Raw genomic sequence first — 70605 nt, 5'->3', positions numbered from 1 at the left:
ATATCCAACAACATATGCCCTCTAAATTATGGCATTTCATAACCTCGAAAATTGGTTGTTCCTATTCCATAATTATTGAACAGCTCTACTTTTTTTTTTTTCACTCTCCCTCTTACCACACAAGCATTTTTTTTTCATATTGAACTGCTGTAATTATCAATCAATAATTGTTTTGCCTAATTTGTTTTGTGATCCCATTTTACAAAGACTTTCCTTTTTCCATTAATGTGTAGAAATAGTTTTTTTTTATTTTTCTCAAATTCATATATTCTTCAAAAACCACTTCTTAAAGTAAACAATTTTATCATAAAGTTGTTAGTCCAAGTGATCTTAATTCAATTTTTTTAAGTAAGATTTTGAATTTGAATCTTATGGATGAAAAAGACGTCATTGATAAAAAATCCCACTAAAATTGACCAGTCAAGTTCCGTGACAAAGAAACATGATTGGTAGAGGAGACCTCACTAAAGGTGGTCAAATAGTAAAACTAATGGATATTGTATACTACTGTCGTGGTGATAAAAAAAAAAAGTAAACAACTCTATCTTCTGAACTAGCTAGCACTTTATTTTGCTTCATGTTATTAAAATTGAATAATGTATTGGTTTAAATATATTTTCGTCCTTATAATTTAGTGTTTTTTTCGTTTTCCTCCCTACATTTTTTTATTTATTTTAACTCTTATAAAATGTATTTTTTTTTTATTTTTCATCCTTTAAATAGCTTTTTTTCACTGCTCAAAGTACATTTTTTACTGTTCAAAGCGTTGTTTAAAAAGCTTTAAGAACAAAAAACAAAACAAATACATTTTACAATGACTAAAACGAAAAAAATTACAGAGATAAAAACAAAAAAAATACTAAATTACAGAAACAAAAAATATATTTAAGCCTAATATATTTTATACAAAAATAATTTAAATTGGATTGAATCTAGCAGAAGTGGAAAGATCAATCTTTTATAATACCGTGAATCAATATTCGAATTTTAATAGCGAGTAGGGGTAGGAATAGGCCAAGTCAGACTTTAAAAGGTTTAAGCCTAGCCTACGATGAATTTTTGAGGCCTGAGTCTGGCCTATAGCCTATCAAAGACTTTTATTTTGGTTCGGTCTGGTCTGATAACCTTTTTAAAAGTCTTCTTCACATTAAATCTTTAATATTCCTTCATGGAAAAGGAGGAGAAGTGCTAGTATGATTTCACCACGAAGAAAGAATATATGCATAGAAAAGAGAAGGTAAAAAGAAGATGAAATAAAAAAAATGTTAAAGGAATAAGAAGATGCAAGAAAAAATGGTAAGGTTTTGAAGTTTTACCTCTATCAAAGCTTGAAGTGGAAAGGAGATGATTTTTGTTTGGTCTGGAATAGGAACTAATAGGAAAGTTAAAAGGAAAAGAAAACGTGAATAGGAAGCCAATAAAAATAATGAGGAATATAAAAGGGACACATGACTCACACCTAAATTATAATTAAAGTCTTACTTGATTATAGAAATGAAAGTTATGGAGTAATAAGGTGTAATCAAAGTCTGCTAGTTTAAAAAAAAAATATTAATTGTACCCAAAAAATAATATAAGTATATACACACACACACACACACACACATATATATATATATATATATATATATATATATATATATATATATATATATATATAGATCGACTTATCAGGCTTATAAGATTTTTTAATAAGCCTGATTTATTTAATTTAATAGGCTTTTAAAAAAGTCTGAACTTAACCTTTTAATTAAATAGGTTAGTCCAGGTCAAGTTTTATGTAGGTCAGGTCGTAGGCCCCTGTTGACCGGCCTAGTCTATTCCCATCCCTAATTGCGAGAAACAGTCACATTATATATTTATCGTGTCTCAAATAAAATTGCATTAAGATAATTTATTATTTTTTTCTTAAGAATTATATTTTCCTTTTTATTTTATTTTTATCATGTACCTTGAGTTTTTTTTATTAATTGTGTACGATATAAAATTCATGCAAGTTAAAATTAGTTTATCATTTTAATAACATATAAATATTAAAACAAAATAGTAAATATCATTGTTGATATTAATATTTTTTTATGTTTTTATAAATTTAAGTTAAATATATTTAATTTCATTCATTATTTTTTTTACATAGTACTACTATTAAGAGAATTTGAACAGAAATAATCATGTTCAATTAGTGCATTAATCAACTGTCATCCTTTTTTTACATCCTAATGCTCTTGAGTTTAACTTTTAAGTACATAGTTGCATTATCACGTATCCGAGTCTTTTTTTATTAATTAGGTACATAGTTGAGTTTTATGTAAGTAATTGCACTAGATTTTTTTTAAAATAATTATTATTCAAAATAGTCTCAAGTAACTCAAATAGAATGGTGCCTCTAGAGGACATATGTGGTATCCAAAGCATAGTAGAGACTATGCTCTCCTAGCAATTTTTTTTTTATACAAAAATCCAATCCAATAAATACATACACACAATATATAAATCATTTGAATATAATCCTTTTAAGAATTTGTGTACAAATATTAAATTTAAAAAGTAACGGGTTGCAACCCAAGAGAGAAAAGTTAAGCAAAAAAAAGCCCAAAGGAAAGGGCTAGTGGCCCTAGCTGAGGTTGAGGACAATATTACCAAATTATCACGCATAGCTGTGGTGGGCTCATATACATGAGAGCAATCGGTAAAATCCAAGAAAAGGTGGGACCAAAAGCAAAGCATGTGTAGAAGGTTTGTTTGTGGAGTTGAAGCAAGGGAAACCCGTGGGTAAAGGAAAGGACTGGATGGGCCCATTTGCGAGCCGAGACCAGTGGTTGGGCTGGGCCCAGTGGCATGGTCAACGGTCACATCACCACACGCCTGGCACGTAGTAGTAGGGTTTAAAAAGAAAAAAAGGTTTTGCACGTGTTGCTTTCTAATTGGAGGGTGACATTTTACCGTCACGGAAAGAGCAAGAAATTGACCGTGCTGTTAAAAACGAAAACGTTGTCACTGTCAGTCAGAGACACTCAGACACCGCGCACGCACACTGACATAGGAAGCAGCTTGGGGTTGCTGACCTACACTCTGTCCTTTTGTTTTCTACACTTATCATTCTAATAAAAATATTAATACTACTACGTTATAAAATATATAATAATAAGTAATCTCCGAAAATACAAATATACAGCAATCAAAAGAAACATTCATGCCGATAAAGAATCAATTCATATTTTATAAGGTTGTGAATTCAATTTTTACTGTTCATATGATAATATATAAGTATTATTTGAGTCTATCATAATTGTTTTGAGTTTTTAATCTTCATAAATTTTTAAGATTTAATTTATCTAAATTTTACCCAATAAAAAAACCAATATACTTATAAAAATATTTATATATTATAATATTAACGTTAATCTTCATTCGAGTTTTATAGATAATAAAAATTTAGAAACATAATTTAAAAATGAGACTTTACTTTTATATTTTTTGACAAAAAGTAGTCATGGAGAATTTTTTTAAATTAGTAAACTCACACTAGTAACATAGTAAAAAAAGCATAAATATATTTATCTTTAACATCATTCAAAATTAGCTACATCTAAAAAATGTTAAAAGGCTTTTCTTTCAAAATCTAATCTCACAATTTGTTTATGGATAACTTTGTTAGAGTTTTTTTCTTAAATAAATGGTAACTAATGTTGTTAAGATATTAGTTAAAGAATTAAAAGAAACATATTTTTTATTAGAATACATAAAATTATATTATTCGTAATTTATTTTACATTCTCATGTGATTTTTATAATAAATATATATTTTTAAAATTTTTAAACCAATTCTCACACCGATTAACAAGACCCTTTTTCTAATTATAAAGCTTTAAGTAAATCAAAATAAATAAGATTTAATGACCGTTGCCGACCTCCAATGTTCTCCGCAACGTTTTCTCGTCTGCGTCAGCAAAAACTTTGCTTCACAATTAATTTCAATATCTTCACATGTTTTATTAAACTCCATAGTCGCATCATCCAAATCGCTCAACAACCAACAACGTTGTGTGACTTGCATCAAATTTTCTTTGTTTTTCTTTTGTTTTGTCAAATTCTTTCAACCCTCTATTATCTTTCAATTTTGTGAATATTTTAGTAGGCAAAAATTTTATACTCGACTTTAGTTTATTTTTATAAGTTATTAATATTTTCATTTTAAAAATGAAAATTGCAACCTAGTCACTGTATAAGTCATATTAAGAGTAAATGTTAAATAAACTAATGATCTTAGAATGAAAAATGCTACATCTTAAAATTTACTTTGATTAAGCTTATATAAATATATATAGGTTGGACCCGCCTTCAATAAATCAATTTTTATACCGTTGAAACTAAATACAGCGGTCCATAAGCTCGCTCAATTTGATAAATTAAATTGTTCTAGTGCTTTGTGGATTCAAGAACGTAACTCAAATTATGTACTTTTTGTTGCAATTGATCACAAATGCAAGAAGCATTTTCGCATGAAAACTAAATGCAATATCGAGTTTTGCACTTATTGATGATAGAATATACTATCGATGTCATAGTTTGTGACATTTTCTTGGCGCTAATTTACTAACTATCCATTAATTGATTTGATTTTTTTTTTTTTTTTGAAGCCATGATCAATTGACTGATACAATATAACTTATACACGAACTTGTAGTATGTTCAAAATTAATTAAACCCCAAAAATACGCGTCTACAAGTTTCCTTCACAGGTTATGTCTGAATGAATAAGAGGTGTGTTGAGTTTAAATAAACCAAGTAACTGAGTAAGAGTTAGAGAAGACGAGCTTGCTATGGTTATAAGGTAATAAGATAAAGTTTCCATGATGCCCATTAGTGGCTGAGGCAGTAGAAGGTTGAACTTTGTTATATATGTGTGTATATATATAAAGGTTGAACTCTGTTTAACTTTGGCAACAATTAATAGTTGCACTTACAAAAATCACTACTCACGTTTTTGCCAAATGGAGAAACATAAGTGATAAGGTAAATAGAATGCACAGAATGTTTAGACAGACCATATTGATAAGTCTGATAATGAAAGGAAATGAACTGTTGAGAACAATATTAGTGTCCATGTGACCACTGACCAACAAGCCAAGCCCTAAAATATGCACAAGATTTCCTAGTTCCTCGTATCATGTCTCATAATATGTGGGATGCAGAAATGTAAAACACACTCTGAACATATTTTTTAAACATGCATTGTATATTTTCTATTGTTGACCAGAATTAACATAAATTTTATTAAAAATAAATTAGATTTATTAAATATGAGTGATAGCAATATTATTTAATAAATTTAATATAATTCATTCAAGAATAAAAGATACTACTTTTTTTTAATAAACGTGCCTTATATTATTTCCAAATGGATTAACTCGGCAATATAATTTGGTAATTCACCAAAGTCTCTATTCGTTTGTCGCCTTACAAAACAAACGATGAAATTTGTTAAAGAACTTGAGCTACGATGATACCTTGAGATAATGACTCCGAACTCGGACTGATCTTCCCTACGGTTAGCAATTGCTATTGCAATATATAAACTCACTCATAGTCTCTATTATAACACCTTCAACTAGGAGTGGATATTCGTGATCATCTCCTCGGCCCGATCCATTAAGCCCATAGATCTAGTGAGTTTTTTCTACAGACTCTTAAATTATCTATTTAATCTATTTAAGTCTAATGTATAAATATTATTAATTTGTTATATTGAGATTTTGATTTTTAAATTAGTTATTATTGTTATGTTTGAAATGTTTGTATATTTTAGTATGATAGATTTTAACTTAAAAAATAAAGTTAATTTATTTCTTCTAATTTTATAAATTTTTCACTTTTTAATTTTTTTTTCAAATTAATATTTGGGTCTGCAAATTGATCCATTTATTCGTGGGCTTTTTTAACCCTGATACAGACTATAAAAAATTCATTTATTTTACGAACTAGACTTATTTGGCCCGTCTAAATCTCGGGTTTCATCAGTCGGGCCTTCAATGGGTAGGATTGGTCCATAGATTTACCTTTACCTTTCACTCTTGTGTTCCGAAGCAATTAACAACATGCCACAATACCAAAAAAGATACTACTTTTCAAAGTGCTAAAAAAATATTATTAACATTCCTCTTATTGATGAGAACATGTTAGTGTTTGCTTTAGTAAGCTAGAATTAGGGGTGTTCAAAATTGAACCAAACCAAGCGTAAAATTGAAAATCGGCCAAGAATAAAAAATAGCAGAAAATTGAAGGTCATTGGCTTGGTTTGGATTTTTTACCAATTCATGTAGTTCAATTCGATTTGTGGTTTGGCAGCGAAAATATACGACATCCAACTTGTAAGTGAAACGACAACAGTTACACTGAGTAAATCTAAAACGCTTAACATTAGAGTCTCTCACTCTCTCTTCTCTCGTGGAAGTGGAACACTTAACCTAAAATCCTTAATTGAAAACTCTCTCATGGAAGTGGAACGCTTAAAGTCTCTCATCCCTGTGGTGGTGCGACTCTAGTCTTTGCCTTTAGTCTCCAACGAGTGTATGCATCTGCATCGTTTCCACTCTGAGTCTCCGTTTGTGCTATCTTTTATCTTTGTGTCTGTTTACATTTCTCCATCTCTGTTTACAGTTCCAGCCTCTCCTCTCTCGTGGAAGTTGAACTTTGTCTTTGCATTGTGAGTCCATTCTCCTTACGATGGTGCAGCCTATGCCATCTCTATATGTCATAAAATTCTCTCAACTGCTGCACTAGTTTAGTTTTGTTTTCTCCACAAAACATTATACACAAATATTGAAAATGCACTTATTCATTTATCATTTAAGTTAATTGCTATTTGTATCTTACCTTGGAATTGTCCTTGTAATCATTAGGAAAATTGTTTCATTACTTAGGAAGCTGATTGCAATGAGAAAGTTGTGTCAAATGTTTGATATTGCTTGAAGCTTATTACTTTCATTTTGAACTTTCCTTTGGAACCCACCTTAGAATGGATGGCTTTTACATGCATACATAGTGTTTTTTTGTCATTTTTTTAATACTTAGTAATTGTCATTTTTTTAATATTTAGTAGCAGAATTTTTAAACTGTAGAAGTTAAGTTGAACCAAATGATAAAAAAAATTGATTTGATTTGATTCAAATTTTATAAATAATTTAAATCGAATTAAATCAACCACATAATTTTTTTTTTGGTTGAGACTAGTTTTACATAAAAAATCATACCATATCACACTGCAAACACCCCTAACTAAAATACTTAAATAAAGCAACAAATCTCACATCTTGAACTGCCTTCGAGCAAGAGTTTCAAACTTTAGAGTAAACACAGCTTGATATTGTGTTTCTTAAATGATAAACTCGACATGAATTTTCAATGTCTAGAGACATCATCTTTTTGGTGATCATAGTTTCCCTTCCAGATCCGAATTCACTTGAATTTTTATACACCTCTCCTCATCCATCATATTCTTCACCTTCTTTAATCCCTTTCCTTAACTAATCAAAACCAAATTTATTGTCTCATACTAGACCGTCTAGCTTCCTTAAAAACTCACTTGTGTGTACTATATATTCGGTCTGTTCTCTTTTTATTATTAATTTTAATATTGAAAAATGTAGACAAAATATTAAAATACTGATTCACACTATTGTGATCAGGATTTTATGTTCTACTTAATCGAAATTTTAATAATTAGTTTGAATCGAAGTTTGGATAACTGTGTAAATTTTCTTTAGTTTTTTTTCTTAAAAAAAATCTAAAATTACTAAATTTTACGTTGTTTAGCATTAATTTTAAGGTAGATAACTGATGTTTGTTTTAAATTTTTGAAAAATTTCATAAATGTCACATGTTTAGGGTCATAAACGAGTTGAGTATCCAAAGTTCTTGCTTGGCTTGTGAAAAATATAAGTTCTTTAAACATGACTTATTTATTTAAACAAACTTAACTGGAATATAGCTTGTTAAAAAAAGTTTGGAATCGACTTGTTTAACTTATTTATTTTCTAAATATAGTTATGTTATTGATATTGATGTTATTAATATTTTCTATTCATCCATATTTTTTCTGCTTCTTTATATTTTCTTGTAAAAAGGACTTACTTCCTTTTAATATTATTTTATATTTTTAAATTCCAACTCAAACAATCTATATATAAAAAATTAAAATACTTTTTTTATAAAGACTTGTCATTAGAAATATTATACAGAAGTATTGTTATCTAATATCTATGTAAGTTTAATTTTTTATGAAATATATATTTGTGTGTGTAGCAAATAAAAATGTTTTTTTTTGTATAAAAAACACCCATACAATACTTAAAGTATTTTAATACAAATAGATATTTATGCAATTTAATTTTTTTATGATATGCGTGTGTGCATAAGTGTGTAAGGTGAGCATTAATAAGTTATTATCAAGGCTGTAGTCTTTAAATTTGACTCATTTAAATAATTTTATTTAATCTCAAGTTTTAATTTATTTGTTTGATTAAATAAATAAGTTTGATAAAACATTTAACGAATTAAGTATAAATATTCGTGAATAACTCAACGCACTGATATCTCCATAATGTTGACATAATATCATAAACGCTTGAAGATGTCATTTAAGATGATTATTTATTTGATCTTTATTAAATACATAAATAGCTAACGAGTATTTCATGATAGTATGAAAAAAGATGATAATTTCATATCTTTTATCTATAAAAACTAAAATGAAAAATAAAATAAAATAAATCAAAATTCATTAATTTTACACTGATTAAAAATATACTATTTAGTTCAAAAAATTTATAATTAACTTTTTCTCCGTCGTTGAAATTGAAATTTCTAAAACCTAAATCAAACGGACAGTAGAGAGTAGAGTGTAGGCTATATTCCTTGCGATGATTTTTTGGTGTTCATTTTATTACAACTGTACGCAATAGTAATTACTTTCCCACGCTCCTCGCTGCAACATGTAAAGCACGCGCAAGCAAATTTGACAAACACCCTAAATCACGCGCTAGATGTGCGCGTGCGAGAGTCTTGTTCTGCGGCGTTTATTCTCAAAACCTCTGACGCAGATGAGTTTTTTCAATCGCATGGCCAAACCAAATTCGGCGCTTTCATCAATTACAGCCTTCTCTCGCTTCGTTCCACCCTTCACCTGAAAAGCAAAAAGGGTTAGTCTCAATTATCAATACCATTCTGTTGTTGCTTATGATTCATTTTTTGTGTAATTTTCATTTTTCTCAACTGTAATATCCTACTGATATTTGAAAAATTCAATCTTTTTAAGTGTATGAGAATGATGGGTCTTGTGAAAAGTAAGCAAAAGTTTGCAGATTTGAAGGTTCTGGAAAACTCGAGAACTTTAAAGTTATTATTTTGTGGAGAATTGGGCTCTTGCTTTTCGTTGTATTCCAAAGGATGTGATGGAATCTGAATTGCATGATGTGATGTTGGTTTGTCAAATGTACTTTATAAGCAGTGTGGTAAATGTTGCTGATTGTATTTTATTTGTGACTGATGTGTAGGGATTGTTGTGCTTTCTGGTTTCAATTTTCGTTTTCTATTATTATTATTTGCATGTACTTCTGTATTTTGATGATATATTAAACCCTTTTGGACTCTTTTTCTTACCAAGGTGAAGGAAAATTTTAGGTCCTTTTTCCAGCATTTTTCCCCCCAATTTTCCTAACCTAAGCTATAGTAATTAGTAAGTTTAACATCTATATCACAATGGCAATGACATTCAGATAACTGGAGATAGTAATTGAATACTGTCCTTGAGCTTTGGATCTAGAATTGTTCATCTGAGCTCCACTATTTAATTTTCACAATCTTACGATGTTGCCAAATATTCCATGGTCAAAATTTTTATGTATGTTGTTTTGCATAGTTATGAAATTGATTGACTTTGCTTACAATAACATTTAGACATACAGAAGATTTTGTAATTGCAATGACTGATACATTATAAAAAATTATGTGATAGTACCAAACACAGTGGTGACTGTTAATCCACAACAATGTCAGTTCTTAGATATAACAATGACTGTTACGTGATCAAATACTTTAGTGACTATGACCATTAAATTTAAATTTTTTGTTCATGCTTTTCTCTGCTGTTCACCATGTTTAGATTAAGATTCTATTTATTCCCAGGATTTTGATGACTTGATATAAATTTATAATACAACCTTGTGAAGGGTTAGGCAATACTCCAATTATCCATGTTTATGTTTGTTAACTTCTCTATCTTATTAACAGAGTGCAAACCATGGGCGATGCAATTGATTTGACTGGTGACGGAGGAGTCATTAAAACCATTGTAAGAAAAAGCAAAGCTGATGCTGTCGGTCCAACAGAAAATTTCCCTCTTGTTGATGGTATGCTTGTGCCAGTATGGTGAATATTTTGGAACTAGTCTAATAATGGACTAACTTTGGCTACATCTGTTGTAATTTCATCTAGTAAAGTGATTGTTGTCTTTTAAGGTTCTTTAGAAGTCATTCCAATTGTTAATTATCTTAACTTATCAGAATAAAAATGGATTTTCCGTCTCTTGTCTGTTAACTATCATATAAGATTCTTGTTGAAAGCTTACATTTACTGGCTTATATGGCTGTTAATCTAAAATGTGCATGCCTACATTTACTGGCTTATATGGCTGTTAATCTAATTTCCCCTTATTTGTGAAATGTAGTTAAATTTTTTAGTCTATTTTAGAGTATTATAGAAAGATCATGTTGGGCTGTTATACAGTGGGTTGGAATTGCAAAATATCTGGATATTTACAAGGAAGGGTTTAGATCTATATTAAGGCCCAGTCTGGATTAGTTTCTTGCCTAGGGCAGCTTTTCAACTGAGATAAGTGTTTATGGAGATTGGAGATTGCAGATGTGTGTTTTTGAAAAAGCTGAGGTGCACAAGTCTAATTTTAACTTACCCAAGAAATTTGACTCATTTTTTCTCTTTGTTTTATTTTATTTTTTTGTCTTATAAATACTTGTTGAGAAGTTTATCCAAACTGACTCTAAGTTCTGATTCTGATCTAAATTAGATGAGTTTAAGGTTTATTTACATAAAATGCTTGATTTTACTGATTCTTGTTTCAATATTGCTATGTTGATCAGTTCATTATGAAGGCACACTTGCTGATACTGGTGAAGTTTTTGACACTACACATGAAGATAACACCATCTTCTCTTTCGAGATTGGAAAGGGCAGTGTTATCAAGGCTTGGGAAATTGCAGTGAAAACCATGAAGGTCTAGCAATAGTAACAAAGCAAACTTTTGATGAAACTATATTTGAATAAGGGTTTTTAATTTTATCTCATGCTTATCTGCTAATTTTCCCAGGTTGGAGAAGTTGCAAAAATAACTTGCAAGCCAGAATATGCATATGGTAGTGCAGGATCTCCTCCAGATATTCCTCCAGAGTACTGTTCTCATGCCATTGATTTTGTTTGGAAACATAATTATGAAACAAAAAAGTTCAAATATCAACCTGGGATACAAATTCTACTGGTGTTCTAATTATTTTCAATGATACTTTCATGTCATGAAATCAGCCTTTGGCAAATGCAAGGCTAGTCCCACGTGTAGTGAGAGGCTTTATAGCACCATTCTGGTCTTTATATAATAATTAGATGAAGTCATGCTGTAATACCTTAATGCTATGCTTTTTTCCTATTCTACTTTCTTTTCATCTCACAAGCTTGCATATACTAATGACTGCAAATTTATAATTTTTCAATTCCCTTGCAGTGCAACACTTGTTTTTGAAGTTGAGCTAGTTGCCTGTCGGCCAAGGAAGGGCTCCAGTTTGGGAAGTGTTTCAGAGGAGAGGGCTAGGCTTGAGTAAGTAACAGATTTAATATTTTACCAAATTTATGTGCTTCTGCACCTGTCCTAAACTAAAGTTGGAAGTGGAATATCAGAATTTCGTGTTGCTTTGGATGTCTCTTTTTTTATTGGAAAGCAATAATAATATATATATATATATATAATGTCCTGTCATGAAAAATAGTGAACTGAAGAAGCAGAGAGAGCTAGCTGCTGCTGCCAAAGAGGAGGAGAAAAAGAAGAGAGAAGAAGCAAAAGCAGCGGCTGCCGCACGTGTGCAAGCCAAGTTAGAAGCCAAAAAAGGTCAAGGAAAGGGTAAAGGTAAAGCAAAGTAGGAAGTTATCAAACATCTACATGAGTTTGGTATATGATGACAATCAAATAGTTATGTATTATACACAATTCAGTATCTCACTTCCCCGTTGTCCCGTACGAAACATTATATAAATGAAATGCTACTTTGGTTTATCCATCTACATGATGTTTGGTAAGATGCTACGCAATCAGCAGGAAGCAACATTTTCCCGGGTTTTTGCCTAATTATCAGGACATCCTAATTCGTCCATTCTGAATAGAGCTACCTTTTCAATGAATGAAGGTAGAGATGTAGTTAGGTGCTTAGTGAGGTGAACTTCTAAAATATATAAGATATTTAACAACAATATAAATTCTTTATCAGATATATACAAGCAATTCTGTAATAATTTCATCGTTTAGATACTTAAAATCTAAACTTAAAATTCTATGATGGTCCCTTTTATAGTAACTATGAAGCATTTTTTTAATTAGTTGTCCTTATTAAATATTCAATAAAATCAACTGAATTAATTACTTTTATTGGTCCTGTATGATTTATGTCCAAAGTGTAGTGTAATAAGGACAATAGAGTAGGTTGAATTTGAATGTTACTAATAAATTTTTGGTAGTCTGTTAAAAAATAAAAAATTATGCTAATTTTATCGAGGTAACGAAAACTTGATGTCCAAGGTATCATTTGAGTGGACAAAAAGAATTTTATGCACATCCTAACATTAGTTCGTTTTTTTATAACTAATTTAGTATTCTTTTTTACAATAAACAATATCGATGTAAGGAAAACTTTAGATAAAAAAGGGTTATAATATTTAATGTTTTACTTGAAATAGTAAAGAAATGAAAATTAAGATTGATAAAATATATGGTTAATTAAAGACAAATATATTTTCATAAAAAAGTAAAGCCATATTTATAAAACTAGTATCAAAGATAACATTAATCATTGCGTCGTAAAAAAGTGTTATTATATTCCTATTGCCGTAAGTTAAACCAATGAACAATTGAACTCAATATATCCTTACTGAGCCAACTTAAACAACATTAATAAACATGCGGTAACTATCCAATCCCGTCAGATATACAAGCATTTTGACAGAGACAGAGAGAACTCATAGCAGAAAAGAAAAATTTTGTAGATGCTGTCGGATTAAGCACAGCGACCCAAGAAATGTAAGTTTAATGGTCAACAAATTGTATAATTTGTATGGTTGTTACACGGCACTAGGCCGTTCTTCTGTTCCCTACATACACGTCGGGGTAATTACACGAATGCTAGTCATGAGATACTAATCTTGATACATGAAGAGAGTAAGTTACAGTTGTACAAGGTTATAATCACACGTCCATAAATAAAATTAGACGAGGTATTCAGACCATGTCCGCGATGATATCATTATGTCCATTGTCACTCCAACCAGATCCAGCTCGAAATTTACATACAGGGCATGTCCCTTGTTGGCGCAGCCAGGGATCGATGCAATTTGCGTGAAACTTCAAAAAATAAAAACATAAACAAGGTGTCAATACCATTCACATGAGATAAATAAATGCAGAATATCAACAATGATTTTATTGAACTTTAGACATCATGTTAATTAGTCAACATTCATAAACAATGCCCGTACTGATATTTACTTTCCTAAAAACCCAAATGTTTTGGTATACTGTGACTAAGTAACTTTGAAGAACTTAAAAAAATGTTTAAAACATATTGCACTTCTTTAAAAAGTGTTTAGATTTAAAATTGGAGAGGCATGACATCTTATAACTATATAAAAACATCTGTTTTTAATAGAATCACAGGTGCTGCTTCTACGGATACACAACATAAATGGCTGACGCTCATAATGGAAATCCACAGAAACGAAAGTTTTCACCAAGGCCATATTAGCAATAACCTACAAATCCAATTCAGCTCTCGCTGAAATTTGACTGGATATCAACCACACTTGTACTTAGATGGTAATCAAAACTTGACATGAAAAAGCCTCTCTTTCTTCTCGTAAGTTCAAAGTGACTTTAATATTTTTTACTTCTATGAATTAGTTACTCAGACTCGGATGACAATAGCAGAGATGAGCTGAAGCAATGTATCATCAAACAAATAGGAAAAGAAGCTATTTGATAAAAAGTTACTGATTACTAAGCTATGAAACAAACCTGATGCAAGCAAGGTAAGCTTCGCAGTACGTCACCAACATTAACTTGCTCCAAGCATACACTGCAAGTGAGGTCATCATCAGAGGCTTTCATGCTCCCAACAGCATTTGAATTATCTTGCTTCTTCTGCCACAAATGTAAAGGAATAGAGTATGTAAATATAACACCACACTAACAGCTCATAAAACAAAATTTACAATTTGACAGTAAGGAAAAGGTAATCATGTAGAACAACAATGACCAAGTCTTTTCCCTTTAAGTGAGATTGGCTACATGGACCAAAGAATGCTATAATGTTTTCTTGTGAATCATGTCTATAGACATACCATTTACTTACAATGTAGTCATTGCATATTTGTATGATCCTTTGTCATTTAACTCCCCCAAGAGACTTACAATGAATATATGCATAATGGTGGATATAAGTGATACAATAGTATCCAAGAAAATAATATATCTACATTGACTATTTTCAGAGTCCTCAACCAAGATAAATGTGCTATATATATCTATATCTGTGAAGTTTGAGTGTCAGCACCCATACTGTCAAGAATAGCATAGGAAAATCACAAGAAAAACATGCAGAAAAAGCACACGAGGAATCAGTGAAGTTCTCATGAGATGCAGTGTAATTTGTTTAGGCCACATGGGTAGAAGCAAAAATAAGGCCAAGAATGTTGAAAATACCTCAGCAGGAGTGGAAGATGATGCTTGTTGCATTGAGGAACCACCACTGTAAGCAAAAACAGCTTCTTGTCAAATAATCAGCACTATAATTTATTTAGAGTACATACATAGACTCTAAAATTTCCAAATGAAGGAGTAAATTTCCCATTTCAACTAGCATTTTAAGTCAATAATAGTAACTGGCAGGTGAAAGTGTACTGGACAGCTAATATAGAGAAAGTATAGTTTAAGAAGGTCATCATATATCATATAAAATGGCCATACACAGTAATAATAATCATCCCAAATCTACCAAACATGGCAGTAAAAGTCAGTGTTTCCATATCATCATTCAATTTATATTATCCGCAATCAAAACTACCATAATTTCCTTGCATGATAATTACTCTTTTATCTTCATCCTTCAAACATATCCTTAATATTTGATTGATGACACAAAAATAGAGAGCTGTATTTTTTCCCACATCAATTTTTACAAGATTTTTACTCAGTTTTGGTATATCAAGCCCTTTTACAGATAGAGGGTTTTGTTTTTTTTATTTTTTCAGGGGGCAAAAGAATACTTTAAGAGTTGTTAGTTTAAAATATTAACATCCATTTAAAAGGAGGGCATGACAACTGATCTGATTGATTACTTACCATTGAGGACCAGAAACCTTGTATTTGTGGACAGGAAGAGCATTAATCTCTTCCTCCGTCATAGAGGGTGCAGTAGAAACATTATCAGAATCCAGAGCTCTTAAAGTTTCATAATCTGAAATTGGAAAGAAAAATCTGTATATGAATATATTATGACACATCTGAAGAGACTAAAGCTAAATTAACTATCAGAATTCATTTTCTTCATGGGTAGCAAAGTATGAATTTACATCAAAAACTGAAAAGAACTACAAACCTAGATCATCAAACTCCCGATCAAGAAGTGCAAGTTGAAGTCTGAGACCCTGCAGACGCCCTCGGCTTGCAAGAGCTATTGATGGTGGCATATGCAACCTCAATTCTGTGTGGCCAAGAATGCCACTGGCTGCAGCTGCATGAGCTTGGGCCTGTGCTTGAAGCTGTTGACATGTTGCATACATCCTCAACATTGTTGCCATCAAGAAAACACCAAGCACCAGCCAGAGCTACAAATAGAGATAAAACCTTATAAACCACTAGAATAAATTAAATGTCATTATTTTCATAAAAAAACTTGCATGTCTGCTTTACATACTACAAGACCTTACCAGAAAGTTTGGGGACATCTGGTGAGAGTTCAGTATCATGAATAACAGAAGAACTGAAACATATAAGCAGTAAGGCGTAAATGGGACCTTGATGCAATATAAAGGAAGGAAAAAACACATTCACAAAATGTGGTTAAAACAAGCATAATATGAGAACATTAATACCTGTCACGAGAAAAGTGAGTGAATTGGAATTACTAGGACGTGTTGCATGAACGCGCTGAATAAAATATTGGAATCGGTATAAAGTTTCAGTTGATGTTATTAAATATACTAAACATAGGATGATGCTTTTATTCATGGAACAAGAAAACACAAACAATAAAGAATTGCATACGTCAGCTCTGCCAGTGCCAAAACAATTATGCAAATGCAGGTGTACAAAAAGTACATACCAATGCTCGCCTCTCAGGTATAAATCCTGGAAACCCATTTTCAATATCTGCTCTTGTTCCTCGAAAAACAAAACTCATTGCTCTATATATTTTTAAACTTGAATAAAAAATTCACAGGTTGACTAGAGACTTGACCAAAATCAACAACTAAAGCCTTTCAATATTCTGAAATATCAAATAAAATCATAGTCAGTAGACAAGAAATCAATAACGGATAAATGCTTGAGTATGAAGCTCAATTGGATACAAAGAGGGAAAATTGGATAAATTTCCAAGAATACAATATAATTATATAAAGAGACTGAATCCAACAAACCAAAATAGATAGAAAGACAGTATCCAACATACCACATTCAAAGCCTACCGGGATCATCTTTAAAATCATCCAATACTGTAAAATATTATCACTCATAAAAAATCTTCATAAAAATAACATTACCACAAAGGAGTAATAAAGGATTAAATCTGTGTCTACCTTAACGACAAATAATTAGCTAAAGCACAACAACTAATACAATCAAAGTAATCCATGAACATTTCAAGTTGTTTCACTCTCACATAGAACATGATCATAAAATATATTTCCGTTATTCTGTTCATTCAGTGCATGGAGCATTCGCAAAAATATATGGATCCCAAATGTTTGACACAACAGCTAGAAAAATAAATTGGTCCCTGTTTTAGACTTAAGTAAAAGAACAACAGAATTCATCAATTATAATTTCTAAGTGGCTTTTTTTTCCTTGACAAAATGAAGCCATCCATCCAGCTCCAATAACAGATAACATAAATTGACAACAGAATCAAAAACTTAGCTGTCACTAACCAAAATCCATTTTCCTTAGGAACACACCAAACACCAGAACCTTGATGCAAATCACTTGAAGCATTACAGAAGATTACACAATTTGCAAGATTCTAATCCAATGGAGATACACAAATCAAGGTGTCAGCCAAACGCATATCCTCCAACAAAGTCAAACAAAAAACCCTAGCTCAATCCCGAAATCACGTTAAATCGAAAAGAAACAACAAAGAAACGCTTAATCATCATAACTATTATAAAAATAGAGATAACAAATTCACAACATACATTGGCGGAACATTTCAGGTGATGAAAATGGAATTGCGTGGAGAATTACAGAGAGAGGTGGTTACCGAAATTGAGGAGGAGGAACAACAGCTGAATCCGATTAAGGCAGTGATCGGAAACAACTTTTTTATGGTTTTCGATCACAAAAACAGAGGCGGAGTTGGGTCTTTTACCTCTCGATTCGAGGCCGAAGATCACGAGAATCGCTGATATAGTTTTTCTTTTTTTCTTTGTTTCTTCGTTTCTTTTAGATTTTTGTTAAACAAAAAAGAGGTCAAGTCTGTGTGTGGTGTGCGGTAATCCTCAAGCATATACGTCCATTCCTCTGCTACTACAAATTACAGCGATAAAATAACGAGAAAAATACTATAAGATAAAATAAGTAATCTAATAGGTAAAAACAATGCGTTATATTTTACACAATAACTACAAATCTCTAAACAAAATACATAGAGAAGGATAAAAATTCACTCTCAAGATAATCATATAACAATAAATAACTTTTAACCATACCTATTTTATCTATAATTTTAAAACTATGATTTTTTTTTTTTACTTTTATCCTCGTATAAAAAATAATTTTCTTACTAACTGCATTTTTATTATAGGATTAAGACTAGAAATAGGTCAAAATACTTATTGAAAATTTAAGAAACTGATTCATTTATTAAATAAGTCAAATTAAAGATTTTAAATAACTGTTTAATTGAAAAGTTCAAACTTTAATTAATTCAAAAGTTTCATAAACTTAATAGATTAAAATTAAAATATTAAATGAATAAAACTAACATAATAACAAGTAATATAGTATACAGCTCCAAAACAATAATAATATTGCATTGAATATAAAAATAGATAGTATATAATATTATCTCAATTTTTTATTGTATTAAATATAAAAATAGATATTATATATTATTATCGCAAACTTTTAATACGATATTATTAATGCACAGACTGACAGACCTTCAAAGAGATTATGAGTGGAGACATTGGTGTAAACGAATACAAAAGTGAAAAATATAAAATTGAGAATGACTATGAAGATTATAAAATGACATGTAAACGACATGAAATTTGAAATACAATGAGTAATTAATTATAAAATGTCGTGTTAAATTAATTTGTCAAACAAGTAAACAACTTTTTGTTAAATAATTTATTACCTCATTTGATATTACAGTTCTTAGTTTATTAATTTTCCTTTAATATAACCATTTATTTTAATTCTTACACATTTTTAATACTGTAATTTTTTTTCATTAGTATTACACAGTTATTTAATTTATTCGATAAAGTATCTAATTAATTAATCATTATAAATATTTTTATATCTTTCAATACTTTACTATAATAAAAAAATTAAGTAAATTACTTTTTTAAAGGCAAATTTAAGTAAATTACTTTAAAAACCACTTTTTATTTACTCATTTAGTCTTTAGTCTTTGTATAATTTTTATGTTTTAGTTCTTACACCTAAAAATTATTTATTTTAATTCTTACACATACATTTCTTAACTTATTTTTATACCTACACATAAAATTTTAAATATATTTTAGTAACTATAATTTTCAATGACAGTGACCACAACAGATTATAGAGTGTACACGTAAGAATTAAAACGAATAATTTTTAAATAAAGAAACTAAAACATAAAGATTATTCAAGTATACAAATAAATGAAAAAAATTAAACCTTAATTCAGTAAACTTATTTTTATATAATGGTTACAGTAATAATAAAACCGGCAACAAGCCAAAATCAGTCAACCATTCAAGGCGCGCAAAACGCAATCAAACCAAAATAGAACAAAAGGAATTAGACGCCTCAAACACAAAACTAAACATTGATATTTTTTTTTTGTAAAATTATTTTTTATGTTTAATCTTTTTGTTTTGATTTTCATTTTTATAATATTTTAATTTTTTTTCACAATATAAAATATCATCTAAAATATTTAAAAAAAAAGAAAAAAATTGTAATAATTAAAAATAAAAAAGTAATTTAAAAAAAACAAAAAATATTAAATTATAAGAACTAATAATGTATTTTAACCTACTTTAAATTAAGATAAACTCTTAACCTAGGAAAATCCGTAAGCTAAGAATCCCTTTTCACAACCAAAGCACTTCTGCATTAAAATAATGAATTCTCAAAATTGTACCACTATATTTCAATTTGGAAAGCATGATTCCTTCGACTTTAAGGTAAAATTGTAATTTTGATTTCCCATTTTGTTTCTAATTTCGGATGTTATCTCCCCATAAATTAATTTACAAATTTTGTCCTCGTATTTATTAAAATCACTCAATGTTGATCTCCTAGACCACAATTAGACGACCATTAATAAATAATGTTGGCTAACACGTGTGAACATTTGAAAGACACGTCAACTACAAATGATAAGATAAATAATAGTTTTTAAAATTAAATATCATCATTAAATATTAATATATTGTTATTTTAATAAGATAGCACATGGACAATATTAAAAAAAAACAGCAAAGAAGCTAGATTCTGCCTTCACATACATGTACAGATTGACCAAAATGAGAACTTCCCAAATAAACATCATTATCACATGACATCTCACCAAATTGCATGTGTCACTAACAAGTAAGAACAAAGCTAGTACCAGCATAAGGTGAAAAATAACTTTTGAAACAAAAATATTTTTATAAAATAATCAAAATCCTTATTTTTATTTTCATTTATTGAATCTGCAAGCAATAAAATGTCCATCGAAACAATTTCAATTGTAACCAAACATTTAAACCAAAGGCGTGTACTTGAACGTGGCGTCGCCGAAGAGTAACACGCCGGAAGCGTCTTTGCCGGAGATGCTGTACGAGAATTTCGGAAACCCCATTTGGGTCACGAACGAGAGCGACCCGCGGTTCATGCCCATTAACTCGGTTATTTTGGAGTCCTCGTTTGCGTTGGAGCTGAACCCGGAATCCATGCACACGAATATAATTCCGGGTTGACCCGACCCGGACATGGCGAACGTTTCGGCGGCGAGGCTGCCCTCTAGGGAGGTGGCGTCAGCGTAGGAGACGGTGGCATGGCAGACATGCATGGTGTGGAGGTGTGGGGTGAAGATTGAGTGAATGTTTTGGTGTATTTTGCAGTGGAGCCCGGAGAGTTCGCTGCTTGTATGGAGGACCATGGTAACGCTCTGTGGGGGCGTGCCTACGGTTAGTGAAACGGTTAAGGTTACGTTGTGGTGGAATGAGATCTTACGTGTGGAGGATGGTGGTGTGGGAATATGAGAGGGGTTTGGGAGGAAGAGGAGAGAGAATAAGTGGTTTGGATTTGGAGGAAGAAGAAGAAGGAGGAGAATGGAGGACATGTTGGATTTGTGTGTGTTCTATTGGTTTGGTTTACTATGAATTGGAGCTTTCGAATTTTAATGGGGAAGGGGGTGTGTGTCTGTTGTTATTTTCATTGTATTATGCTTGGCCGGAAAGTGCATTTTATAACACTGTCACTCTCATGCTCGTTGATTAATTCTCTTGTTTAAAGGTGAGCTAAAGAGAAAGAAGGACGATAAAGTTAATGTTTTTTATTAGTTTAAAAAAGTATCACTTTAGAAGGTAGTTATTCCTCCCAACTATATTAAGTAAATTTAACTCTCCACACATAAATTAACAAATTCAGTTAATAACATTTAATTTTTAAAAAAAAAATTAATTTTTTTTCTAATGGTACTTATAGAATATGAATAAATAATTTACGAGAAACAAAATTTTATTAAATAAATGACATAATAAAATATTATCATGAGATAAAAATTAATTAATATTTAATTATATTTAGATGTAATTTTTTTTTTATTACTTAAATATCCGAAGTAGATAATCATGGACATAAAGTACAGAAGTTTTAGGAAAACAGAGAGAGAAAAGGTTTGTGTTTGGAGGTAATGAGCTGGCATATTTATTATCCGTTCACTCTATTTAAAATTGGTGTATGTTTGCATGTAGATTGAGACACCTATCAGCCTAAGTATATTATTAAACAATTATTTAAAAAGTAGATAGATACGCTAATCTTAGCCACGGTAATTTGTGAGAGAGCTGGCAGCTAAGATGACTATATGTTCTATAATTTTTCTGTTTCAGTCACTTCAGTGTAATGTGAAATAGTTCAACTTGATTTGGACTTTTCTTTCATAGGTTAGCAAACAGGGTGTTTCTTGTATATTAGTAGTTGGTGATAATCTATTGATGTTAGCAATTATATATGTTTTCAGTAAGATTTGGTTATATAATTGTCTCTAGTCATAAACCATTAAGTTGATTGCTTCGAAAAAAATATTAAGTTGAATTTTAGTTTACTAGTCTCTTCATGTGAGGTTTAGAGGGTGAACCTGGTATCTTTGACTAAATTGGCCTGTTTAGTTATAAATTTTAATGGCGACATCGACTTTTCCCTTTAAGAGTAGAACTGTGTACATTTAATCTAATCTTTTCCATACTTCACAGCACTAAAATTTCGGTACATTAATCATAGAGTTAAGTAATATTGCAGTATCGATTCTGTTTCATTCTTTTCTTTCCTATCAAAGTTTCGCAGGATCATCCTTTTTATTACATATATGAGTAGCCTATAGCAATATCAGTTTTTTTCTTTTAACAAATTGTTTGATTTACTAAACCTTATGAAAAGAATGTATCAACTAAAATCCAAAATGGTCATTACAGCAAAAAGATTTCTCACTTGTTCCTCTCAATGTTGCCATCCTGGCCGAAATACGTACACGCCACTTATGAGGGATCATTTCTTGTCCATTTTACTTATCTAAGTCTCTTCCAGCTTCCTTAAGACTAAGATTAGGGACCATCCAAAACAATCAAATTTGAATTAGAGCAACTCCTACTTTAGTCTTTCCTTTGAAATTTGCACATAATTAATGACATCCCGCTAATGTACGGGTGTCACAAACAAATCAAATTGAGAGAATGCTATCTAATTTGTTTTTCAATCAAGGATTTGGTATTAATATTCTAATCTGACTCTCTTTATGCCTTTCAATATTTAAAATGATAGAAAACTACCCTTCCTTTTAATTATTGGTCAATTGAATATGTTGATATCTTATTCTGTTCTCCTAATTTATGTCTTCATATATAGAAGAAAAAGGGCTGCACTTCCCACTTGAAATTTTTATGATATTTACGCATGATATAATTGATAAATTAATATTCATCAGGCCCTGGTCTGCTGCATAACAAATGTTTGCTAAATTTGCCTCAGAAGAAGGAACTAAACGGATTCGTTACAATTTCTCAATCAAGATAAACAGCATGCAGAGAGAGTGACGCAAGTTGATTCTTGGCAATCCCAACGGGGTTTAATTAATTAATTCCCGAAAAAGCTAATTGATGTTATTCTCTTTCTAAAGATGGTAGTCCAAAAGGGGCCATCCTGAATATACATAAAACTTGTTACTATACTACTAACTATTAGTCCTATTTCCAGTTCTCATTCATTGACTATTAATCTCTATGATTGCTCTAATCATGCTAAGAGTAAGAGGCTTACAGGCAGCCAATTTGGCTACGTAATCTGGCCATTTTGAAGATTAATTTCGTTACTATATTTCCCATCTTTTTTTTATGTGTTACAAACTTAATAATAAGAAAATGATTGTCTAATGAGAAGTACATAAATAGCATCTTAATTACATATATAGAAGCATGAATATATTGCCAAGGAGCCGACAAAATTATCATCTTCAATTCAACAAACAAATTATCAAAGTGTGACCAAATCCCTAGGGCAGATCCAGGTTGAAACAAAGATACAGCACAAGCTCTAGCAGTCTAGCTAGAATCTAAATCTAGCGAAGAAATATTTAGTGCTTTTGTAACATACTAAAAATTATGAATGAGCCAGGTTTAAGCTGTCTTGCAGTGTGAGACAATAATCATTTTTAAATTTAATGCTAACAAAATCATTAGAAATTTGGGTATTATGAGATTATACTCTTCAAGACCAACAAAAAAAAAATACATTAAAACAAATTAACATATAATTATATATTATAAATTAAAAAATACATCAATGATACTCTTCATATTTGTGCAAGTGCTTATCTCCCAGGTTTAGGTATTGTTTTGTCCACAATACCTATAAATAATAATCAAGGTGGCCATTCAAACTCGTTGGTTAAGCAAACACCACCCTTACATCATGTCTTGAAAGTTATCTATTTTCTTATAAATATTTTGTTACTAAAGTGACACGAGGATACAATTCTTAAACTTAGTCAACTTAGCTCTTAATTTAGAATATTTTAATTTCTTTTTTGGTTATTTAGATAGGTGAATTTTTATTAATACTTCCTCTTAGAGAACCTGGGAATATAGTTTTGGCAACTAAGAAAATAAATATAGATAAGGTGATTTTGTAACCTTTTAAAATACGGATTACAACACTTTAGATTTAACTAATCTAATGGTTTACTATTGTTCTATCAATAAGTTCCTCTATGGTATACACGGTTATTTGTGATTATTAACCAATATTTTTCATGGACTATATGTTTCTACATATATGTGAGCGTGCAACATCCGATTAAGACAGGCTAACAGACAATTTGACCTAATCTTGGCAAATAGTAAAATGATGAAGATGGTTAATCATTCTTTGACTTATATTATTAATTGGGAATTGATACATAACAAGTTCCATGCTTTGAAAAAACATTGGACCTTGCTACAATAATTGTTAGATAAAGATATTTCAATGTAAAGAACACACACTCATCTCCCTTGTCAATCACCTGACTTAAAATATTTCAATGTATCCATGATATTGTAAAGAATATATCATTCTATGTTTATCCCTTTCCAAGTATCTTGAAAAACCTATAAAGTAATTAGAATGTCAACAATTCTAAGGTTATAAACATATGAAAAATTTTAAACTTCATAAATTTTGTTATTTAGCTATGTATATTTTTGGAATGTTAACGGAGGTAAACTCAATTGATAAAATGGAACAATATTAACTTAAAAAAACAGATTTTAGTTTTTGTCGTTACATCATGAATACTCCTATTTGTACCGGTGTAGCACCCCATCTTGTTGACCAAAACACTGGCATATGAGCCTTCGATTCTTAGCTTGAGCCTCCTTGTAAACTAACCATTTGTCCCACCAAACTAACGTACTCAAGTATCTGCCCAAAGTGTTTATCTCAATCAACCAAGAAGTGGATTGTTGACAAGCAAGTCGCATCAAAGAAACACACAAGGAAAAAATTAAAAATAAATTGACAAACTTTAACATATAAGTGTAGTAGTGTATTAATAAATTATATGGTCATATATTTTTTTATACAAAAAAAATAATTTGTATATAATTTTTTTAAAAATAAAAATTGATGGCCGGGATACACCCATCCCTGTTGACATCCTAGTTAATCTAAACAAACAGAAAAATCCTAAGCAAACGTGGAAAGTTACAACTTTATTGTGGTACGTTTGTCGTTTATACAATAAAAACCGCTAAAGTTGTCATAAACTCGAGCATCATAATAACTAACAAAAATCCCGGGTATGAATGGTTCAAGTAGCTCTCTTGAATTAGTGACAGTCACCACCGTAAGGGACAGAACATATACGTTGTAAACCTTGGTGGAACTTGCATAATGTGTACCAAACTTGAAAAGGGCAACTCTCACTTCCTAAACTTTAATCTTTCATGATATAAGTTTTTGGACACTAGCGTTCTTACATGAAACGTGGCAACTTGCTTTAGCATAACAATATCATAGTAGTAGTATTATATTACAGCTCATACACAGCCCACAACTAGTGTCATTGTTGTATGATTTTGATGCTCATCTCTCGGCTTATAATTGGGAAAATGAGGATTCCATACATATAAAGATTCGGATCCTTTAATAATCCAATCTAAATTATTATTTTCATCATCATCATAATATTAATGAAGACTATCAATCAATTTTACTTATAACTAATATTTGTTAAAGAAATTGACTAATCACTTTTAATGATATTTCTTGTTTCAATTATATTTTTTCAATTATAATCAATATTAATAAGATCTTCCTTAACATGTTTAAGCATATAGTATATTTATATTCTCTCCATGACTTAAAATGTAAGTTTGAGTTTAACTCAATCTCAAAAAATTAACTCAAAAAGTAAAAATTGTTCCTCACTTATATATTTTATCTTAATTTTATCTTTAACTAATGTGAGACTTTTTTTACAATAGCAAATGCAATTATTTTCATTTCTCACTTACTCTCAAATCTCAACTTCTGAGAAGATGTGTACCAAATTCTGGTTCCAATTAAGTTACATGACAACCCTTTTGGCCAGTCCACACCAGAACAGAACTGAAACCATGCAACTTCGCCAATAATAGTGCTGTCCAAACGGGTACAACTCAGGAACTCATATTTGGCCAAAACAAGTACCATCTCTATAACAATGGCATTCAATCCCATGAATATCGATTGTCCATTCGTTTATTTATAGTTTTCTTACAACCGTAACGGGTTTGCACGTTGCAAAAGGCTTCCAGGAACTGCTATAGAAAGAAAAACATGAGCTTCTTGGCACATCAAATAAGTTCTTTTTTTTTTTCATATTTAAACTGTTAACTATCTTTTCATTTTTAGTTTATCCGTTAATTTTACTAAATACAACCAAAGATGAAGAAAACAATTACCATACATCTTGTCTGTGGGTGAAAAAAAAAATGTAACTTTAAGAAACAAGTGAGCTAATATGCAGGGGGGGTTGCATACTAGTTGTCCTAACTTGCATAAAAGGGCAAGAGACCAAAGCTGATTGGCTTGGTAGGAAGGGTCAGTAGGTTTACTTGGTTGGCATGCTACCTTTATGATAATTGGCAAATCTTCATCTTCAAAATATACAGAGCCAACTACTCATTTGACGCAAAATAGTACGAATTCATAGATGGTAGCAAGCACTATCTATATGAAAAGAATGCGATATAAATATCCTAAAAGCCTGTAAATTTGTACGATAGCAGATTCATGACTCATGAGTATTGCTATTGCTATTTTATACTAATCACAAGTCGTGCACATATAAAGGTTGAGAAACACTCAGATGCCTAAATCCTCTCACCATAGAAACAATTTAGAAAGAGAAAAGAGGACCAGATGTGGGGCTGATTATTTTTTTTTTTTTTTTGCCAATACAAACATGTAAGAAATTGATGTACTGTAAATAAATGTGAATAAAAAAGTTGAAGGTTTCACCCATTAGAGTTTAAAGCTGCCTTGGGTTATTGACTCCCGAATCTCAAGTTCTTTTCACCCAGAATTGCCATGAAAAGAATTCAAGAATGTGGTTTATACTTTGAACTACAATAGCACTATAGTAATAAATTTTTGGACCATAAAAAGATAAAAACTGCTACATGATCAATGAAACACGAACTAAACCAGAAGGGAGACAAACGCAAGTAAAGCCATACAAAATGTTTGTTTAGAATCAAAGAATCGATCGATTGGCTAATAGGAAATTATACAAATTTAGCGAGGTAAAATAGCTCAGCATCAAACTAAACAAGTCATCATCATCAACACAATCAATTCAAGGCAGCAGTATGGTAAAAACCAATGACAAATAACGACACCATGAATTTAGAGGATCATATACCAATGACGAGAAAGATAAAGCATGGAACAAAATAAACAATACGAAGGTGCTTCAGTTCATTATCAAAGTAAAATGAAGTTCATGATCATCATCACATCATGTCCCCCCTCCCCCCAAAAATTCCAAAGATAATACTTCACAATCACGGCCCGAGTCCCTCCTTCAACCTCATTCCTCCCCATTGGTTTCACTTTCTCCCATTGTTGATGCCACTCCCTGCCCCAATCCCCTATTGCTAACACAACGGTTTCCCCATCCAACATCCTGAAAATGTGAGAATCAATCACAAGACATTGCATCCTCGACGACTCTCGATCGATCAATCCCATTATGTACACTTTGACAATGACACGGTACACAGAGGAACCCAGAAACAAAGTTGAGATTTTTAGCCTTTTACCCTCATCAGTCATCGATCCTATTACTACTACTACCACGCTCTCATCCCACTGTTTACATCCATAGACCAAGTCCTCCGAGACCGCAACGAAGGATCCATAGTACTAGAACGAGAGGAACTCGCCCTCATAGACTCTCTACTAGAAGCAGAACGCTGAGTACTACTTCCTCTGAAGCAACCAAACAGATTGCGGAAAAACCTAGTCAACCCTCCACTCTCCCTCCCTCTATTCCCTCTGGACCAAGAAATCCTCCTCGGCTCACCCCCCCCATTGTTAAACCCACCATCCATTTCAGTGTAAACCACAGGAAGCTCTCTCTCAGCACCTCTTCTCCCACCGGAGAATCTACCCACCGCAAACCCTCCACCAGGCAACCTCCAAATCGTCAACCCCACATTCTCCTCCTCGTTCAAGGCAACATTTTGAGACGGATTTTGATTTTGATTTGGATTCGGGGTATCAGCGGGTAACTCGTGGCGACAAACGGGGCAAGAGTTGTGAAGTGCGAGCCACGGTAATATGCATTCAGGATGATATATGTGCTTGCATGGCATTTCTCTAACTGCAGTTCCTAATTCGAAAGCTTCCTTACAAACCGCGCAGTGTGACTCCATGGCTAAATGGGTGTCATCAATTTCGATGGTTGGTAATGAATCAATGGCTGCTTTTGAAGCAGGAGGGTGCTCGTACCGTCCAATACCGTTGATCTCAATCTGAGAGAGTTGTTCCAAGAGTCTGTCGAAGCCAGATCCGAGGAGAAACTCTGACATGCTAGGTGGTAAGGGTCGGAGGCCGGAGCCGGCGCCGTCGTCGTAGAAGAGTTCAAAGCCGCGACTTTCATCCTCCGCGGTGGCTGCGCCGCCGCGGAGGACGATGACGGGGTTGAAGGGGGAGCGGTCGCCGCCGTTGCGGCGGGTGCGGCGGAGGGCAGCGGGGCGGGAGGGGTGGTCCGAGGAAGGGCGCTGGCCGATCATGTACATGGCGGCGGCGGGGAAGCGTTGGCGGCGGCGGGGGTCGAGGTGGACGGAGCGGGGCGGGTGTTCGATTTCTTCGATGAAGCCGCCGTCGCAGTCGGGACAGACGATGGTGTGGTGGGGCCAGACGCGAACGAAGCGGCTGCAGCGGTAGCACCAGTACGAGGATGTCCCGGAAGACATCATCATGATGGGAGGGAGGGACCGTGGATCTCGAAGGAACGGAACAGAGATCCGCACCCCGGATTCAAATTTATGAGGACCAGATTCTCGTACCAAGTACAAACAAACCCACAAAACACAGTTTAAGGATGAGATCGTGGATGGCGTGGTGTTGGGCTTGTTTTTCTTCTCTATGTGAGGGTTTCAGGTTCCTTCTTCCATGAGAGGGGGAGGGAGGGGCGACGGAGCAGGCTCATGTGTCGCGTGGAACAAAGATAACAGCGAAACCGCGTAGTCATGTCTTAGCTTGTCGCCAACCACGTGGCTCTATGTTATTGAACATCTTCGAAACGGCACCGTATTAATGATGAAACGTTGTTTATGAATTATGAGCCGTTTCGGGAGTGAAGCATGGTGGGAGGGAGGGAGGGACTTTTTGTTTCGGACGGACTTTATGATTACGCTCTCTCTGCCTCAACATGGACACATACTAATCATTCATTCCTTCAGTATTTAAAAAAAATATTATACACTGTAATAGTTTTTTTAGAACTAATTTTTCAATTAATATATATATATATAGCAACAAAAAAAAAAGTAGTATAAAGAAGATTCTGATACTAGAATTTAATATTTTAGATAGTATTATTTAATTCAAAATTAAGTATTGTACTCCTTCGTTGTTCAGCAACAATGGATTCCCTCATATGCAGGCCAACCCTTTTAGGATGCTGCTAGATAAGCATCTAATTCTTAGTCAACGACCTTAATTGCTTGCGATACGAGTCTGGTGATCTCCAAACAACAAATGGGATCATGTAAGAAAAATAGATTATATTTTATATTTGAATGTTCTTAGAATAAGTTTCCTTATCCTAAGCCATGACGTGGTTATAAAAACAATTTTTAAATAGAATTTATATTATTAATTAATTAAAAAATATTTTGAGTATTTATTTTAAATTAATTATTATAAAATTCTATGTATTGTCTATATATGACAAATTTTTATTAAATGAAAGAATAAAATACTTTGCATTTAAATTAAAATATTTTCCATATTAAAGTTAATTATTTCCTTAAAGAAACTTTAAAAAATAATGGCAAGATTATCATGGAAAAGTATTTTATATAAATGGAAAAAGAAAGCTATAATTATTAAAAATAATATTTTTCGTAACAAGAAAAAACAATCGTTCTAATTTTAAATAAAGAAAATGAACATTCAAATAAATAATAATAATAATAATAATTTATTATCGAATCCACATTTGTTTTTCTCACTCCCTCCCGGCTCCCATGTCTTACTTTCCTATAAGGAAAAAAAATATAAAAAATGTGAGATTTTTGGATTTTAATACCATATTAACTCTAATTTTAAAAACAAAAAAAAAACACCATATCAACTCTTGTCCTCCCATTTTTGTAAATTACAGCAAATAAATGAAAGCTGCGTTATTTCCTTTCATAAAAAAAATGGCAAGCAGATTAGTTAGACATTTGTTTTAAATATTGTTAAATTATGTGTTTTACTAAAAAAAATATGCCAAATATATTAAATTATTAATTTTTATGCATTGTTAGAATAAAGTATTTTACTTTATTAATCAAACAAAAATCATTTTACATGAGTTTTAAAATAATTATTATAAAAAAACTAAGAACTTGTCATACATAATAACCTATAATTGAATGACAATAAAAAAATACATTAACATTGCATTTAATTAATTAAATTAAAATATTAGTTAAATAATCTTTAATGTATTTTATATAATATTAATATATCAAATATTTTTTATTTTAATACAATAAATATATATTTTTTAAAATTATTTTATGACATTGTTAACGTTCCGTTAAAAATATACATCCCTTATTCAAATAAAAATGATTATTGTTTTGTTTTTTTTCTCTACAAATGGAAAAATGATTCAGTCATTTTCGAATGTAATGGGTCAGGGGACACTGTTTTTGTCAGACACGTCATTAGTTTTATTCTCAAAGGAGCGTTCTGGCGTGCATTTTTTTTCCCTTTCCATCTTAAGGCCGTGTTTGGTTGGTTGCTAGACTTTATTCAAATTTCAAAATCTATAAAACTAAATGTAGAAAGAAAATTGAAATTTATTTTCTCTTTGAAGCTTAGGTTTTGTTATCATAGGCAATACTAGTAATAATTGAATTTGAATTGATTGTCTTAAACTGACCGACCATCTGACTTTACATTACCAAATTATGGAACGTAGTGCCACACACTGCCCTAAATAAACGCTCAGAGAATCTTTTAATACATGTTTCGGTAATGAATGTTACTACTTGTCCATGTACAGATTCAAAAATTAATAATTAATAATTTGGCTCAAAAAAACTTTTAAATAAATAGACAAACAAAAACAAAATTTTCTTTTAAAAGTAAAAAATAATAAAGCAAAAACATTAGAAGTATTTAATTAATTTATTAAATGTTTAGTTTTTTTATTAAATCAAATACTCTTTTTAGTTGTTATCTTATCCTTAAATAATTAAAGAATTCATAATTTTTACTAATAACCAAGTAGAATACATGAATAGTATTAAATATTAAAATATTATATTTTTAATTATTCTTAAGTTAATACTATTTATTAAAATTATACTAAAAATAATAACAAATACTTAATAGTATATATTTTAATTTAATAAATAGTTTTAATAAAAAAATCTCATTTTATTTTTTTAACCAATGTCTTAAAATTAAAAATTAAAGGTATTCACATATCAATCCAATCTAATAAAAATTGATAGACAAAATCACAACTGAACACCTCAAAAAAATATTTTTTATCGGACTAGTCAAATTTTATATTTGATTTTGAAGATTGATTTAGTACAACCCAAATTCAACTTATTATAATTTTGTTTATAAATTTATAATGTGACATGTTTGTATTTGCATTTCTTATATGTTTACATGATTTATACTTATTTGTAAAAAAATTAAGGAAAAAATTGTATTAATTATTTGAGTAAAATTATATAAATATAATTATTAAGTTGTGAAATTTTATTTTTGATAGTATATATTTGAAGGCTATTATTAACTATATAATGAGTTTTAGATGAGATATGAAATATTTTAAATTATATTATAGTTTGTTTAATATTTTTTCTAAAAATAAAAATAACATTAAAATTAAAAATTATCTAATTCAAACTATTTTACAATTAAAGATGTCTATTACTATTAGTATGGATGTTAATAAATTGAGGAGCTGCCTGGAGTTCTAGTTATAAAAGAAAAGGCCTAATATTTTTGGGCACAATTTAAAATGTATAATTTATAATTTATTTTGTAGCATGTGTGTATGAAAGTGGACGTTCGAATTTTTCGTGGAATATTCTGTGTAAGCTGTCAGAGACAGCCTTCTTTATACTTCTTTATATTGTTGGTTTTGTTCTTATCATTGTTTCATTTCACCCATCTCCTCTTGGAGAATTGTGATAAACAAAAAATAATAAAATGAGGAGTCAGGAAGGATGCATAATAATGTGATAAATGAACACATGTTTTTATTATATTTATAGCAGAGAAAAAGGTTTCTAAAAAGTGTAAATAATTTTATATCATTATAAATTCATAATATATAATAAATTTGTTAATTTTTATGATAATAATTATCTTTATTCTTATATATAAATATTTAGATTTAAAATAATGTTTGTTTTTTTCATAAGATTATACTTTTTATATTAATTATTTTTAAACTATAAATATTCTTAATTTAAAGAAGAGAATAAATATATTGATAAATAGTTAAAAAAAGATAAATATTAATTATAAATATTATTTTTTAAAAAATTACGAATTTAAAATAAATTTATTGATATCAACTGAACTAACTATTTTTTTAATCTTGATAAATTAAGTAATTAGATCTTATAAATAGACATGAAAAAAGTATTTTAAATGCCATATTAATAATTATTTGTGATTGAATAAAAATATAAAATAGATCTTATAAATAGACATAAAAAATGTATTTTAAATGTCATATTAATAATTATTTGTGATTGAATAAAAATATAAAAGTATTTTATATTATTAGGGCATACGCATTAAATTCTTTATAGGAACACCTTTAAAAATCATACATTGATAAAGGATTAAATTTTAAAAAAACTATCCATTTTTATATTCTTTATTTGTATGTAACTTGCCCATTCAAATAATTATATAAAAAAAATTATGTATGCAAATAAAACCATCAATTCTACAATATTTATAAGTTTTATAATCTCTAGTCTCATTCTTTTACTTTTTAATTAAAATATTTATTTAGTTTATTTTTTGAATATTTAATTTATAACATATTTTAATTTTACATGTCAAAGATTTTATAAATATATTAAATAATATATTAATTAGAAATTTTGTATAGTTTGAATATGATCAGATGAATTTTTAAATTTTGAGTAAGCTCAAGTATCTTAAATATCTATAAACATCTTGGGAAATCTCATGTACACATGTTTGCAGGGGATATTTAGAAATTTTGAATAATTTACTTATAAAATATATGAGACGTATATAAACACATGTACGCAGAAGCATGTAGCTTAGTGAACTATAGCATTGCATTTTCCTTCAAGTATACATTTTCTCCAACCTTTCCGGTTAAAATTCTACAAACAATAACAAGGAGAAGGTTTTTAAACTTTACAAAAAATAATAATTGGATATTTTATAGGTGATATAAAATCATATACATGCTTTATGCTTAGATATACAATTTGATAATCAATTTCTTTCCTTCAACTTTTTGTGGTCCTATAAAGCATATTACCACTATCAATCTTGGAACTCACTTATCGGCTGCGGTTGCTTGAATGCTCAACTCAATCTTTTCTTTTAGGATTAGTGGGGAGCTCATTAACATATATCGAAGTTTCCGTTACCTAGCTAGCTTGTTAATTTACAAACCACAAATATCTAAAAAGCTGCTATTCTAATCAGGCATACCAAATGAAAGAATCAAGCAAATTAATATCATTAATTTGCAATTACCTATCTATATGATATTTTATACTCAATGTTCATTATCATTTGCTGAGCTTGAATATTGTAATTGGGTCTAGTCTACATCACGTGCTAAAAAATGGTTTTAAAAAAAATATGTAATAGAAAACACGCGGTATAATTGGCAATTCATCTTTGCATAAAGTTTGATTTGACACCAAGAATATTTTTTTTTGCTAATTAATGACTATAAGTCTATAAGATTGTGTTCCGTTGTGGAGAAATAAAAAAGGAAAGAAAATAAATCAAAGTGGGGTTATTTGGTATTTGATAAAAGAGAGCCAAAATGAGTAGAAAGACTTGAATTAAAGTGATTTAAATTTCTCTTTTACTCTTGTGTGAATTTTTTATTTACGCTTGTACTTTCTTTTTTGTCCTTGTGTTCTCTGCTTTGCACACACTAGGATAGTTTCGGGAAAATCGCTTTGTGTTTCTTTCTTCACAAATTCGCTCAATTTTGTGAAGAAATAAAAGCCCATGAATCTCACCTCATTCGTACAAAAATTTATTGTTTATTTCTCCTCCTTCAACCGTAACAAAAAGAAGAAAGTTTCAATTTCTTTCCTTTTTATCAAGAGACTTTCTTTATTCTCATTTGATTGCAACCGGACACTACCTAACTTGAGGATTTCGGCAACCAATAAACAAAAAATTGAAAAAAAAGATAAAATAATTGAAGTTACGGGTGCATGTTGCACCACTTCATTGTTTGCTAATTCTTAATTGGTTTGACAAATTAAAATAGACTTGACTACTCCATTGATTGATCTTGATCATTCTGTATTTGGTTAACTTCAGAAATGATAATTTGTTGTATTCAATTAGAGTGTGTTTGGATGGGAAAATTTAAAATTCTGAAGAATTTTAAATTCTAAGAATTTCAAATACTTCAATTGAAATTCTTTTATTTTTAAAATTTTATGTTTGGATAAAAAAAATTAAAGTTATGAGGGTGAAAAAAATGAATGAAAAAAAAAATATGATTGGTGTGTTAGTTATACGTGTTCCTCTACGCTCACATCCGATCGATATTGCACGAGCTCAGACGGTGTTTCTTGGAGAAGATTGTAAGAAAAAAATTTCAATTTCTCATTTTTTTAGAAGGAAATTGAAATTCCAAATTTTTAGTTGTTTAAAATTCTGTTTTAAAATTCCAAAATTTTAAATTTCACAAAAAAATATCCAAACAATGAATTCTATATTACAGAAATTCAAATTCTCTAATAAATTACTTTCCTCAATTAAAATTATCTATCCAAACGCACTCTTAAGAAAATAAAATGAATACTTAGTGGACAATTAAGAAATGAAGCCAGACAATTTTGTATTTGTTGGAACAAATATTGGGTGGACAATTTAAGTTCTTTCTATATCAAATACTAGTATTTGTTCTACAACCACTGAACAAGATCATCAAGCTGGTTAGCACAATAATTGCCTTCTCTATATGTATGATATATCTATGATGAATATGAATCTCAATTTATTCCTCTTAATAGCAATAACAGTTGCTTTAGAATCAATCTGCAAAACTATATTTTGCATATTTGACTGGAGTGCTAGCTTCAATCCAAGCAAAACTCCCGAAAGCTCAACTACAAACACATAAGATCTCCCTATGCATTTCACAAACCCACCCTTCCAATGACCATTGTTGTCTCTTATTAGGCCACCACAACCTAAAATACTACCAATTCATTTCACTGCTCCGTCAGTATTTTAGCATTACCAACCTTTTGAAGGAGATTTCCATTGGACATAAAGCTAGATTCTCCTTATGAATGTTGATGAATTCCTGCCATTAGTTAAATACATGTATCTAAGCATATGAATATTTCATACCAATAATGTTTATGAAAAAACATAAATGAATCTAATTTATTTATTTATCAATTTATGAGAGGTTCACCACATAAATAGAGAGCAACGACATTGTCGTTTCTCTTAGAGTGTAATGGCTATTAAGAGTCATTGATTGAATGACTGTAGTTGTATCGATTATGATGATTGTTGTGTTAGAAAAAATATTAAATAATACGATAATGTGACTCATGTAAATTAAGGGCCTAAACTTGATTTAATAAAATAAAGAGACCTATTGGCAAATACGAGAAGTTAATAAACTTATGGGAAGTTAATAAACTTCTGATAACTAACTTGATAGAAGTTTATTAATAAAAAGGCAAAGGGTTCTATCTCTGCGATAAGAGTTTTTTGTCCTCTAATTATCTATCAAGAACGTGAGAGGAAAATAAAAGAATGAAAAAGATAGATTGAGACAAAAAAGATTGAAGAACTTATGTCTTTCATGGATTAAGGTAAATTCTACTTACTTTCAAACTGTATGAGGGAATCATAGATTCTAAGATCCTTACAATATGTAATAGATTCATTGAATATAAATGTATGAAATCTATAACTAACATGTGGTATCAGAGCATTAGGTTATTGGATTTATGATTCTCCATGAATGATGTTTCTTCCACACATTGTATGAATCTGATTCCAATTGAAAAATTATTCAAACCATTTTTGTTTTCTGTTGTGCATATTATAATTGTTTTTGAGTTTGGAATGCCCTGAATCCAATTTTTGAATGTCTTGAATTGAAATTCAACATCTTTCTCTTATGTCAATTTCAATTCAAAAATTGATCTTAAATTTACTACAATTTGAAATGAAAATATGCCGAATGCCTTCATATGATGAATGTAATATATTGTTACCCCATATTAGGAATGCCTACAAAATTTGATTTTGGAAATAAAAAAAAATTGTTATTCAAAATTGGATCAAGTAAATGAATTGTAGTAATTTGGATTAAATGTATGATAAATTTGTAATCACCAAAGTGGTCAAATCTTTATGTTTTGTTTAATTCCAAATTAGACACAATTTTATTTCAATTACCCATAGAATGGATGCTAAATTATAGATTATTGGTTGATGGGTTAATTGAAGTTCATTATTATAAGACATTTATGGATCACCCAAAGGTTGATTAGTTGTTCTTATAATTTATGAATATGAATGTTGGTAGTATGTATGCATTATTAGTTTTATTTATATATCCAAAGATAATAAGTATTTCTAATTAATGAATATGCCTTACTAAATAATTTTAAAATTATTAGCATCGGTATGTTTTTTTGTGTATTAATGTATCACCCAAAGAAGAACATTAGTATACATAGAATGTTTATTTGTTGTTTGAATCTGTATTGTATGTTTAATTTATGACTCAAAGTATTAATGTTAAGCATGTGTTAATTGAAGCATCCCTTCCTGTATCTTTGCATTCTCTTGGTATGTTTGTTCCGGTTTTTAATGGGTTAAATTTCTCTGATTGAAGCGAACAAGTCCAATTTCACTTAGGTGTGTTGGATCTTGATTTGGCTCTTCAAGTTGAAAAACCTGCTACTATTACTGATGCTAGTAACAATGAAGAGAAAACCCATTATAAGGCCTGGGAAAAGTCAAACAAAATTTGTTTGATGCTTATGCACATAAGCATAACAAATAACATTAAGTCTGCTCTTCCCAAAACTGAAAGTGCAAAAGAATTTACGAAATCTGTGGAAGAGTGCTCCTAAACTGCTGATAAGTCTCTTGCTGAGACATTAATTAGTACTTTAACCACCATGAAGTTGGATGGTTCTCGTACTATACATGAACATGTCATTGAGATGACAAATATTGCAGCAAAACTTAAGTCTCTTGAAATGGTGGTGAATGAAAATTTCCTTGTGTGATTCATTTTGAACTCATTATCGTCTGAGTATAGCCCCTTCCAAATGAACTATAATACCATGAAAGACAAATGGAATGTGCATGAATTACATAGTATGTTAGTTCAGGAGGAAACCAGACTTAAGAATCAAGGAAACCACTTCATTCAGTATGTGTGGATTGTATTAAAGGCAAACAAACAAAACACACAAAGAAAGAAGCCACAAGAAGCACTCAACTTCTTGAAATTATACACACTGATATATGTGGACCTTTTGATGTAAATTCTTTCAATAAAGAAAAACAATTTATCACTTTTATTGATGATTTTTCACATTATGGGTATGTCTATTTACTGCATGAGAAATCTCAAGCAGTGGATGCCTTAGAAATTTTTATAAATGAAGTGGAAAGACAATTAGACAAAAAGGTGAAAATTGTCATATCAGATAGAGGTGGTGAGTATTATGGAAAATATAGTGAAAGTGGACAACATCCTGGTCCATTTGCTAAGTTCCTTGAAAGGTGTGGTATTTGTGTTTAATACACAATGTCAGGTACACCACAACAAAATGGTGTGTCAGAAACAAGTAATCGAACCTTAATGGATATCGTTAGGAGCATGTTAAGTAATTCATCTTTACCTGTATCATTGTGGATGTATGCTTTAAAAATTGTCATGTATTTGTTGAACAAAGTTCCTAGTAAGACAGTTCAAAAGACACCTTTTGAACTATGTGCAGGTAGGAAACCCAGTTTGAGACACCTACATGTTTAGAGTTGTCAGGCAAAAATTAGAATATATAATCCGTAAGAAAAAAAATTGGATGCAAGAACAATCAGTGGATATTTCATTGGTTATCTAGTAAAATCAAAAGGGTATATATTTTATTGTCCTACCCATAGTACAAGAATTGTTGAAACTGAAAATACTAGGTTCATTGAGAATGGTGAAACCAGTGGGAGTGAAGCTTCACAAATTGTGGAGATTAAGGAAGTTAGAGTACAAGTTCCTTTAACTAGTGCTTCTACTTCAAGAATTTTTGTTCCTTATACTGTTGAACCACACAACAATCAAGAAGAGCAACAAATTAATGATCCCGAGGTTAACAATGAACCTATAGTAGAACAATCACAAGAAATAGTATTAAGGAGATCTCAAAGAGAAAGGAGATCTACTATTTTGAATGACTACGTGATTTATCTACAAGAGTCAGAAAATGACTTAAGCATTGATAATGATCTAGTTTCATTTTTAGAAGCCATTAATGGTGATGATTCAAGAAAATGGTTAGATGCTATGAAATATGAGCTTAAATCAATGGCACAAAATGGTGTATGGGATATTGTGGAATTGCCTGAAGGATGCAAGACAGTTGGGTATAAATGGGTCTTTAAGACTAAGCGTGACTCTCATGGCAATATTGAACGACACAAGGCTTGACTTGTTGCTAAAGGTTTTACTTAAAAAAATGGCATTGATTATAAGGAAACATTTTCTCTAGTTTTTCATTATGATCTTAAGTTGCATCAAATGGATGTTAAAACTGCCTTTTTGAATGAGAATTTAGAGGAAGATATTTATATGGACCAACCAGTGGGGTTCATTGAAGAAGGAAAGGAACACATGGTGTGTAAACTTAAGAAATCAATATATGGACTTAAATAGGCTTTCTGGCAATGGTATCTTAAGTTCAATGATACTATTACGTCCTTTGGATTTAAGGAAAACACTATTGATTGATGTATATATCTGAAGGTCAGTGGGGGCAAATTTATATTTCTTTTTCTGTATGTTGATGACATCTTGCTTGTAACTAATGATCTTGGTCTATTAAGTGAGACTAAGAAGTTTTTCTCTAACAACTTTGAAATGAAAGATATGGGTGAGGCAGGCTGTGTGATAGGAATAGAAATATTCCATGATAGATCACAAGGACTGTTAGGCTTGTCTCATAAATCATATATTAATAAAGTTTTAGAGAGATTCGGAATGGATAATGTTCAGCATCTCCCATTGCAATACAGAAAGGAGACAAATTTAGTCTCATGCAATGTCCAAAGAATGATCTGGAACGGAAATAGATGGAAAATATCCCTTATGCATCTGTTGTTGGGAGTCTGATGTATGCTCAAACATGCACAAGGCCAGATATTAGCTTTGCAGTTGGTATGCTTGGTAGATACCAAAGTAATTAAGGATTGGATCATTGGAAAGCTACAAAGAAAGTCTTAGGATACTTGCAAGAGACAAAAGATCACATGCTTACTTATAGGAGATCTAGTCATCTTGAGGTGATTAGATATACAGATTCAGACTTTGCTGGTTGTATAGATACAAGAAAGTCTACATTTGGTTATGTGTATCTTTAAGCTGGAGGAGCGATTTCATGGAAAAGCGCAAAGTAGTTAGTCATTGCTGCATCCACCATGAAGGCTAAATTTGTGGCATGCTTTGAGGCCATAGTTCAGGCTAATTGGTTGCAGAATTTTATTTCAGGACTTGGAGTAGTTGACAGTATTGCTAAGCCGCTGAAAATTTGTTGTGATAATACCGCAACTGTCTTTTTTTCTAAAAAATGACAAACATTCTAAAGGTGCTAAGCATATGGAATTGAAATACTTTGTCATTAAAGAAGAAGTTCAGAAACATAGAGTGTCAATATAACATATTAGCACTAATCTAATGATTGTTGACCCTTTAACAAAAGGGTTACCGCCCAAATTATGATGTGGATGTTGGATGTTATTATTATTAATAATGTTTATTTGACACTTTGAGCTCATTATTGTGTAAGTTTCTGAAATTTGTGTTTTCTACTTTATGTGTATATGCATGCAAATTATGATGTGGAAAACATATTATGTTTTTGTCAATGAAAGAATGACTTTTGTTTGAACCCATTATGAACTTCTCATTTTATAGTCATATTAAAGAAAAATATAATATAGTAGTATACGGAAGGGAATGTGTTGATTAAATGACATGTAACCGCCATGACTCTTATTATTTTTTATCTTTAATTATGATTAATGATTGAGCCAATTTATCTAAAGTCTTTTAATGCGCATTATGATTTATGTAATTATTAAATCATGAAGTGTTATGGCATCACAAGAGTCAAGTGAGAGAATGTTAGAAAAAATATTAAATAACATGATAATGTAAGTCATGTGAATTAAGGGCCTAAACTTGATTTAATAAAATAAAGGGGCCTATTGACAAATATGAAAATTTAATAAACTTATGGGAAGTTAATAAACATCTAATAACTAACTTGATGGAAGTTTATTAATAAAAGGCAAAAGGTTCTATCTCTGCGATAAGAGTTTTTTTCCCTCTAATTACCCATCAAGAACGTGAGGGGAAAATAAAAGAAGGAAAGCGATAGATTGAAACAAAGAAGATTGAAGAACTTATGTCTTTCATGGATCAAGATAAATTCTACTTTCAAACTGTACGAGGGAATCATAGATTCTAAAATCCTTATAATATGTAATCGATTCGTTGAATATAAATGTATGGAATCTATAACTAACATGTTGTAGTTGTTAACCAAAGCCGTATTCATGTTCTTGGTGGATTCATGTTAGCTTTTGGATACTTAATATGACAATTGGAGATCAACTTTTGTCCGAATACATGAAATATTACATAGCAATAACTGAAATTAAAATAGAAGAAGAAAATAATATCAATAAAATAGATGTAAAAGCTTGGAGGAAGAAATCAGCTAAACCATATAAGGTTGTTATATTATCATAACTAGTATTTTTTCATGGGTGCTATAATACCGTTGTTAGCAACTTATTTTCTAAGAGACTATAAATAATGTTTTTAAGTTGACCATATATTCTAATTAGGTGCTAGGTTAATGAGTCAATGATTGAACTCATGAGTTAATGATTGAATCGAATAAATAATTTATATTAATAAAGTAAATTTTATTTGTAAGGTATAATATATAAATTATATTTGACAATACATGCACTAAATATTAACATTGGTTTAGTGGTCTTGTTCATTTGAACAACCCCAAGGACTTGTGCTTTAATCCTATGTGTTTTTATATTCATATTTCAATTTCAATTCTGGTTCTAATTTGAATTTTATAGTGCATGCAACTTATGATTTCTAAGGATGTGTGAATTGCAACAGGTCAGTCCTCGTTGGAAGACGGGTCACAAAGTTAAATCGATATACCAAGTCGTGCATTTTGTTCGGTTAAATACCGGATTGATGATATTAACACTAGATTAAGTGCACATCCAATATGCATACCTAATTAGACTAGTTATTGATTCAATTTCCGATTTGAACTGTTCAAACCTATCGATTGAATATGAGTTTAACAACATTGTATAAAATTAGGATAATTTTTGTTGTTTTTTTTTTTTGAGTAATTTTTGTCATTTTGATGTCTAACATGACAATGCTAATATTTATGAGGAGTTAAGGTAAATCTAAATTTATGAAATAAGCTCATTTTTCTTATAGGTTTTTAGCTGCATGATTCATATATATTAGGTAGTTGTTTACTTTCTTTTTTGACGGAAGTAAGTTGTTAACTTAAATATAAAAAAATCATATTCATTTATTTTGTAATTAAAGAAATTTTTAAAGAAAACTAGTATTTTAAAATTCACCAAAAAAAATTGACAAATTCTAGGGTGGGAAAGATTCGTTGGTCTCCCACCGTGCCAGAGGAACTGTAGCCGTTAGATCTATTTTTATAAAAATGAGCGGCTGCGATATATGCATAGGAACCGTTTGAAAAAAAAAAAAGAAGTGTAATGCTTTACCTGTTGAACTTGAACAAGCATTGTTGCTCGAAGACCTTTGTTGTCGCTCCAAGGAAAGTGGTGTTGCGTTTTTGTTTTTACGAAAACCCAATCTGGCGCCCAAATTGAGCCTTCTGCTGCAGTGAGCATTTTTTAGTTGAGTTCACTGATCCATGGAGGAACCAAACCCGTGTATATTCAACCCTGCAATTTTGGATTCTCTCACTGATGATGCGGTGCAAGAAATCCTCGACGGCTACAATGGCTTCTGCAACGCTACGCAATCACTTCTCGTCGGTAACGGCGATCTCTCCGTCGCTCCCGACTTTGTTTCTCTTGTTCACGTTCTCTGCAAACACCGCCTCCGTTCCCTCGTTCAAGACCACTTTTTTCGACTCCTAGAGGTACCCCACAATTTATTTCCCTAATAGTGCTGCAAAGTTCGAAAATTTATGGTGTTTTTCGGTCGCAGGAGACGTTTGAACGAAATGGGGCATCGAGATTTTGGCGCCATTTTGATCCTTATTCTCGTGTTGCAGGTTTGAACAAGAATGATGACCTTGATGTGAGTGTTTTTCAACCTTACATGACATTTTTTTTTCTTTTCCTCTTTCGTCGTGGTGATTGTTTAGTGTGGATTGTGTGTGTGAACGGTTGAAGCAGATTGATGAGGATGAGATTCAGAGTGTGTTGTATAAAGCTTTGGAAGATATTACTTTGGAGAAACAATATCAGGAGAAGTGTCTATTGATGTTGGTGCATGCTTTGCAATCTTACAAGGACCAGGTGTCAGAGGATAAGCATGGTTTTGAAGGAGACAGAAATTACCTTACCTCTAAGTATCAATGGATTGTCTCTTCTGTACTCATGGCCTCACTTCCTCGGCATTTCCCTGGTTTGTTGGCTGTTTATTTTTTTTACTATGTTAATTAATAGGGGTTTGCGTTAAGTAAATTGATTGCTTTGATTATAGAATCTTGTTGAGACATCATATGTGTAATTCTACATCAAAGTTTGCTGTGGTTAGCTCTAATATACCGATTAACATAGGTCGGTTCTTAATGCAATATTTTCATCATTGAACTTGACTCCTCTAAAGTGAGTACGTGTAAAGTAATCTCTGTTGTTGATAAAAAAACCAACGGTTGATAGTCCATCATATCCATGATTTGTTAAGCATGTGCGCGTAGCTTTGACCCCATCAACAATTGAGATTTGTTATTTACCCTCAGAAGTGGGATGCTCTTTTTAGAGGAGCCAAATCCTCCTCTTTTGACCTTTGTAAAAAATTATAGTTGCTTGAAAGTCTTATTATGAATACAGTTATTGTCTTTCCTGCTGGCATTAATTTCTCTTATTTGATGTTCTTTTCTTGAGGAGCTTACTACATCCTTTCTTTTTGGCCTTGTATGTTTTTTCCTGTTTGCTGCTGCTATTAGTTATACTGCATTGGTATTTTAAAAGAAAACTGGAGGAGTTGAGTACCATTATGGATGGAGAGTTCGGTGATGATGCATCTCAAAATAAGGATTGCATGGATTTAGATGAAAAAGGAAAACTATGCAACAAAGTTGGTGAAATGGATGTTGATGAGTGCTATAATGACCATAGGTTCTCGGAAAACTGTAAACTTGTGAAGAACATTGGAAAAGTTGTTCTTGATCTTAGGAATCTTGGATTTACTTCCACGGCTGAAGATGCTTATGCTTCTGCTATATTTTTACTACTGAAGGTGAGCATGTTTGTTAAATTCAAAATCCTGGCTTTTCCTGTTTTCCTCAATCTCTTTTTTGCCAATTTTGCTCTCACAATTTTGTTGCATTTATGTGCCTCTTTGTGAATCTAATCTTTGGATGACATTTGTTTTTCTCTCATCTGAATGACAGGCAAAAGTACATGATGTAGCTGGTGATGATTTTCGGAGTTCTGTTTTACAATCTATCAAAAGCTGGATACAGGTTTGTTGTGCATATAGAAGTACATCTCACTGTGGCATGAATGCAAATTAACTGCAGTAATTTGTTCTTTTGCTAATCCTATTTATGTTTTAAATTTCAATTGCTGTTTTAAAAATTATGGTGAAATATAATTTTGACTCATTATACTACAAATGTGTATTTCTATCATATTGTAAAAATTAATGTTGTGGTACTTCTCATCATTCAGTTAGCACTCAGCGATTTATCAGCTTAAAAGGGACTGGTCACTGGTTGATCAAATGATGACCAACCCCCAAAAACATTTCCAAGTATCCAGTCTTGTCAAAATTGTATACCGCATACAAGTTTCACTTCACTTGTTTTCTAATAGCATTTTTTACTTTGTTATTCCTGTTGCATTTTAATTGTTACATAACTATGATTCTTTCCTTGGGAGATATATTAAATTCATTTACATATATTGTATGGATTCCATTAAATAAGATTTTTTATGATGCTTTGCTTTGGCCAATCATTTGTTTTCACAGGAACAACTTAAGTTACATGCTGTATAAAAAAATATCAATGTTCATATGCAGCAAGTCTAGTAGGTAAAAAGTATCTGCATAGTGCATACGAGTTCCAAAGTTGTTAATGGAAGAATTTAATACTAGACCCTAGTTTTATTTATTTCTGAAAATTGGACAGTCACTGAGGCACTATATCTAAAATATACTTTCTCCCCATAGTAGCCCATAGTTTCCATAATTCTAACACAGTACGCTTATAACTGGAATCATTCAGGCTGTTCCTCTTCAGTTTCTTCATGCGCTTCTTGTCTATCTTGGTGATGTCGTTAGTTATGAGAGTACTTCATCAGGTCTGAAATCACCTTTGGCACCACAGCCATCTTCATGCTGTCCTGGAATTGATACTCCCTCTGAAGGGCTTGTGAGATGGAAGTTGCGGCTGGAATATTTTGCATATGAAACACTACAAGATTTAAGAATAGCCAAATTATTCGAGATAATTGTTGATTATCCTGAGAGGTACTTTGTTTTTAATTCTCTGTTTTTCTTCCAAGTTTTCTGTTAGAAAATTAATTACCCTATTTTATGTCTTAGCAAATTGAAGGGCTAGATCAACACCCTTGACTGAAACATGTTCAGGGATATAGCTTCCAGCCATAGCAGAGAGATTGACAATTATTCTAGGCTTTATCATGTTCTTCTGGAAATGTTGTTTCTGTTTGTCTGAACAATGAAGCTTCAATTTGAATTATCACCTCTTTCTTGTCACAGTTGCATGCTTTAACCTTGGTCTTGAATAACTCTCAAACTCCAACATTAAGCACTAGTGCCATTTGAGTTGTCATAACATTAATTCTTTGCTAGATTGTGGCTCGTTTGTTCATGTCACTTCATCTGATAATTTATTTTCCTTTCTCTCTACCAATATTGGAAGCTCTCCTGCAATTGAAGACTTAAAATTGTGTCTTGAATACACTGGACAACATTCAAAGCTGGTGGAATCATTTATTTCAGCACTGCGTTATCGCTTGCTTACTGCAGGCGCCTCAACCAATGATATATTACACCAATATGTTTCAACTATCAAAGCACTTAGGACAATAGACCCTGCAGGTGTTTTCCTTGAGGCAGTTGGTGAACCCATAAGAGATTATTTAAGAGGAAGGAGAGATACCATAAAGTGCATAGTAACCATGATGACAGATGGGACTGGTGCACATTCAAGTTCATCTGGAAATCCTGGAGATAGCCTTCTCGAAGAGTTGAACAGAGATGAAGAGATTCAAGAGAATGCTGGTGTTGATGATGATTTTAACACTGATGATAGGCAAGCATGGATCAATGCCATGCGGTATAGTTTTATTCTGGATGATCAGCTGTTTTTAATTGTTCTTTCCGATTTGGTCTGCCTGCCATATTATAAACTGATGTTTCTTTTGATTGGGCTTTTCCAAGCAGATGGCAACCTGACCCTGTGGAAGCAGATCCATTAAAGGGAAGCAGAAACCAAAGGAAGGTTGACATCCTTGGGATGATTGTTGGCATAATTGGTTCAAAAGATCAATTAGTTCATGAATATCGAACTATGCTTGCCGAGAAACTTCTAAATAAATCAAATTATGATATTGATTCAGAGATACGTACTTTAGAACTCCTCAAGGTATTCATTCAAATAAAAAATCAGTAAACCTTTTTATTTGATGGGTATGGAGTTAATATTTATTATTATTATTATTATTATTTTGTGTGTATTCATTCTTGATTTTGTATTGCAATCTAAACATTTGTTTAATGCTTTTATTTTTGCAGATACACTTTGGAGAGAGCAGCCTACAGAAATGTGAGATTATGCTCAATGATCTAATTGGCTCAAAGAGAATCAACAGTAACATTAAAGCTACCATAAATCAGCCATCTCAGACCAGTAATTTCCAAGTTTATAGTTCCCACGTTTGTGATTATTGCCCATGACAATTTTAACCATTATTTATGTTTTAAGTCTTCTTAACAAAAAAATTGGTGATGCACCCTCAGGTGTTGAATTGGGAGACAGTGCAATATCCATGGATGTAATTTCTGCTACTATCATATCTTCTAATTTCTGGCCTCCAATACAGGTTTGCAGACAAGATTCTTTTATTGGTTCTTTTGAATTTTAGTGAATGAGCAAATAAATGATTATGTTAAGATACAATATCTATTCCTCACTGCTCAGCTTATATATTATATTTAGGTTCGGCAATAAGGCTTCTCAGAAAAAGTACAATACTTCTTATTCTTCTTCTTCTTCTTCTTCTTCTTCTTCAATAAGGCTTCTCAGAAAAAGTACCAATACTTCTTCTTCTTCTTCTTCTTCTTCAATAAGGCTTCTCAGAAAAAGTGCCACTACTACTCTTCTTCTTCTAATATGATATCATAATGAATTGTTGGACCTGAATAGATTTTTAATGGTTTCATTGTTGTACTGCAAAACTGTCTCTAACTTTGAAGAGAATTACAGGATGAGCCCCTTAACCTGCCTGAGCCTGTTGACCAGCTCCTATCTGATTATGCAAAGAGATTTAATGAAATCAAAACACCACGTAAGCTGCTGTGGAAAAAAAGTCTTGGAACCATCAAGGTTAGTTGCTCCTTGCCATCTGCAGATATTTGACAGTTTTGACTTTGATGAATAATGTTGCCCCTTTCCCACCTTTTACTGTTTTACCTCTATATTTTCTCCTAAAATTATCATTTTCAATGGTTTAGCTGGAGTTGCAGTTTCAAGATAGGGAAATGCAATTCACAGTAGCACCTGTTCATGCATCTATCATTATGAAATTTCAAGATCAACCAAGGTATCCTCAGCAATCTATGCATACCTTTAGTCTGGTTTTTGATTGTATAATAATATTATATCATATTATATTTCTTCTTTCAGTTGGACCTCTAAAAAGCTTGCAGCTGCTATTGGGGTACCTGCAGATGTTTTAAATCGGAGAATAAATTTCTGGATAAGCAAGGTATCACTATCTTGCAGCATGATTATATTTAGTATGTGTGGAAATATTATTATTATTATTATTATTATTATTATCTCAGAGTTATCTTTTCATAGCAAAAAAATTCATCTAGTTTACTTAACAGTCATGTTTATTTATGTATGATGATTCTAATCTTTCGATGACATGACTTGCTCAGTTCAATTGAGTATAATTTTCAAGGCTGTGACTTTTCTTGTTTAAAACTGCAGAAGTCTGAAGTTTATAAGTGAAGTTGAAACTAACTACTCTCACTGTGTTTTTTGTACACAGGGAATCATTGCAGAGTCACAAGGGGCAGATTCCTCTGACCATGTATACACCATTGTGGAAAACATGGCTGAGCCAAGTAAGAATGGAGCCAGTACTGGTTGTGCTCAGGAACTTCTAGGAGGTGAAGAGGAGGAAGAGAGATCTGTGGCATCTGTGGAAAATCAACTTCGTAAGGAAATGACTGTATATGAGGTATGTGAGATAAAGTAATGGTTAGTTGATACTAGTGACTTGCTTTCATATTTTTAGTTAATCAATAATTAAAAAAAAAACTGCCAAGACTTGAGAATTCTTGCAATGTATGTTATTTAAAATTTTATCCTGGTGATTAAAAAGATATCTAACTGGTGTAGCTTCATGGCAGAAATTTATCCTGGGGATGCTCACAAACTTTGGTAGCATGGCATTAGATCGAATTCACAATACTCTCAAGGTAAGAATGGTTTTAGTCTTGTACCCCCTGAAAAAAAAAAGAACAGTTTTACACCTTCACCTATATAAATGTTTGGACACAGATAGCACGATCAAGATTAGTTACATGATTGTATTGTCACAGATGTTTTGCATTGCCGATCCCCCATATGACAAGTCACTCCAGCAACTACAAAGCTTTTTATCTGGTCTAGTTTCTGAGGAGAAGTTAGAACTTCGGGATGGAATGTACTTTCTAAAGAAGTAGTTTGACTTCAGAGTTGAAATGAAATCAATTTGATCATGAGTGAACAAAAAGGTGAAATTTCTAAATGTTTTCCAGATCCCGAATTTCATGAAAGTTTTGCATTTTTTTTTAAATTAACTTAGTCGTCATCAGTTAGCACAAAGTTCTTTCATTGCATCAATCCTAATTATCGATGGTTTTACTGATGTGTTCATTACCACATCAGGTTCATGAATAACTTCATCTTTGGAATTCACTGAACCAGCAGCAGCTTGAGCTCCATTTTTGGTGGCATCTTTGTGTTGTCCTGAGGAAACTGCTTACTCTTGGCGAGAGTTTGTTTCAGACTTGCCTATTCATTTTATTAGTACCAATATGATGCCTTCAAGAAGTTGTTGGAATAACACAGTTCAATATATGCTTCCACTCTTGGGATAACACAAATTCAAGCACACCAAAGATCATCTTTGTTCCAGGAGATGTGGATTTGAAGACATTATTGGCTCTTTTGGCTTTCATGGTGTGCTACTCCTGCTTTTGCTAACCCTTTTCCAAAGATTCCTCTTTTTTATTTTTATTTCTTATAGTATCTATTCTTAATGAGTCACCTACTGCTATGTAAATTTGTATTATTTACTGCTAATTTAGTGTAGTGGATAAATTAATACTAACTTAGTGTAGTGGATAAATTTATATTGAATAGGAAAAAAATATTTTATATGCCCCATGTAGTGTTTACATCAAATAGTGTAAAAGTTAATTCGTATGAGCAAACTAAGGGAATTGGATTGGGTTAATTTGCCTTGCATATAGAACAAACTCTTCCCAATAAATTGGGGTTGCATCGTTGAAATTATTAAAATTTTAAGAAATTGAAGTTCATGGGTTCAGGTCGTGTTAGACCAAGGGGACGACTGGACTTGATTAATGGTATCATTAATTTACAAATTTTAATAACTTTAATAACTAAATTTAGTGTCCTGCAATTTTAGGCATTAAATTGGTGAGTTACTTGTATTGAAATCCTTGATTTTAATTCTTTTTTAGGATCATCAAAGTGTTTTTTTTTTTAAGAAAGTTCAAATTGTAATCTACTTCACAATTTTTTTTTTGTTTTTTATGATAGATTATCAATAGTATTAAATTAAATAATGTTAATTACTGGGGGTATATAGTTTCCAATTTTATTCTTTATTATAAGATTTTATTTCATCTTTTGTATGTTAATTATTTTTAACTAAAACACTTATTTATTTTAATCTATCATTTTAAACTGTAACTTTCTCTTTCATATGAATATTAGTGTTAAGGATAAATTTAATGTCAATATTTGACTAATTTTTTTAATAAGCCTAATTTAGTTAATTATGCTTATAAATAAGAATAGAGGGAGTATGAAGTATTATTTTTGCATGAGGAGAAAATCCTAATCAATTTGATTTTGTCGACTTGATTATGAAAAAACAAAACATGCATTGTTGAATTGCAAGTTACCAAAGTTCCCAAGCTGGCTTTATTGCAGCGGAGCTCATTGAAACGAAAGATATAATTGAGAAATGAAGTTGACTTTATATATTGATTAAAGAAAATGAAAATGTTCATTAGAAAAGATTGGTTGACTTGTTTATTCCTGCACCATCCCTTCAAATATCCGACAATTTTGCCTCCATGTACGTCCTAATAAAAGATATTTGAAATTGAATTGCTTCAGAGCGTTCAATTCAAACTAAGATGCTTGGGATGCCTGCATAATTAAAAGAAAGGAAAATTTGCATCATAAATTTCATTATAATTAATTGATAAATTACATGTTAGTGTTACGTGGTTTGAGTGACTAAAAAATACATCCTCCCATTTTGTTGAAAGGGATGAAATGTTAAGAAAACCTACTACGCAAATAAAGATAAATTTTTTCATAAGCACAAAAATAAGAAAAAATGAAAAAAAAAATTCCCACAAGTTAAAATCAATTTTTGAAGAAATTAAAATGCACTCTAGATGAAAATGCGAGATGTTTTCCACCCATATTAACATGTAAATTAATGAATGTATATAATAGCCAAAAGAATATGAATAATAAGAAAAAAGAGCCAAAAGAAAGGTATGGAACCATAGCAATGCATGCATGAGAGAAGAAACAAAAGAAAAAGAGACTTAGGCAGAAATGAAATTCATTTTGTTACATCTTAAAAGCAGTAGTAAATACCTCTCTTGCATGATCATATATCCATGTTTTCTGAGAACTTATAATCAGGAATTGGAACACGCCCTGACTCCATTCTACTAAGATCTTCTAAAAGAATTGCATAGTGTCTCTTCACTTCCTCCACCGATTTATTGCCAACTTCTTTAGCTATATTTTGCCACCGATCTCGGGTGTGTTCATCGTACAAGACCAATGCCTTTTCAAATTGTTTGTTCTGCAATCTGGTCCAAGAGGGAAAATGTTCTTTGTTGTTACTATTGTTCAAGGAATTTGAAGCCATTGGGTTGCGTACTTTCATTGAATTTATAAGAAGAAATATTGAAGTATATATGGTACAATTGTTGTACTTATCCTTTATATATATATATATATATATATATATATATATATGGAGGTGTTAAGATTTACGTTGGTTGTGGCTTGAGTATAGGTCACTCGTTGCTAACTTATATATAGATTAAACGTGTGACATCAATTCTGTTTATATCTCGAGCTGATCGTGTTTCGTGGTAAAGATAAATATCAGAAGTCATGCTAAATGACACCAATACTAGATAACACTAAATGATTTGAATAAATCTGATTCGTTATTAATTATATTTACAGAATTACAGCAGTGCTATTCAGCACGAATTATAACAATTATACTAAATTAAACATGTAAATCTATACGTGGATGAATATATATTGCTTTTTATTTTATAAAATAAACATTAATTATAAAATTAATAATATATATAGCATTATAACACATGGTGGATGGTTTTGACGGAATACGTTTTGTGACGATTTAACGAAATTATTTTTATACAAATTAGCATTACTATTTAAATTGTTATTAAAGTGAAATTGTTATTACTGTTTAAAACAACATACTATACACAACTTTGTTTTTGAACTAGTGTCTTTTTTTTATTTTACAGTTGAACTAGTGTTTTTATTTTTGTTATTTATTACTAGTGAGCAGTGACATGTTTCTCTACCTAAGTAAACGGTGAGTGATAGCAACACAACAACACCTAGCAGGTCCATGAGGATACAGAAGAGGCCCACTTGCCTTTGTGACTTTGTGTAGTCCACGTGCAGATGAAGCCACAACAATCCTAGCAATACTATTATGCCTGATATGGATTCTCCACTCATTCTGTTATTATCCCTCCACCAGCTAATGATTAGCTTATCTTCTTTCTCCTGTAATCATTATAAATACAACAATTAGTAATGAAAGAGTAAAGAAGAATTATCCAGTAGCTTAGCATAGTTTGGTTCCAAATATTGAGTGTTTCGGTGGCTCAGGGTCATGCATGAAAGTCTAATCTGAAACACAAAGTTTATGTTTATACCTGATTTTGTCAAGAATTTGTTTCAACACATGTTTTTGTACTAAGCAACTTTTTTTATTTTAGGTAAATTTTAGCACACAGGAGACAATATAAGCTATATAGATGAAATTTAATTGACATGCTAAATGAATTAAGAAATTCCACACTGACTGCAACAGTAAAAGACTCAATTATCAATCTAATAATTGATATAATTGGAACACAATCAGTTAATCACAACTCCAGATGATAGAATGCAACTGTAAGAGACTCAATTAACAATCTAATAATTGAAACAATTGGGCATAATCGATCAGTTTATCACAACTCCAAATGATATATAGAGTACTGGTAAGATCATAAATTTCTACCTTCGATAAAAGTGCCAAGTCTAAAACAAAAAAAGAGAGTCACAAGTACTTCAGGCTGAAGAACAACAAATTAAAAACACTGAAAACACCACAAACATGATCAATGTGCAGGGCAAAATATAATGACATAGCGAGGTGCCACACAAGTCTTGACCACATAAGCATAGCTATAAGAATTAGGGCAAATGATCTTGAAAAGATGAGCAAACACAGTTGGCTTGCACCTCCCAGCAAACTCACCAGTGCAAAAATACCTATCAGACTTTGCAGCCAAGCAAACACTCTTGCACCCTACAACCTTCCCATTCCTCTCCACAACCAAAGAAGAAGGGCAATAAACGTTCAAGTTAACCTCACACGCCGCAATACCGCAACCTGCACCACCACCACCCGCAGGCTTCACTGACGCTGGAAGGTTAAACCCATCAACCAAACTAACATCATAGAAATGCAATGGTGATTGAGAGGTTCCAAGGGTAATTTCTACTAGTGTAGCTGGAGGGATTCCACCAATTCCATTGCATTGTAAAAGGCCTCCACAATCACCTATTGGACATGAACCTTTTGCTGTTTTATGGTCGAAGGAACAACCTTGTCTGCCTCATATTCTCCCTGACCAACCCTTAGGGACTTGGATAACAACCTCTTCGCCGCTTCCAAGGTGGAATCCACCATGTTTAGGTGAAGGGTGTCCTCCATTGCTGAGAACTCCTACATATTAACACCACAAACCATACACTTAGGAACATACTTTTTTTTAATGATTGTTTTTTTTGGCTTAAATACATTTGTCTTACAATTTAGTATATTTTTTTTGTAATTTTTTCATTTTATTCATTAGAAAATGTGTTAATTTTATTTTTCAACCTTAAAATACTTTAAATAATATTTTAAATAATAAAAAAATATTTTGAATGATGAAAAAATATTATCTAAAAGTACTTTAATAACAAAAAATAAATTTTAAAAGAAATAAAACAAAAAAATTATAAAAAAATATATTTAAATATTTTCTTTTTGATTTTTCAAATGCTTTGTCAATCAGGCATGCAAATGTGAGTAATAAATTCCTCATACCATGATTTTAAATTATTCTCACATCTTTTTGCTTGAAATTTCTCCCAATATCAAATATCACAAAAAAAACCACATTGAGGATTGAGACTGCAATTTAAAACCATACCTAATACTATATCATGAACTAAATATCACAATAGTTTAAGTAAATAGACAAAGTTAGTTTATTTAAATGACACGTGTAAGTCAACTACAAGAAACTAATAGAATAGATCGAATAAAAATAAAGAGCATGAAACGTAATGTAACGCAATGCAATGACTAATGAGACAGTTCAGTTCAAGTAGTAATGAAGAAAAATGAGTTGAGAAGCTTAATTTCATGGGATAAGCATGCGATTGTGCGAGGGAGATGGAGACTAGAATGCAGAAGAAAATGAAGTAATGGGAGGAAGTAGCCATTGAGTTTAGGAAAGTGGAAAACCGTTTCTACCCTTTCCTTCTCCAATTAATTAATTGTGGATGTATGTTTCATATCACAGGGCTGCATATACAAGGAAAAAGCATGGGGAATGAGGTTCCTTCTTTTTAGCCATTTTCCACTTCTGTTTCAAAACCGTTTCCCACTACCTTCATTTCTTAGTTTTTACCCTTCATTACTTGAGCTATTAATATTTGTAAAACAAAAATTGGGAGTAGCGATTTTATTTATTTATGTTATACTAATATATTTTGTTAGAGATGAAATAAACATAATATTGGTATTTTATACTCTTGTTTAGAAAAAAAAATCACGAACAAAAGATCTTCTTTTTCAGCTGATGTGAGACGCAATAGCATTCTATTGTCACCATTTAAGTTTTCCCCAAAAACCAAAAGGAAAACAAAATGCTTTGGCTATTATTTACTAATAGTATATTTTTATCTATGCTAAATTCAGTAAACTGCTAATAAGCATGAAGCTATTAATACCAAACCAGAAAAAAGGGAAACTAATAAATGAAGTAACTTGTAATCCTTTTTTTTTTTTTTTTGTAACGTGGAATCCTTTGACTTAACAAAGTAGTAGTAAAGTTTTAGTATTACAACTTACAATTTAATGAAATTAATAATAGTTTATATTTGAAATTATTTAATATTTTATTTTTAAAAGTATTTGTTAATATAATATTATTTATAAATATAAACAAATTAGATGAACTATAAAATAAAATTATATATATTTTGTTTAAATTGACTTGAATATAATAGATAAATAAATTATTTAATTTTAAAAAATTAATTAATATCCATTTAATAATTAGTTATACATGAGTATATATTTATTTATTTGTGAACCAAAGTATTGTTTGACCAAAAGGTAATGAAATGATTGATAGTCTGAGATTCATTTAAAATATTAATATTATATCTAATCTCCTATTAAGAGACAACTATTTAGAATAACATTATATATATTTCAATGCTTGATGGCTTGATTTCTAATTAACAGAAAGAGTAAATATACATACACCCAGGATATTTAAAAATTGAACTCTAATCTAATTATCTAATAATAAATAATAAAAGCGGTAGAGTTGGGCTCTGGAGGAGAGAATCGGCACGAATATCGGTTTTCGCATTGCTTGTGGCAAAACAAACCGGTCCGGCCGAAACCGGATCCATTCCAAGAGAAGGCAACTCAACCGGATCCCTCTCTCTCTCTGCCCTAACCGGTCCGGTTCTCTTCTCTTCTCTTCTATTCGGTTAGTTCTCTCTTCCTATTCCTCCTCTCCTCCTTCAATTAAAAAATAAAAAAAGCGATTCATCAAACCGGGTATGCACTTTTCTTTTTCCAACTCTCTCTTTTTTGTTCTTCAATTTTCATTTTTTTTTCTTCCTTAAAGAAACCAGTCCTAGAAGCTGTAGAGATTTGATTTTGAATAATGATGGAAACTTTGTAACAACTGAATACAGATTTGGGTCATGAGAAAGTTGTTGTCTTTTTGTTGCAGTCACACTAACATGGCTGTCGTGTTGTTATTAATGTCCAAAGTGGTTGATGTGATTATAGGAAAAAGAAAAAAAAAATGGGTTCGAATCTGGAACCAGTGCCAATTACATCCCAGAAACATGACCCGGCATGGAAGCATGTTCAGATGTTTAAGAATGGGGACAAGGTCCAGCTGAAGTGCATATATTGTCTGAAGATGTTCAAGGGTGGTGGGATTCATAGGATTAAGGAACACCTTGCTTGTCAGAAAGGGAATGCTTCCACTTGCAGCCGTGTCCCCCATGATGTCAGGCTTCACATGCAGCAGAGTTTGGATGGGGTTGTGGTGAAGAAGAGGAGGAAGCAGAGGATCGAGGAGGAGATTATGAGTGTTAATCCTTTGACCACTGTTGTGAACTCACTTCCCAATAATAATCAGGTGGTGGATGTGAATCAGGGGCTGCAGGCCATTGGCGTGGAGCACAATTCAACTCTGGTAGTGAATCCTGGTGAAGGAATGAGTAGGAATATGGAAAGGAGGAAGAAAATGAGAGCTGCCAAGAATCCTGCAGCAGTTTATGCAAACTCTGAGGATGTTGTTGCTGTGGAGAAGAATGGATTGTTCCCCAAAAAGATGGACAACCACATTTATATGGCCATTGGTCGGTTTTTGTATGATATTGGCGCACCTTTTGATGCTGTGAACTTGGTCTTTTTTCAAGAAATGGTTGACGCAATTGCTTCAAAGGGGACGGGTTTTGAACGGCCCTCACATCATGAACTTCGGGGTTGGATCCTGAAGAATTCTGTGGAGGAAGTGAAGAATGATATAGATAGATGCAAGATGACTTGGGGGAGGACTGGCTGTTCCATTTTGGTTGACCAATGGACAACAGAAACTAGTAGAATACTGATAAGTTTTTTGGCATATTGTCCGGAAGGCCTAGTGTTTTTGAAATCCTTGGATGCTACTGAGATTTTAACTTCTCCTGATTTTCTGTATGACTTGATAAAACAAGTAGTAGAAGAAATTGGAGTTGGGAAAGTGGTGCAAGTGATTACATCAGGTGAAGAACAATATGGTATTGCTGGTAGACGGTTGATGGATACTTTTCCTACCCTTTATTGGAGCCCTTCTGCTGCTCATTGCATTGATTTGATACTTGAAGATTTTGGAAATCTTGAGTGGATTAGTGCAGTGATTGAACAAGCTAAATCTGTAACAAGATTTGTGTACAATTACAGTGCAATTTTGAATATGGTTAAAAGGTATACCTTAGGGAATGATATTGTGGATCCCTCTTTCTCACGCTTTGCGACAAACTTTACCACATTGAAACGGATGGTTGATCTTAAACACAATTTACAGGCCTTGGTCACTTCTCAGGAGTGGGCGGATTGCCCATATTCAAAGCAAACCGCTGGTCTTGAAATGTTAGATTGCTTAAGCAATCAAACATTTTGGTCTTCATGCGACATGATTGTTTGTCTAACAGCTCCTCTCTTAAAAGTTCTGAGAATAGCTGGTAGTGAGATGAGACCTGGAATGGGATACGTTTATGCTGGAATGTACCGGGTAAAAGAAGCAATTAAAAAAGCACTTGGTAAGAGGGAGGAATATATGGTGTACTGGAATATTATACATCATAGATGGGAAAGGCTGTGGAATCATCCTCTTCATGCTGCTGGATTCTACCTTAATCCAAAGTTCTTCTATAGTATTCAAGGAGATATACTCGGTCAGATTGTCTCTGGAATGTTTGACTGCATAGAGAGATTGGTACCTGATACAAGAATCCAAGATAAAATTATCAAAGAGATAAACTTATACAAGTCTGCTGCAGGAGACTTTGGGAGAAAGATGGCAGTCAGAGCTAGAGATAATCTGCTTCCTTGTAAGTTTCCAATGGCCCATTCTCCTAGATAATATTAGTGTATTCAGTTGCTGTGTTGTTGCTTAACTTTCCCAACATTAAGTAATTCCATTGAAAAAATAAATTAGAAACTATGCAGAGTATACAAATAGTTCTAAAAGAGTGTTGATTTCAAAACTGATGATCCGAAAGAGGACAAAAATTGACTGTGTCAAGGATTTATACTTTTGACATGATGACCAATGCTATAGAAGTTGAAGTTGAAATTTTCTGTCTGTATTTTCTTCACAAGTAACTTATAGGTTTAGAATCACTGCCAGCATAATTGTTTTCTGCACTCATGAATTATAACCTGTCTGGAGTTACACAAACAACAGTTGAGTTCTAAATATGTGACTTTTATGCAGGAGAATTTAAAATTTCATCGCATAAGACATCCACTTGAGTATTTCCTTTCTCTCATGACCACTTGTTAATTGTCTTTTAATTTTTTCTGTTTTTCTAGCTGAATGGTGGTCAACATATGGAGGGGGATGCCCTAACTTGTCCCGGTTAGCAATTCGAATTCTCAGCCAAACATCTAGTGTCATGTCCTGCAAGAGAAACCAGGTTCCTTTTGAACAGATAATCAACACAAGGAATTACATAGAGCGCCAACATCTTACCGATCTTGTCTTCGTTCACTGCAATTTACGATTAAGACAAATGTGAGCTTAATCTGTTGTATATTGAATATTGATAAATTGTTTCAATGCAGTTGCCAGTTGAAGGGAACTATAGTGTATTGTTTGATTTACTTTCAGGTTTATGAGTAAAGAGCAAAATTTTAGTGATCCCCTATCATTTGACAACGTTAGTAATGTTGAAGAATGGATTAGGCCGAGGGACTTATACGTAGACGATGAGTGTGGGAACTCAGATTGGATGGCACTGGATCCATCTTCAGTTAACACAATGCTTTTAAGGCCTTTAAATGATGAAACTGAAGATTTGGGTGAAGGTAAGCTGCATGTACTTAAACGGATATGGAAACTGTGCGGTAGAAAATGCCATTAAACTAACATGTTTTCAACTGTTGCAGGTTATGATGATTATGAGATTTTCAGTTTTGGGAAAGACAGTGAGGATGAAAACACTGGAGACAAGTTGTTAGACCAATAGTGTATGATCAGAAGAACCATGCTTTTGTTTGTGGAATCTGTGCTGATAGCTTTCCACATTATTGCCTGCATAAAAGGTGTAATATCAACGTGTTTCCATTGTTTTCCCAAGTAGTGGTTGGAAGAAATTAATTAATCATGGAAATAAATGGAAGGAAACTGAGTTGTGGTATGGTGGTCCTTTTTGGGCAAGTCTTGCAGTGTTTCTGTACAGTTTACATGTACTGTATTTAATAGTTTTTTTTTTCTTACACAACTAGAGTGTACAGCTCTTGGAAACTGAAAATAAATGGATAATCGAACCTTCAATTTTTCATTTTTGGCTAAGATTCGTCTTACTGTGATAAATGATCACAAAAATACAAGCTGATGAGTGCTGATGATGTGGACGTGATTGTATTATAGGTGTGTTTGATTTGCTGTCAAATCATGTCCAACGTGAATGTTACTAGAGAAATGGATTTATTGATTATGTTCGAGACAAAGTAAAAGAAAAAAAAAGAGAGAAAAGTTGAATGTGTATTTGTCCAAATAATGGCCTATTTGATCCGATTAAACATTTTTTACAAAAGTCATTGTAACAAAGGTCCTGCAATTGAACAACGACATCGTTTATATTTAAAAGTTAAAACCGATTTTTGCAAGTGAACTAAAGGGTGTCCAGAAATCAGTCTCTTGGTTTATTCAGGTTGTTCCTTTTCTCGTTTATACTTTATATACACTTGATACAATATGTATGGTGTTTTTGTTTGATATTCCACCTTAACTAATTCCCTCTCATTTACCAGACGAAATTATTCCAACGCCTTCTTTTTTCATCATCAACAGATATATTAAATCTGTTCGGGGTCATCACGTGTCAGTTCGACAATAATTGAAACTTTACTCTCTCTCTCTCTCTCTTTTTTTTCACTTTTTACTCTCTCTTTCTTTACATTTTCTCTTCGTGTTGATTTTGTTAATGACTGTACATTTACACGTAACCCATGATCTAATTTACATATAAACTGAATTCGAGATTAAATACTTCAATTACGGTCAAATACACAAATAAATTCAATTAAACATTACAAATCAAAATCAAATAATTCCACGTTAATTTAGAGGAAAAAATAATATAAAAGTGATGTTTGAACACTCAAAATTTATAAAGATCTCACCAACACTTCTCATATCTCTCATATTTCTCTTTTGTTATGTTATATTATCTATTTTATCAATTATCTCTCATATTTTCTTATTTCTCACATGATGTATATACCTAAATGGTGTCAAAGAATTATTTCCCAAAATATAATTAAAGATAAAAAAATAGAAAAATTAAGCTTGGCCTGACAAAGAGAAGAGAATCTAGTGAAAATTTAATCAAGTGATTAATATATCGGTATTAAGATTAAATCATTTGATAATACTCAAGTTTGATAATTAATAAAAATAATTATTATTTACACTTTATATAATTTTGATTGAATTTTAAATTAGTCTGGTTTCTTTTCTTTTTTTTTACAAGGATTAAGTAAAAAAAATTAAAAATCTAGTGCAAGCTTTGGAATAATAAAAGTTGAAACTGTGTGACAGTGTCCTCTTACCTACCGGCCACCGGAAAGTGACAGAGACGACGCAGATGCACTCTCCACGTCAAAAAACGACGCCGTCGAATACGAATGAACATAACCCTTAAACTCCCCATCTCCCCCGCCACCTTCTTTCTTCCCATCCCCCACCTCCGGCGGCGCCACCTCCCTCTCCATGTACCTCACCACCTGCCTCATACTGGGCCTCTCTTCCGGCGCCTCCGCGGAACACAACAACCCCACCTTCACCACCAACAAAGCCTCCACCTCATCAAACACCCCACCCAACCTACGGTCCACCACCGCCAACACGTTCCCCACGCGCCACCGCTCCCACACCCACTCCACCAGCACAAGCTCCTCCGGCTGCGCCTTCACCTCAATCGGCCTCCTCCCACACACCACCTCCAACACCAACGCCCCGAACGCATAAACATCAGAACTCGTCGTTGGTTTCCCCGTCCGTGTGAGCTCCGGCGCAAGATACCCCAGCGTTCCCACCACACGTGTGGTGCCAGGGTTCGCACCGTGCTCGTAAAGCTTGGCCAAACCAAAATCACCCAACCTTCCGTTCATCTCGTTGTCCAACAAAACATTCCCCGCTTTCACGTCTCTGTGAATCACCGTTTGCTCCCACTCCTCGTGCAAATAAACTAACCCTAAAGCCACACCTTTTATTATCTTAAACCTTTGCTCCCAACTAAGTATTCTCCTCGGTTGGTCGAAGAATAGGTATTTGTCTAAGCTTCCGTTTCGCATGAAATCGTAGACCAACAATAGCTCGTTTTGTTTCCGACACCAACCTAGTAACTGTACGAGGTTTCTGTGTCGGAGCCTTCCTATGGTTGAGATTTCCGACACGAACTCCTGCATGCCTTGTTTTGATTCGTGCGAGACTCGCTTCACTGCGACTTCGATGTGGGACTTCGGGAGGACACCTTTGTAGACACGACCGAACCCTCCGAACCCGATGAGGTTCTGGTCTTTGAAGCCTTTTGTAGCTTTGTGTAGCTCCTTGTATGGGAATCTGTGTGGCCCTACAACTTCCATCTCCCAAGCTTCGATCAATTCGGTCTTTCTCATCTTTCTGTAATAACATGCTAGAGCAATTGCTGCGAGTGTAATTGGAATGATCAGTGCTAACATTAAGCGCTTTTGAGCTTTGTAGGAGGCGGAGAGCGAAGGGAGGTTTTTCAAGGAGAGAGTTTTGGCGTCTCCGTTTGTTTTGAAGCTCCAACCGAGGATGTAGTGGGAGCTCGCGAGTAACCCTGTTGAAGAGGAGAACCCAACGTACATGGAATCTTGGAGAATCGGTGAGAGATCTACTTTGTATGACAAAATTGGTGAAGTGGGTTTGGAGGAAGTTGTGGAGAGTCTAACTTCTAAGTTGTTTTTTAAGGAATCGTAATCAACCCATGCTTGAGTCACTTCACCACTCTTCAAATTGAGGTTTTGCTTATTATTTCGGGAAAAAAACGCAGCTTCCACGGATTTGTTGGATGCCATGTTGTTGAGGTTGATGCCGACATGGTTGTCGTTGATGTCTCCGAATTCGAAGTCTTGGACGGTGTCGAATTCCACTGCAAATAAGTGGTTTGAGAAATTCCCCACATCGTTTGGGTTAAGGAGGCCCAAGTACTGGCTAGGGTACGCATCTTTAAGCGATGTGGAGCGTGAAATGGTGAAGGCGAAACCGTGGCCACCGAGTTTTGGGTACTGTGGGATGATTGCAAACGCAAAAGCGGTGGAAAAGGATACAACTTTGGCGTTTTTGTGCTTGAACTGAATTGGTGTTGGATAAAACGCGTGCCCGATTACTCTCTGATTGTCGTTTGTTAAACGAAGTAGGCCCTTGTGCTCAATCGCTGCTCCTCCGTTTAAGGTTATGTTGGAGGCACCACCACCACCAAACCCGTTGAAGAAAAACTCTTCTTGCTGACATTTTCCAAGGTTTGTGGCCATAAGGGTCAGAACACAGAGATGAAGCACAAGCACAGGTGTTTTGGTTTTGGCCATCATGTGAGACAGAGCAAAACTCTATTCACATGTTACATACTTCATATTTTTTTTGTTTCAATTATCAAGAGCAAGCATTAAGTAATAAGCATAAATAATGTGGTGTTGTGTTTGTGGGTTATAAACTGAAACGTGGTTCTTACTTGTTTGTTTGAATTCTCTCACATGTTTAGTGTTTACCATGGATTGTGACTGAACCTAGCTCTACTACCATTTTTGTATCTCATCATCATCGCCCACTTCCACTTCCACTTCCTTTCATTTTTTTAAGTCAGCTTTATACCATTTTATTTTATGTGTTGCTGTCTCATCCTATTGTTCTTTTCCTTTAAAATGTTATTCACTATGCATATGCTTGCATGTAGGCCATACTTGGAGGGTTGTATAGCTGAACGTGGATGGCATGTGATGTCAAGTGTTTCTTTCTTTACAATTTATATGGATGAGACAATTTTTTCCTTCTTTGTTTAATTTTTAAATTCATGTATTACTGGAATATGATGGAAAGTTAATTAATTTAATATTATTAATTTGATGGGCAAGAGTTTCATTCTGGATTATACTATATGTTTCACAGTGTTTCAGATATAATTAATTGAGAGTCAGCGTCAACTCAGCAAAGAAAGCTGTCATTTTCCACGCCTTGTTTTATGTTTTAAGTGACAATAAATGTCTGAACATTCAGGTAAAAATAACATAAAATATAATGGTGTGGATAAGTTTGGCTTTTGAAATATCAAATATACACCAATTTTTATTAGCTTGTCAAAACGGGAAACCGACCTTTAGGAGATATCGATATGTTCAGACATTAGTAATTACATTTTCTTTCAAAAAGTTGTGATTATCAATCTTTATATATTTAAATTGAATGCAGTAAAAAAATATTTAAATTGAATACGCACTTGTTAGGGTGAACTTCTTTTCTAATTTGCTTTCTTTTTTATATACACAGTACATTTTAATAGTAAATATCTCATATTTTGATTTCTTTTATGTTTTTATTCGTTTAAATATTATCACATAAAATTAGTGTAAATTATAATTTTAACACTTTATATCTTAATAGATAAAAAATATGATGTGTCTTAGTTTACAAAACTCATTTTCATGATTTTACCCTAAATTATAATAAAATAAAATTATCATTATTGGTAATGTTAACATTTTTTATTATCCTTTCTTCTTTTTGACAAAATAATTAATTACCTTGTGGTATGCTTGAACGTCTGCTATATAAAGGTGCACAGTTAAAAATGACACATAGTTATTAAAACTAATAGTAAGAGATTTGGATAGTTTACAAAATTCTAGGTTCAAATTTTATTATTGTCACTGTATACACACGCACCAAAAAAAAATAACTTACAGAATAAGACTGTATGTAGATTTATCTAATACAACAAAAAATTAAAAAAAAAATGAACAAAAAAGATTAAGCTCAAAAAACAAAATATTGAAAATAGGAAGAATAAAATATCTTCAATGTTGTTGATATAATCAACTGATTTATAACGCCCCAATCTTTAACAACTCAATTAATTTTCTCTCCAATAAATATTTTTATTAACAAGTTACTTAATTCATAAATATTAGATTTTTCTCTTGTATATTTAATACAAAGTTATGCAATTCATAAACAATAATTTCTTATATAAATAATTTTATTTAATTTTAAGTAACTCAAAATCATATATGACACAATTTTTTTTTTTAAACAACCTATTAAGCAACTCCCATTATAAATACTCTTAAATCCATTTCTAAATTAGATTTTGGAACTTGATTTAATTCAAACCAATCAAATTTACAAATATATATGTATAATTTTATTTTTGAATTAAGCGTATCTTCTAAACTTATGTGAGTTAAATTACAATACTAGTACCGCATAGTTATGAAAGTGCATGTATAAAAAAAAGTTATGAAAAGTGCATTTGAGTGAAAATCGATTTTTAGTGAATCTTTGTGTACTCTACGAACCCAAATTACTAGCCCAAAAATATATGCGAGTTGTAGCAAAATGCACGTCTTGTCTATTCGTGGGCTCGTGGCAAACTTGACTACCTCCACCCAAAGTTTAGTGCTAGCTCTAATGCTCCTTCACGTCATAAGTGAAATGGAGAAAAAGAATATAAAAAAATAGAATGTAAAAATGGGCTTAAATAGAGAGAAATAATAAAAAAGATAAATTTCTCTTCACTTATTTGAAAAAGTAAAAATAAATAAATAAGTTATATGAATTTTTTTATATTAATTAAAATTAGTTATAACCTAATTAAATAAATTAAACTATCACTCTATTATTTTTTATTAACATTAAAATATTTTTTATTTTTTTAAAAAAATTGTTATTAAAAAATATCAATTCTTTTTTTTTTTTTAAAAAGAGAGAGTTCATCTTCCTTATTTCATGACAATTTAAGGGGAGGAGAATTTTTTTTAATGGATCCCATATAAAACTTTTTTTTTCACATTTCTCATCTCTAAAAAAAAGTGAAAAATTAATGAGACTTTTTTTTTAATATTTCTCCTCTCAAACAAAAAGTTAATATTTCTATCGAATCTCTATTCTTCCATTTCTTTTTTCTCTAATTGCATAGACACAAATAAAGAGAAAGTCACATTAGTTACACCCCACTTAAAAATATATTGAAGTGCGTTTGGAATAAAATTTGCATAAAAAATTTGAATCAAAAGTATGATGTAAACTCAAGTTTGATAAAAAAAAAAAAAAAAGAGTTTACTATAATCTAATTTACGTTTGAATAATTTTTTCAAAAGTATGTCGATAAAATAAGTTTAGTTTCGATAATACTAATAAAAAAATCTTTTACTTGTGTTGTTGAATAAATACTGCCAACGAAAAATAAATTTTCAAAAACAACCCATATATTACTTCCAACACATAGACACAAACTCAATTTAGTCACAAAACGTAGGTGCAAAATTTTTTTAGGGACAACCAAACATAATAGTAAACTGAGTTTAGTAAGGCATAAGTATCTTGGACTCCCCAAACGATTATCCAAACATAACTAGGCTCTCCACTACTCTCGAGCGATTAGAAAGACTACGAACTTTACTTGTCTCATCTAATCATGATTTATATGTTCCTTAAGTCCTCAACCATATAAATAGCCTAGCCCCACTCTGGTCATATATGCATTATGCATAACATTTTCTTGGTGTTATTTCTTTTTTGGCGGGGGGTCAATAATTCATTCATGAAAATGTCCATCGACACTTACATAAGGGTACATATGCTAAAAGAACATTACAGTGTAACATATGAAAAATGAAAGATCACGTTAAAAGAGTGTTATCAGTGCAACATCTGATGGGAGTTATTTGATAAGTGGTTTGGGTGCTCATTTCTTTTTGGGCCTAAAGTAGTTACTGTATATAAGGAACAATTTGTAATGTTTATGATTTGGTGGCCGCTTGCCATTCATTATTGAGCTCTGAACTTGACCTTTCTCTCCAAGTTCTTCAGATCCTTAGCACTTGAAAATGAAGCTATAAGGGCTAGATATGTACTAATATTTGTACGTCAAACAAAAGAAATAAATTTTAAAAAAATAAATCAAGAATATAGGACAAAAGGAAAAGGCACCAAATTCAATTTAAGTGGACACTGTAACTCAAAATTATAGAGGAAGACGGTCCAATATGAAAAATATAGTAAGATCATCTCAAACTTAGCATCTTCTCTTTGCACCTAAGACATTGAGAATGCTAAGAATGTTACACGCAAGTTCCATCACAACTTCTAGCACTTGGATTAGTACAACAACCTTCACGAACAGAAATATTTACTTGCCAAGTTTGCTTTGCCTGCACAGAAAAAAAAACAATTCAACAATTTTAGACCAAGTGATATTGGAACCTAACACTATAATTAATTGCAAGTTGAAGGAACATTAAGCTAGATACAAACCTCCAATTCAAGACTGGAAGAAAGTTCCCCTCTGAATAGCATCCTCGTTAGCATTTCCAAGAGCAGCCTCGTTCAAGTACTTGTCAGCCAATTGGACTCTCTTGACATTCTCTTGTTCTTGGACAAGCATGTTACCATACAGCAAGAGCTTCTCCAGAGTCATCTTGGGCTGCTCAAAGGTTGGAGGTCCATCTTTTGAGTTCACAAGCTTCTTCCCAACACTGTCAACACCAACACCAGAAATCCACTTCCTCACTTCATCATCATATACTCTGGCCCTCAGTGCACCAAAGAAATCTGCAGTACAACATGGGATGGGATAACATTAGTATTTTCTCTTTAGTCATTCTTGTTTTCACTAGTTCTATACAAATATTTGAAAATAAGATCCAAAGTGAAAAACAATGGTGATATTATTGCAAGAGTTTAATGGCTATGCACTATTAGAATAAATGTCAATCAATCAGGATTTGCTGTTACGACTTTTAAGGTAGTTATTGTAAAAATCAGCAAACTTATTATACATGTAGTTTGTAAAAGTCAGTGCATAGCCTACTATACAAATCCTTAGTTAACATCTTATAAGACAGGTCTGATACTAGGTTAGAATTTGAGTTTGATTCTAATTCAATATTAAAAGTATCTCATCAGGTGAGGATGGTCTTCTATTTATATAGACTATTTTGAGTATATCACTAGTCAATGCGAGATTTCTAACCGTGATGTTCTATTTTTAGAACATATCAAACATTGAATAGAATTTATATATTATGTTTTGTTCCATTTTAGCACATGTACCACCAAATTCTACACCTTAGTGTTGTAGTGCTTGGTTCTTACCAATGGATTGGCCAGGGAAGGTGTCAACAAGCTTGACAATGTCCTGTTCAGGAATACCATCAGTGCGGAAAATTCCGGTGCAAACACCAATGCGGTCTTCCCTTGTTGGTGCCCAGTAGAACTTCTCCATACGCCCATCACGGATGAGAGGTGCATAGAGTGTTGAGAAATCGTTACCGGTGACAATGATGGGAACACGGGGGTTCTCTTCCTTGTTGTACATACCTGGAAGCTGCACATTGGTGGGGTTATCAGCAATGTTCATGAGAGTGGCATTCACCATCTGGTTGTTCACAGTGTATTGTGTGGTTCCACCAAGACGACCAGCTCCTGCATCAAGATCGTTGATGAAGAGAGCGCACATCTTTCCCTTCTTGATCATGTCTGCAGCTTCACGGTATCTCTGCCTGATCAGTTTTGCTGGCTCTCCTGCATTTCCACTTTCCAACTCTCCAGCACTCATCATGATGGGGCTGTAATGGAATCAATCACAATACCACAAAGGGGTTTAAAAGTTAAAGAGTGTTGGATTTTTTAGTTGTGAGGTTCAATAATAATTCAAATCTTTGATGCAGCATGAGTATAGCAAGACATCAGTTCTTTCCATTGTGTGTGTTTGAGTGAGCTTTTGTAAAACTTATTTTGAGGTGAAATGATTTATATTTAGACGATTTTATTTTAAAATTAGCAAGTTAACAGCCCAAATTTACTATAAAATTTTGGACCCAACACACAAAAGTTACTTTTAAAGCCGTTTAAAAGTCAAAATCAATTCCTCAGCATGACATCGAACAAGTGATTTTATATATAAAATTACATTAGCTGAGCTGATATTTCAATGTGGTTTTGGATGAACTAACGTGAATCTAAAAATGCACATAATGGAGGGGCTAGTTCAGCTAGAAACTCACTTGATTCCCATCTTGGCAAAGACAAGCTCACATTGGAAAGATTTTCCTTGTCCCTTGCCTCCCCAGATACCAAGAATGAGAGGAACCTGTTTGCAAAAATTGAAAAAAAAATAAAAAATGAATGTGTCTCCCAATTTTGCAAAAAGCTAAGATCAGTAGTTTGATGCAGAGAACGTGTTTCTTTCTAGTAATTAACATGCCTTGATGTTGGGCAGGGTCATGAAGTTCTTGGAGATGTGAACAACAAGCTTGTCCATAAAAGCTGGAGCAATGTAGAATCCATCCATTTTGTTGTCCAAGTACCTAATTTAAACACCATCATATCATAATTAAGGGTCAGGTTCATAACAAAATAGAAGTAAACAACACTAAACTAGTGGGAGATATATATAAGGTGGGTTGGATGGATAAACGAGAAGCGAAGAGGGGAAAAGTTGCAAATTCGATATCTTCTGCTAACAAAACTAACAAAAAAAAACAATAAATAGTGACTACTTACTGGCGAAGTCCAGTGCTGAGGTACTCGTAGGAGCTCATGACTGCATAGTGAGTTCCAGCATCCTGTGGAGCTTGGAAAAGGGAGTCAACCAAACCCTTTCCTCTTGTGATGTCTTGTTGGTCGTCTGAGATATCATAGGCAAGACCCTTCCATCTGTCCTTGTCGGTCTGCTGGGTCTCTTCAATCTCTTTCTTCTCTTCTACAGCAACAATCTTGAAGCTTCCACCGGAAACCTTGCTGTTGGGGACCCTTGAGGCAATAACCTTCTTCAAGCTGGTCCCAAAGAAGGCTGAACTGGGAGCTGAAGCTCCAGCTCCAGAACCATTCAGGTTCAACTGCAATGTCACAGTAAAATAAATATTCAGTACTTCAAACATTTGCTCTCTCTTCTCCTTAATTCTTTTTAGAAAATATGTTTTTGTATAGTATCTTCGGTCAAATATAGTGAAGAATTATGCACTTTTATATTAATGAATTTTATTCTCAAACTATAAATGCCATGTAGATTTTGTCTCTTCTAACTTTCTATAACATGATAAAAAAAAAATTTAAAATGGATTAAATTCGTAATTTTTTCAAAATTTAAAAGACTAAATTCATTAATATAAAAATATAAAGACTTTGAACCATATTTGATTAAAAGTACAGAACTAATAAAACATTTTTCCAATTATGGGGTGTCATCGTTAATTTTTTAAGATTTCAATATGTTATATCATGCAACAATGATGAGTTGTATAAACATGCACACGAAGCCACTTGATAGCTTCAATCATTTGAACTTATCATGTAACTATGCCACTATGACACGTAAAATGAAGATAAAGTAAACAACTTATTTGAAAATGGCACAAGGCTACATGCCTACATGAGGTATATTCATTCATTTGAGCCTACTCGTTTTTACATCCCCTTACACTTTTTTAAGTCACACTTTGAATTTTAGCTATTCATCATTTAATCATTACCATTTTTAAGGTTTAAGCATTGATGACTAAGTGGGAAAAAAAAGTGTAAGGGAAATTAAAGGAGAACAAAAACATGATCGTAATTTTTTTATTAAAAATATCATGGCATCATTGACATGTAAAAAGAAAAAAAGTAGGGGAGTGAAGTACTTGCATTGAAAAACATGCATATGAAATAAGACCTTAATAAGGGTAATTGTAATTAAAAAAAGTGCAAGTGTAACAAATTAAAGTGGGAAAGGCATCATACAAGAGCTCTGTTGACAGCTCCGACAGTGGAGACGGAGGCAGCCATGGATGATGATGTCTTTGTGTTTGGAGTTGTAGGGAAGGCTAAGGCTTTTAACTTCAATTGCAAATTCAATGCTAAGTGGCTTGTGACCAGAGGCTGTGACTTATAGTAGTTGCTTGGTAGAGTGAGTGTACACAAAAGGATTGGTCATAGAAGCCTTACATCCACACATACAGGATGGATCAGCCGACACGTGGCAGCATACTGTGCCTGCAAGGTTTTTTGTCACTCTTAGTCCTTCACTTTGCGGTTGGTATTCAAGCTTTTTCTATCTCCACCAGTATTAAGGAGATCTTATTGCCACACAAGCCTATGAGGACTTGTGTCGTTTATTCAAATTCAAGCATCGGTTATTGTCATTTCAGTGCTCTTCAATCTCGATAACCAATGATAATATTATTAGTATTTTTAACCAACAACTACCATAATATTTGAGGTGGTGTTTTACTTACGTAAAGATGGTGCTAATTGACCCCACATAGTAGCCAACAGATCCAATTTTCAGTTTTCATGAAATTATGTTAACTTAGAGTCTTGGAGTATTTTCAGGCGGAGAAAAATTCAACATGGATTATTATGAATTTAATGATAATGCACTGAAAATATAAAATAATAATTTTATTTTATATTATTATCTAATCACAAAAATGTATTTGACCTTTAACATAATTTTATAAAAATTTATAAATTTATCATAAATAATAATTTATTGTATAAAATT

At 32.1% G+C, this 70605-nt stretch overlaps 8 protein-coding genes across 19 annotated transcripts; 3 read left to right on the top strand and 5 right to left on the bottom strand.

The window, feature by feature from the left end:
• Positions 1 to 9065: 9065 nt before the first annotated feature.
• On the top strand, positions 9066 to 12341 carry LOC100500018 (uncharacterized). Its single transcript, NM_001248741.2, has 6 exons — positions 9066 to 9200; positions 10291 to 10409; positions 11157 to 11290; positions 11384 to 11463; positions 11792 to 11884; positions 12054 to 12341. Exons 2-6 carry the CDS (start codon positions 10301 to 10303, stop codon positions 12202 to 12204), a joined length of 567 nt encoding a protein of 188 aa, NP_001235670.1. The 5' UTR covers positions 9066 to 9200; positions 10291 to 10300; the 3' UTR covers positions 12205 to 12341.
• A 971-nt stretch (positions 12342 to 13312) lies between these two features.
• LOC100777936 (E3 ubiquitin-protein ligase SDIR1-like) lies at positions 13313 to 18081 on the bottom strand. Of its 4 annotated transcripts, XM_006601726.4 has the most exons (10): positions 17811 to 18081; positions 17001 to 17043; positions 16653 to 16817; positions 16423 to 16477; positions 16258 to 16310; positions 15927 to 16155; positions 15671 to 15785; positions 15032 to 15077; positions 14345 to 14470; positions 13313 to 13675 (listed from the first exon to the last, which is right to left on the bottom strand). In XM_006601726.4, exons 3-10 carry the CDS (start codon positions 16728 to 16730, stop codon positions 13553 to 13555), a joined length of 825 nt encoding a protein of 274 aa, XP_006601789.1. In that variant the 5' UTR covers positions 16731 to 16817; positions 17001 to 17043; positions 17811 to 18081; the 3' UTR covers positions 13313 to 13552.
• Positions 18082 to 27318: 9237 nt separating this feature from the next.
• On the bottom strand, positions 27319 to 29438 carry LOC100807324 (probable E3 ubiquitin-protein ligase RHC2A). The gene has a single exon (XM_026126722.2). It carries the CDS (start codon positions 28981 to 28983, stop codon positions 27850 to 27852), a length of 1134 nt encoding a protein of 377 aa, XP_025982507.2. The 5' UTR covers positions 28984 to 29438; the 3' UTR covers positions 27319 to 27849.
• A 13119-nt stretch (positions 29439 to 42557) lies between these two features.
• On the top strand, positions 42558 to 49648 carry LOC100805741 (anaphase-promoting complex subunit 2). Of its 5 annotated transcripts, none has more exons than XM_006601935.4 (17): positions 42558 to 42927; positions 42996 to 43088; positions 43187 to 43418; positions 43963 to 44255; positions 44410 to 44481; positions 45247 to 45491; positions 45907 to 46323; positions 46431 to 46632; positions 46782 to 46896; positions 47007 to 47089; positions 47473 to 47592; positions 47721 to 47809; positions 47893 to 47974; positions 48266 to 48457; positions 48630 to 48698; positions 48822 to 48995; positions 49150 to 49648. In XM_006601935.4, the coding sequence occupies exons 1-16, from the start codon at positions 42697 to 42699 to the stop codon at positions 48942 to 48944; spliced, it is 2658 nt and encodes an 885-aa protein (XP_006601998.1). In that variant the 5' UTR covers positions 42558 to 42696; the 3' UTR covers positions 48945 to 48995; positions 49150 to 49648. The 5 variants fall into 5 exon arrangements, with proteins under 5 accessions (XP_006601998.1, XP_025982578.1, XP_040867969.1 ...); XM_026126793.2 differs by having other exon boundaries at positions 43184 to 43418; XM_041012035.1 differs by having other exon boundaries at positions 48630 to 48995.
• Positions 49649 to 51961: 2313 nt separating this feature from the next.
• Positions 51962 to 62974, bottom strand: LOC100804136 (L-type lectin-domain containing receptor kinase S.4). Of its 5 annotated transcripts, XR_005889687.1 has the most exons (4): positions 60438 to 62974; positions 57086 to 57594; positions 53063 to 53533; positions 51962 to 52320 (listed from the first exon to the last, which is right to left on the bottom strand). XR_005889687.1 is itself a non-coding variant. In XM_041012032.1 (3 exons), the coding sequence occupies exons 1-3, from the start codon at positions 62435 to 62437 to the stop codon at positions 57315 to 57317; spliced, it is 2178 nt and encodes a 725-aa protein (XP_040867966.1). In that variant the 5' UTR covers positions 62438 to 62973; the 3' UTR covers positions 56885 to 57314. The 5 variants fall into 5 exon arrangements, 4 of the variants coding, with proteins under 4 accessions (XP_040867966.1, XP_014626558.1, XP_003552868.2 ...); XM_041012032.1 differs by lacking the exons at positions 51962 to 52320; positions 53063 to 53533 and having other exon boundaries at positions 56885 to 57351; positions 57454 to 57594; positions 60438 to 62973; XM_014771072.3 differs by lacking the exons at positions 51962 to 52320; positions 53063 to 53533 and having other exon boundaries at positions 57400 to 58367; positions 60434 to 62971.
• Positions 52923 to 55503, bottom strand: LOC121174011 (thaumatin-like protein). Its single transcript, XM_041011949.1, has 3 exons — positions 55480 to 55503; positions 53466 to 53533; positions 52923 to 53256 (listed from the first exon to the last, which is right to left on the bottom strand). Exons 1-3 carry the CDS (start codon positions 55501 to 55503, stop codon positions 52923 to 52925), a joined length of 426 nt encoding a protein of 141 aa, XP_040867883.1.
• LOC121174010 (uncharacterized) lies at positions 55908 to 57249 on the top strand. Its single transcript, XM_041011948.1, has 2 exons — positions 55908 to 57079; positions 57180 to 57249. Exons 1-2 carry the CDS (start codon positions 55908 to 55910, stop codon positions 57247 to 57249), a joined length of 1242 nt encoding a protein of 413 aa, XP_040867882.1.
• A 3055-nt stretch (positions 62975 to 66029) lies between the features above and the next one.
• On the bottom strand, positions 66030 to 69926 carry RCABETA (ribulose bisphosphate carboxylase/oxygenase activase, chloroplastic-like). The gene is made up of 7 exons (NM_001289218.1): positions 69843 to 69926; positions 68625 to 68959; positions 68326 to 68428; positions 68126 to 68211; positions 67215 to 67687; positions 66375 to 66671; positions 66030 to 66271 (listed from the first exon to the last, which is right to left on the bottom strand). Exons 1-6 carry the CDS (start codon positions 69885 to 69887, stop codon positions 66382 to 66384), a joined length of 1332 nt encoding a protein of 443 aa, NP_001276147.1. The 5' UTR covers positions 69888 to 69926; the 3' UTR covers positions 66030 to 66271; positions 66375 to 66381.
• Between the last annotated feature and the right edge of the window lie 679 nt (positions 69927 to 70605).

The sequence above is a fragment of the Glycine max genome, chromosome 18 (genome assembly GCF_000004515.6).
Source record: "Glycine max cultivar Williams 82 chromosome 18, Glycine_max_v4.0, whole genome shotgun sequence".
Taxonomy (NCBI): domain Eukaryota; kingdom Viridiplantae; phylum Streptophyta; class Magnoliopsida; order Fabales; family Fabaceae; genus Glycine; species Glycine max.
Note: the sequence above shows the minus strand (reverse complement) of the source record. Positions and strands in the feature narration are given on the sequence as shown.

What these genes read in the sequence shown, in the direction of transcription:
- LOC100500018 (NM_001248741.2), top strand. Translation starts at nt 10,301, where the DNA reads ATGGGCGATGCAATTGATTTGACTGGTGACGGAGGAGTCATTAAAACC. An exon ending in TTGCAGTGAAAACCATGAAG is followed by an intron (nt 11,291 to 11,383) that starts GTCTAGCAATAG and finishes TAATTTTCCCAG; the next exon opens with GTTGGAGAAGTTGCAAAAAT. An exon ending in GAGGAGAGGGCTAGGCTTGA is followed by an intron (nt 11,885 to 12,053) that starts GTAAGTAACAGA and finishes CATGAAAAATAG; the next exon opens with TGAACTGAAGAAGCAGAGAG.
- LOC100777936 (XM_041011600.1), bottom strand. Translation starts at nt 16,690, where the DNA reads ATGGGTTTCCAGGATTTATACCTGAGAGGCGAGCATTGGTATGTACTT. An exon ending in AGATGTCCCCAAACTTTCTG is followed by an intron (nt 16,156 to 16,257) that starts GTAAGGTCTTGT and finishes CTCTATTTGTAG; the next exon opens with CTCTGGCTGGTGCTTGGTGT. An exon ending in TCGGGAGTTTGATGATCTAG is followed by an intron (nt 15,786 to 15,926) that starts GTTTGTAGTTCT and finishes TTCCAATTTCAG; the next exon opens with ATTATGAAACTTTAAGAGCT.
- LOC100807324 (XM_026126722.2), bottom strand. Translation starts at nt 28,983, where the DNA reads ATGATGATGTCTTCCGGGACATCCTCGTACTGGTGCTACCGCTGCAGC.
- LOC100805741 (XM_041012034.1), top strand. Translation starts at nt 42,697, where the DNA reads ATGGAGGAACCAAACCCGTGTATATTCAACCCTGCAATTTTGGATTCT. An exon ending in AAATCAGCCATCTCAGACCA is followed by an intron (nt 46,897 to 47,006) that starts GTAATTTCCAAG and finishes ATGCACCCTCAG; the next exon opens with GTGTTGAATTGGGAGACAGT. An exon ending in TAAATTTCTGGATAAGCAAG is followed by an intron (nt 47,975 to 48,265) that starts GTATCACTATCT and finishes TTTTGTACACAG; the next exon opens with GGAATCATTGCAGAGTCACA.
- LOC121174011 (XM_041011949.1), bottom strand. Translation starts at nt 55,503, where the DNA reads ATGGATCCGGTTTCGGCCGGACCG. An exon ending in ATCCGGTTTCGGCCGGACCG is followed by an intron (nt 53,534 to 55,479) that starts GTTTGTTTTGCC and finishes GTTAATATGTAG; the next exon opens with GAGTTCTCAGCAATGGAGGA. An exon ending in ACCTTGGAAGCGGCGAAGAG is followed by an intron (nt 53,257 to 53,465) that starts GTTGTTATCCAA and finishes CTATGATGTTAG; the next exon opens with TTTGGTTGATGGGTTTAACC.
- LOC121174010 (XM_041011948.1), top strand. Translation starts at nt 55,908, where the DNA reads ATGGGTTCGAATCTGGAACCAGTGCCAATTACATCCCAGAAACATGAC. An exon ending in ATTTTGAATATGGTTAAAAG is followed by an intron (nt 57,080 to 57,179) that starts GTATACCTTAGG and finishes CACAATTTACAG; the next exon opens with GCCTTGGTCACTTCTCAGGA.
- LOC100804136 (XM_041012032.1), bottom strand. Translation starts at nt 62,437, where the DNA reads ATGATGGCCAAAACCAAAACACCTGTGCTTGTGCTTCATCTCTGTGTT. An exon ending in CTGTCACTTTCCGGTGGCCG is followed by an intron (nt 57,595 to 60,437) that starts GTAGGTAAGAGG and finishes TTCTTGTATCAG; the next exon opens with GTACCAATCTCTCTATGCAG. An exon ending in CAGCCTTTCCCATCTATGAT is followed by an intron (nt 57,352 to 57,453) that starts GTATAATATTCC and finishes ATCCCATTCCAG; the next exon opens with GTCTCATCTCACTACCAGCT.
- RCABETA (NM_001289218.1), bottom strand. Translation starts at nt 69,887, where the DNA reads ATGGCTGCCTCCGTCTCCACTGTCGGAGCTGTCAACAGAGCTCTT. An exon ending in GAGCTGTCAACAGAGCTCTT is followed by an intron (nt 68,960 to 69,842) that starts GTATGATGCCTT and finishes GTGACATTGCAG; the next exon opens with TTGAACCTGAATGGTTCTGG. An exon ending in TTTGCCAAGATGGGAATCAA is followed by an intron (nt 67,688 to 68,125) that starts GTGAGTTTCTAG and finishes ATTCCATTACAG; the next exon opens with CCCCATCATGATGAGTGCTG.